The sequence below is a fragment of the Galeopterus variegatus genome, unplaced genomic scaffold, assembly GCF_000696425.1.
Source record: "Galeopterus variegatus unplaced genomic scaffold, G_variegatus-3.0.2 Scaffold1275, whole genome shotgun sequence".
NCBI classification, from domain to species: domain Eukaryota; kingdom Metazoa; phylum Chordata; class Mammalia; order Dermoptera; family Cynocephalidae; genus Galeopterus; species Galeopterus variegatus.
In genome coordinates this window covers 45,147-110,972 of record NW_007727386.1, presented here as the reverse complement: position 1 = coordinate 110,972, position 65,826 = coordinate 45,147, and the positions used below count along the sequence as shown (strand labels likewise).

At 49.3% G+C, this 65,826-nt stretch overlaps 2 protein-coding genes across 5 annotated transcripts in view; both read left to right on the top strand.

The window, feature by feature from the left end:
- Nucleotides 1–12,751, top strand: part of ZNF346 (zinc finger protein 346) — a 28,667-nt gene extending 15,916 nt beyond the window's left edge. For 2 of the 3 annotated variants that reach the window (XM_008576032.1, XM_008576031.1), the window contains exons 5-7: nt 3,475–3,708; nt 8,833–8,926; nt 11,419–12,751. In XM_008576032.1, the coding sequence (XP_008574254.1) occupies nt 3,475–3,708; nt 8,833–8,926; nt 11,419–11,506 (416 nt within the window). In that variant the 3' untranslated portion in view covers nt 11,507–12,751. The remainder of the gene's footprint in view (nt 1–3,474; nt 3,709–8,832; nt 8,927–11,418) is intronic. The other variant, XM_008576033.1, reaches the window with a different exon arrangement.
- Nucleotides 12,752–28,736: 15,985 nt separating this feature from the next.
- FGFR4 (fibroblast growth factor receptor 4) lies at nt 28,737–38,987 on the top strand. Of its 2 annotated transcripts, XM_008576029.1 has the most exons (18): nt 28,737–28,818; nt 30,741–30,876; nt 31,523–31,786; nt 31,878–31,958; nt 32,072–32,238; nt 32,831–32,954; nt 33,491–33,681; nt 33,813–33,951; nt 34,301–34,494; nt 34,583–34,728; nt 34,834–34,955; nt 36,315–36,425; nt 36,517–36,707; nt 37,106–37,228; nt 37,338–37,408; nt 37,676–37,813; nt 38,060–38,165; nt 38,297–38,987. In XM_008576029.1, exons 2-18 carry the CDS (start codon nt 30,786–30,788, stop codon nt 38,441–38,443), a joined length of 2,406 nt encoding a protein of 801 aa, XP_008574251.1. In that variant the 5' UTR covers nt 28,737–28,818; nt 30,741–30,785; the 3' UTR covers nt 38,444–38,987. The 2 variants fall into 2 exon arrangements, with proteins under 2 accessions (XP_008574251.1, XP_008574252.1); XM_008576030.1 differs by lacking the exons at nt 28,737–28,818; nt 34,301–34,494 and having other exon boundaries at nt 30,786–30,876; nt 33,813–33,957; nt 34,515–34,728.
- Nucleotides 38,988–65,826: the final 26,839 nt, after the last annotated feature.

Genomic DNA, 65,826 nt, shown 5'->3' with positions numbered 1-65,826 from the left:
TACAGGATCGCAGCCCTCGGGGCTGCGCCCGCACCTCGCTCAGCCAGTGAGCGGGAACCGGTCTGTATGTGGGATCCGAACCCTCGGCGGGAGCGCTGCCCTGCTCTCAAGCGGCGCACTGTAGCAGTGCGCCACCGGGCCGGCCCTCAGAATCTTAATCTCACTTGTTTAAAATTTCCTTTGAAGGAAATTTTAAAATTTTGAAAGCTCTGTTCATGTCTGCAGCTGATCTGGGCATAGTTTTGGTACTCACTGAGCAGAAAGTTTGCTCAACTACAATTTTACAGTCAAAATTGTGTAAGCTGGATCACTGAGATGTCTGTGGGGTTGACTGTTGTTTCTGCTATTAATCGTCAGTGCTCTTCAATTAGGGCATGAGCAAGATTAATTTTTTCCTTGTAAGTTGATGTGGATGGTCTGCTGATGTGGGTTCATCTTCAATATCGTCTTGTCCTGTCTTAAAACAAGTTATCCATTTGTAAACTGCTGATTTCTTTGGGGCATTGTCCCCATAAGTTTTTCCTCAAGCATTGATGATTTCACCATTCTTCCACCCAGTCTTTACCATAAATTTGATGTTTGTTCTTGCTTCAATGTTAGCAGAATTCATGTTGTTCAAACTAGTATCTTATCTATCAATCTAGATCCTGTTCACACATATTATAACAAGTTAGTACAGGTTGATTTTGGTGCAAAAAAAATTTTTAACACATGCATAGTTTTTTTATTGTACACATTTTCCATGAACCTTTTGAAAACCCCTCAAACCCTTTATAGGTGTGTGTATTTGTTTTAATATATATGTAGATTAACTCCACGTACCTGTGCATACAAACATAGGATACTTTAAATAACCTTATTGTTTTTATTAAAATTATGCATGCTCGTTATGAATTATTCCAGTTCAAGAAGTGCAAAAGAAAAAAGTAAAATATCACCCAAATCTTACCACCAAGAAAAAAACGCCATTAATGTGTTGGTGACATTTTAAAATACCAGTATAGGGCCAGCCCGTGGCTCACTCGGGAGAGTGCGGTGCTGATAACACCAAGGCCACTGGTTCGGATCCTACATAGGGATGGCCCGTTAGCTCACTGGCTGAGCGTGGTGCTGACAACACCAAGCCAAGGGTTGAGATCCCCTTACTGGTCATCTTTTTAAAAAAAATAATAATAAAATAAAATAAAATACCAGTATACACATATAGATTGTATCTTTTAACAATGATATGGTCATATTATATATATAATTTTCTTTTATACTTTTTTCACTTAATATTTATATTTTCCCATGCTATTAAAAACTTTTTCATGAAGATTTTTTCTTTTTTTTCTTTTTTTGTATTTCTTTTCTTTTCTTTTGTCTCTTCATAAACATTTTTAATGGCTACATCATACCACATTTAACATTCCTTTAATGAACATTTAAGTTTTCTCCCTCCCCCTTTTTTTTTGATGTTATAAATAACACTTCAGTGAACATCCCTGTAGAACACTCTTTCCATATTTAAAGCTATTTCTTGAGAGAAGAGTCAATAGCTCTCATTTTTATTGGATGTCCATTAAGCAGTTCCTCCAGCTTTACTTAACCGTTCACCTCTGATGCTTCCCTGCAGTATCTTTTAAAGAATGACTTTTCTTTCTTAATGACCACTATTATCTCTTTTCTGATGTCAGAAGTTCGTTGTAGAAAAGTTGGAAAATACTAAAAAGCGCTGTTTATTCTCTCTGCTTTTTATTTTTTTTCCATACAATCACCTATGTGTTTTTTACTATTGTTTTACAAAATTGAGGATACAAGAAGCAGATTGCTTTATAACCTACCTTTTTTTCACTCAACACCACAAACTGAATATTTTTTCATATTACAAAATATTCTACAATATGTACATTACTTTTCAAATGCCTTGCTGAAACAAAATTAAAGGCCAGAGAAATTGAGGTTCCCTATACTGTAAAACCGTTGTGGGAAAAGCCAACAAATTTCTCCTGACTTGCTAAAAATCCTCAAAACTTCCCCAATTGAAGTGGTACAGGGACAAAAGAGCATCTGACCCATCTCATCTATCCAAAAATGCTGCTGAGCCCTACCCTTCTTCCACCACTGGTGGGGATTCTGGGCCCCACATTTTTAAAGCAGTGGATGCTAGGTTGACACCATTCCAGTCACAATGACTTGTTAGTGAGACATGACATCCACTTTATAAGGAAGCAGCACAGCCTACAGTCAGCATCAAGACCTGCTGACCTACAGGATGCTCACACATATGCCCACACCAGGTTCTGATTAACTGAATTTATTGACCAGAATCAGGGATGTTTTCTGAAGTGAAAGCATGAGCTGTAGCCTCAGGTCTTTCTGCACTCTGGCAGCCTGGCATCACAAAGAGGGCATCGGCTTTAGGGTCACACAGATCTGGGTTCACTCACTAGCTGGGTGATATTGTGCAAGTTACCTCAACTATGTGAGCCTTTGTTTTTCTCTGTAATTGCCAAAATGTTACCTACCTCCTTGGGGTAGTTCTGAGAACCAAAGGAGAAAATGTATGTACAAAACACATAACTAAATGTTAATGTTGGGCTGGCTGGGTATCTCAGTTGGTTAGAGCCCAGCCTTATAACCCAAAGGTCATGGGTTCAGTTCCCCATACCAGCCAGCCACCAAAAAAAAAAAAAAAGTCATGAAAAATAAAACATCCTTTAAAAAAAATGTTAATGTCATCCTCTTCTCCCCTTCTCAGCCTAGAATGCAGTGTAGCCTAAAAGGCATCCCTAGTATGGTTGCCTTTTCTAAATGACACTGTATGAGCTCCAGGATCTCAGGACCTCAATTTCTATATCTGTGCATTGGTTATCAGCTCTGAAACTGGGGTACTTTGAGGATGGGAATAAAATACCTAAACTTCTTGTCCCACTTGCTGTGAATTTCCAGGGAAATTCACTTAGGGATAAAAAGACTGCAAGTATGCATCTCTAGTCTGTTGTAATTTGGCAACTCGATAGCAGAAGTTCAGAGCCTCCTCAGAGCATGAAAAAAATCAGGATTCAAGGGCCAGCCCGTGGCTCACTCGGGAGAGTGTGGTGCTGATAACACCAAGGCCCCGGGTTCGGATCCCACATAGGGATGGCCGGTTCGCTCACTGGCTGAGCGTGGTGCTGACAACACCAAGTCAGGGGTTAAGATCCCCTTACCGGTCATCTTTTAAAAAAAAAAAAAAAATCAGGATTCAAGTAGTTAAAACTGCTGAACAAAATAGCTGGTCTTTGGGCTCCCCCAAATCTTCCTAGTTTTTTCAGTTAGAGAAGGCATTCACCGTGATTCACACAGGCAGTGCAACATCTGCAAGTGTGATTAACTGGTGACACAGCCTTTCTTTCCATTCAATATACTCGAAAGCCTGGCACCTTCTGGGGTTTTGTTTTGTTTTGTTTTGTTTCTTTTTTCATTGTTTCTGTTTGAACTCTCTTACCACAGCTCTGTCGAAACGCCTTACAAATCCTTTCCTTGTGGCCTCCACCTTAGCCTTGCACCAGAATAGAGAGATGATAGACCCAGACAAGTTCTGCAGCCTCTGCCATGCAACTTTCAACGACCCTGTCATGGCTCAACAACATTATGTGGGCAAGAAACACAGGAAACAGGAGACCAAGCTCAAACTCATGGCGCACTATGGGCGGCTTGCGGACCCTGCTGTCACTGACTTATCAGGTGAGGGGGCCCAGCTCACACCCAGACCTGGAGCAGGGCTTAACCACTGGGGCTTCCTCTACCAGCCAAGACTGTGCTTTTCCTCCTTAGATATCTAAAGCAGGATGTGCAAATTCGGATGCCTTACAGAAGCCAGACAGGAAATTTAAATGAGTGAGAGCCAGGAAGGAATATGGTTAGCTGAAGAGTATATCCCACTCCTGGCCAGCTCTAGACAGTTGTTATCATATATTTCAGTTTTTCAAAAGACTCTGGAAAGCTAGATTGGTATAGGAATTCCTCTGATTTTTTTCTTTTTTTTTTCCTCTTTTTCTGTGGGGACTGTTGACCAGTACAGGGATTGAACCCTGGACCTTGGTGTTATTAGCACCATGTTCTAACCAGCTGAGCTAACCAGCCAGCCCTCTCTGATTTTTATCAGCACCACACTCTGCCTTTTTTTTTTTTTTTTTAAATGATGCCCAGAAAGGGGATCTCAACCCCTGACTTGGTGTTGTCAGCACCACACTCTCCCAAGTGAGCCAACCAGCCATCCCTATACAGGGATCCGAACCCACGGCCCTGGTGTTATCAGCACCACACTCCCAAGTGAGCCACAGCCTGGCCTCCCCTCTCAGATTTTTAACTATGCAACTAAATTAAAAACATTTTGGACCCTGTGTGAATCAAAACTGTCTACAAGCTAGATTTGGGCCAAGGACCACCGGTTTGTAACCTCTGATTTAAATTCCCAAAGTGTCATCCACATTTCTTGTGTGAAGGCCTCAGCAGCCTCTGCTAGATTTGAGTGGTCTCAGGGCATCCTCCCTCAGCATCCTCAGAGGCCTGCATGTACCCCTGAGATAGTGTGATGAAGAAGGAGACTACTCTGGCTCAGAGAATATTAGCTACTTCCCTGACCTCAAGATGTCAGTCAGCCTCTCGGGAGTAAGAATTCACAAAAAATTAGGGACCCTTCCCATCACAGTAATTACTCACAGCCTATAGTAAGTGTTTGCATTGCAGGAAGATTATTTTCTCTTCTATCCAGTCAGTAAATATTGAGTACCTACTGTGTTCCCTCATTGGGGTACAGTAGTGACCAAGACTGACACAGTCCCTGACTAATGGAGCCTATGTGAGCATTGATGTTGGTCCTTAGGGCTTCCTTAGGTGATGGTCACCCTCCCCAGTCTATGGAGATGCAACACCAGACAGTCAACACTTCAGGCTCCCACAGCATCCAGGTGTGGAACAACTTGGCTTCAGGGAGCCTGCTACTCAGAGTCATCTGTGCTCTTTCCATAATCATGAAGAGGGTGAACAGCCAGATGCCATACACATTCCAGACTACATGTGGGAAAGGGCAGGGATCATGCCTGTCTAATAACCCCCCAACCACCAAAGGCAGCCATACAACAGAGGCCGTGCCTGGACCATACCAACATAGATGAAACAGGTGGAAAGAAGCAGCCAGGAAGCAAGGGGGAGAAGACTGTGAGCCAGATCATTTAGCAATGTGTCAGGGCAGGGATTGCTCCTCCAATGCCATTGAAGTACACTGCTTTATAAACCTCTTCAAAATAGGGAAGAGATGATTGATATTTACTTACTGTTTCCACATAGAGGCAGTGAATTCTTTTAACAGAATCATTCCCATATGCTAAGGAATCTGGAAACTTGACCAAGTTGCTCAGAACCCCCTTCATGATGCCCTCCTTTCTTTGGCCTGCAATTGATAGGAACAACATGGTATGCAGCTGGCAGGACCCTGGGATCCCTTGTAGCTGACTTTTATTTCTTCACTCCAGCACCCCACACACACACACCCCTGCCTTTACGCCTCCCCATCCTGGTCATTCCCTCATTGTCTCTTGTCCATTGGCAGGACTCTGGCACTACAGTATTTTGGACTGCTTAACTTGTATCTGTTCTATTCTTTTATCTCAAGGCAAAGCCTCCTTCCTGTATCTGCCCTCCTCCTCTACTTGTGTAAGGCCAGATTATCCACACTTAATCCTAGAACTGTAATCTTGATCCTTTTTTTCTTGCTTAAGGCATCTGACTCCTTTACAGATGAGCCAAAATCTTTAATTCCTATAAATAGGTATGATTTTCCCACTTCACAAATACTTAAGTTGAGACCAGAGTGACTTGTTCAAGGTCATACAGCTGATAACGACCTTGATGTTGTGGGTGCTGTATTTAATCCTGACAATAACTCTGCTGTGAAACTTTGATTATCCCCATTTTACAGATGAGGACATTAGTATCAGAAAGATAAAGTGATTTGCCCAGAGTCCCACACTAGAGTGGCAGAACCAGAGCCAGCAGAGAATGGTTCCCAGAGAGCCCCTGCAAAGTGTCTCATGGCAAGTAGGGGTCAAATGTGAGTTGACCCAGAGTGTCCAGATCCCTCCCACCATGAGCAGATGTATCATCTACCAAGCCGATCAGACTTACATTTCTCTCATATTTTACCCAAGAAGGCCAGAACTAAAACCTGCATGTTATTCAGGCAGCCAAATTATTCTAGCACCCAGAGCTCGGAGCATGCCCCTGGGTTGTTGAAAGCCTCCCCTGCTTCACTGCATCACTTTCTCCCCCTGCTTAGGGCTTTGCCTTTCACACAGCAGACCTGCTTCTATTCCATCCATTAAATTTAGATACACGGAAGCCGCCATTGGTCTTGAAAGAGCTCATGCACACATGCATGCATGTACGCATATGTGTTTGGAATAGAGTAGATTGCAAAGTTATTGAGGGGCAAGGAAATGGAGAAACGTATAGACAGCTCTTTCAAGAGGATTGGCAGTAAAAGGGAAGAGAGAATCAAGGTAATAGCTACAGGGGGAAGTGGAATGAAAGAAAAACCTAACTTGAGACAAGTGACATTTTTCTGCTACAGGGGCTTTTCTAAATAAGCCAGATGTTGGGCCGAGCCCGTGGCGCACTCGGGAGAATGCGGCGCTGGGAGCGCAGCAGCCTCCCACCGCGGGTTCGGATCCTATATAGAGATGACCGGTGCGCTCACAGCGCTCACTGGCTGAGCACGGTGCGGCCGGTCTCAAAAAGGACAAAAAATAAAAAAATTAAAAAATAAATAAGCCAGATGTTGGGCCGAGCCCGAGGCGCACTCGGGAGAATGCGGCGCTGGGAGCGCAGCAGCCTCCCACCGCGGGTTCGGATCCTATATAGAGATGACCGGTGCGCTCACAGCGCTCACTGGCTGAGCACGGTGCGGCCGGTCTCAAAAAGGACAAAAAATAAAAAAATTAAAAAATAAATAAGCCAGATGTTTAAAAATCAGCTCTATTGGGCCGGCCCCGTGGTACACTCAGGAGAGTGTGGCGCTTGAGTGCGCAGCGGCGCTCCTGCCGTGGGTTCGGATCCTATATAGGGATGGCCAGTGTGCTCACTGGCTGAGCGCGATGCGGGCGACACCAAGCCAAGGGTTGCGATCCCCTTACCGGTCACAAGAAAGACAAAAAAAAAAAAAAAAAAAAAAAAAAAAAAAATCAGCTCTATTGACTTATACTTTATAAAATCACACAGGTAAACAAGAATACCAAACATGTAAAACTAGCAGATGGAAATTCATTAGTGTATACTGGACAAACCTGCTTTTTTAGAAGCACCAATAAATTCTACAGTTGCCCCAAATGATGATTTGAATCTAACTTATAGATCAGCAAATAGTATGCTGAAATCTTGTACCTCATGGGGGACATAGGTGATGCTAGAAACCTGTGGTATAGAGGGAAGAACAGAGGCTTCACAGTCAGGCCAGGGCAAGTACCAGCTCTGACCCAGTAAACCAGTAAACCTCTCTGAGCCTGTTTCCTGCTCTGAAAAATGGAAATAACCACCTCATTTGCAGAGTGGTTGTAAGAATCCAAGGACATAAATATACAAAGTCCTGTTACAGTGTCTGGTGCTTAGTGGGTTTTATAATCTGGACATCAGTGACTCTTAACTATTTGTGGTTGTCACCTCCATACCAGCCCCAGGTCCCTCTCCTGACCTTGGGGGGAGGATGGTTCTCCTAGTTCATTATGACATCTTTTCCCTGATAGTGTTGAACCTTGATAACTTGATGCCTAAACAGGACCTTGAATTCTGATTGCAATAATTTTCCCCTTAAATGCTTTAAAGGGATGTGTCTTCCAGGAAATACCTGAAGATACAAGGGAAACAAATGTAGCTGAGAACATTGGTGAACTTAAAGGCCCTAGAAGTCATGTGTGCAGCTGCTTTTCTTATACAGCTAGCACCTGGCATGCTAGAATAAGTACACTCTTTATAGTCACCAGGCCTGAGTTTGCCACTTACTAGCTCTATGTTCTTGAACATGTGACTGTGCCTTATTTTCCTCATCTATTAAAAAAGTTGTAATGATTCTCACAGGATCATTATGAGGGGCAAACAAAATTGTATGAAGTGCACGGCCTATGTCATGCATTTGGTAAATAGTCACTGTTTTTATTATAAATACTATGATTATAAGTTTTGGTATAATTGGTTTGAGGTTGAGAAAAGCCAAGGATCAGAGAGGGGAAGGGATTTAGCCAGGTCCCATGAAGACAGAGCCAGGAATCCAGTCCCATATCTTGTCTCCTAACTCACTGCTACACCATGTGGGAATAGACTACTTTGTCATTGGAGCAGCCCTGGTAGTGAGACAGGGTGTCTGTGAGCCCCAAGGTAGAAAGACAGATTGATTTTCATAGCAGGCATTCTCATTAATTACTATTATTGCAAGCCTGAGGAAAGTGGCACCTTCCCAGAGATCTCTCAGTGAAGGGCATCGTTAATGAGGCCACTTAGCACAGTCATGGTGGAAAAGTCACCCCTTTGTTCTGTCATTCTTTTATTTACTCAGCAGACAGCTACTCTGGGCCAGCCTGTATTCTGGGACTGAGGACACGGGAATGAGAGGTTCCCAACCCCAGGGAGCATGTAGGCACATAGTCTGTGCCTCCTGAGCACTGAGGCCTCTGGGATTCTCATTAGGGCCAACCACCTCACCTTGCCCCACCCATCAGTCCTCATCAGAAGGGCATTTGCACGCTCTCTGAAAAGTACCAGTCCCCAGGTCCTGTCTTATTGGATAACTAAGCATCTTGATTTTGATGTGTGTTTCAGCTGGCAAAGGCTACCCATGCAAGACGTGTAAGATAGTGCTGAACTCCATAGAACAGTACCAAGCTCATGTCAGCGGCTTCAAACACAAGAACCAGTGAGTAACCATCCTTTGAAATTCAAGGGTCTGCAGCAGGAACTCAGGATTCCGAGTCAGAACAAAGCCAGATAGTCCTCAGCTAAAATGGAATCCTGGCAACCTTTTCTCAGTTAACAAAAGATAAATCAGTTAACAGGAAAAAAGTGTCTCCTCTATCATTTTTTTCTCCCATCAGCCTTTGGACCTGCTGGGTTGAAGGTTTTAGTAGACAAGCATAGATGATTTCCTTGGTGGTCTCCTAAGAGTACCTGGATTTCCTGGCCTGTAGCAGTCTGACTAGGGAAGCATTTTTTTTCAGTCCCGAAGACCTTAGTCTTCACTGCTATCAATTCTGTGGCAGGAGCTCCCTCTTCAGGTCATTACCAAATATGACCAGGTTCTTTCATTGATCAAATATTTATTGAACATCTTCTAAGTGATGGCCAATACCGACCTAGTGTCTCCTCTCACAACCTTACATTTTGCTGGGAGGAGGCACTAAGCAAGTTAACAGATTGTTATAAGTGTGTTGAAGGAAACAGGTGAACAGAGAGTCATCTGTTCAAGATAATCTTGAAAATCACTGACATTCATTGAGCCCCTGTTCCGTTGCAGGTCATATGCCAAGCAAATTCTCTCAGGTAATCCTTACAAGAACCCTTGGAAGAGAGGGTTGTTAATTCTCATTTTACACATACAGGCAACCAGCATTCAAAGTGATACTGTCAGGTGAACGCATGATTCAAACTGAAGCCTGTCTAGCTCACAGCATGCTCCTCCCAGGGTATCATGCTGAGAAGGCGGTTGTGACTCTATATAACATGAAGAGGATAGGGTCTTTCTGGTAGGGCCCACATGGTTCTGTCTCTTCCTCTCTATGTATGGTATGAGCTATGTGCCACAACATAAGCTCCTGATAATGTAACCCTTTATAAATGACGAAACTGAGCTTAAGGCAGGCAAGTCTGCTGAAATGACTGCTTTGACTTTGGTGGTTGGTTCTGCATTGCCCATTTAGCCTAATTAAAGGTGTACAAAACAGTGTTGGAATAACTAATGTCCTTGGTCCTCTGTAGTCTACCTGGAGTCTCCTCTCCCACTGTAGCAGATCTTCCTCTTTACCTGTGGATATGTCTTTAATTTGGGAGATTTTTGAAGCTTATCTTAGGTATGGGCTTGAGACAAATCCCAGCAACCCAGCCTGGAACTCACACAGTGTTTCAGCATGCCTCTCTTGCAGCTTGGCTGGTGGCAGTTTCAGTAGACCACCTGGAGCCAGCCAGAGCCTTGCCCTGGGGTTACTCAGATTTGAAAATGCTAGTGTTATTTACTGTTCTCTTCCTAAACTTTCCAGCTGTATGACCTTGGGCAAATTAGTAAACTTCTCTGAGCGTCTAATTCTTCTGTAAGATTAAAGCTACAATTTGTTGAATACCTAATTCAATCTTATTAAATTGTCAACAACAACTCTGAATTAGGACACCTCCCTCCCTTTTACAACCAAAGTAAGTCTGATGTCAGGTAGATTAAATGACTTGCCCAAGGTCACATAGTTACTTAGAGTTAGACCCAAGATTCAAACCTGTTTTACTACAAAGCTCATTCGTTTTGTTCTGCCACTACCAAATGGAACTTATTGGTCTTGCCTTATGTGCTAATGAGGTTTGGAGATAATATATGTGAAGTATTAGTATCAATAAGGGGAGATATTGATAAGCATTCATTCATTCAACGAACCGAGTACTTTATTATATGCCAGCCCCTGTTTTGAGTACTGGGGCTACACAGTAGGAACCAAGACCAATAATGTCCGTGATCCTTTGTATCCTCCCTCTGGTGGTAGAAGCAGATCCTAAACAAATCCATAAACAAATGAGACAATATCAGCTGGTGCTTGGTGCCCAGAGAGTGGGTTAGAGAGTGACAAGAGCCACTTTAGGTTGAGTGAGGGTAGAAGGGTACAGAATGAGGTTGGTAGGCTGGCCAGTTTGCTCAGTTGGTTGGAGCATAGTGCTGGTAGCAGACACCAAAGATCCAGGGTTCGTTCTCTATGCCAGCCAGCTGAAAAAAAAAAAAAAAAAAAAAAACAAGAACAAAACAGAATGAGGTTGGTGAGGGTACGTAGCATCCAGGTCTTGTAGGGCACTGTGGGCAGAATAAATGGTTTAATATAGTGGAAAGGCATGGACTGCAGTCCTGCATCTACCACTTCAAAACTTACTTTAGTCCAACCTCTTAATCTTTCTGAACTTTAGTTTCCTTATATTTAAAATGGGAAATGGGGATGCTATTCCTCACCTGGCATAACGGCCATGAGGATGAAATGGGATGATGGAAGCTAAGCACCTAATATCATGCCTAATATGCAGTGGGCCTCAGTAAAGGAAAGCTGCCCTGCTTATTACTCCAAGGTCCTAGAAGAGCTGTACTACCATTAGAATAAGCTACTTGGTGCTGTTACAACCATGCCACACTCTGACCCTGTGCCTTTGTTCCATCTCAAATTACAGGTCACCAAAAACAATGACATCAACCCTGGGCCAGATTCCAATGCAAAGGCAATCAATTCAGAAAAACTCAACCACCTTAGAAGACTAGAGGTGTTTCTGCCCAGCAACCCAGGTTGGACCAGCCATGAGCCAGCTTCCTGTGACTATGGTCAGCCCTTGGCTCCCTCTTCCTCCTTTCTTACAGCAGGAGAATACATTGGCCTTAGGCGAGATTGGGCCAAGACACCCTCTGATTGGTCCAGGCAAATCTACTCCTGCTCCTCCTCTTTGGTACGGATCCTATAGGTCATGACAGGGGAGGCAGGGGTCTTAAGATGACTTGAGGTTTCACAGGGTTATAGTTTGGAGGATGGCTTTCCTCCTTCCCTGACCTCTCTGGGTCATATGTCCTAAAACTCCAGCACCTATCTTTGTTCTGAAGGTCAGTTTGGAGCCAGTCCTTGCAGCTAAAGAACAGAGCTCTCCCTGGGCTCTAGGCATCTCTGGTGAAATCCGGAGCTTTCATGCTAGACTCTGGCCAGGACGGGAAACAGCAGGTGGAAGTAGCTGCCACATGGGAGCTTGGAGCTGATGTGACACTCCCCTTCCCCCCCCCCAAAATGCAGGCTTTCCTAAGCCTTGGACCAGATACTGGCCAGTTATGCAGAACCAGTTGTGCAGGTTTCTGCCAACTGTAAAGTCTCCGCCTGGAGTAATGACACAGTCTTGGCAGAGCTTGCTAATCCTCCTGCCCTTTCTCCATAGTTCCTGAATGGTGCTAAGGATCTGCAGCAACTGGGGACAAGCTGGAGCTGGAGAAGGCCTCAGTACCCAGTAGGATCATGGGAAACTCCAATGGGAACCTTTAGTCTCTTCCATCAGAGGTTCTCTGACCCAGGGTCATGTGGGAAAGTCCCCCACATGGAATTTTCCTAGATAGTTCCGTGCCCTTAAAGGCAAACTGCCTCATGCCAGCCAGATGAGAGGTCATTGCTGCCCTTTGGCCCTACTAGCCCTCACCCTCCCCTTGTACAACAGACCACCCTACCCAAGTTGCTGTGGTGCTAGCCATCCCCCATCATGTATCAGGAGATTCTTGGGAACCAGAGAGCCAGATGGGGCCCCAGGGAGAGAAGTGGAGAGCTGATGCAGCTTTCTACAGTAAGGAAGCAGAAGTTCCCCAGGCCCCAAAACCAGATTTCTCTTACTCTGCTGTGTTTTATGGCCTGGGACTTACTGGGAGTGGATTTTTCCTTGTATCTTTCAAACAAGAATTCCAGGGAGTGTCACCATCAGAAGCCCCTCTTCATTGGGTCAAAGAAGCCCCTAGCTGCTCTTGTGGCCTCCCCCCCCATCCCATTACCTGTGAACAGCCCTTGTGTATTGTGTGTGGGTGTGTGTGCATGTGCTTATGCTCTGTCTCTTGGTCACTGAAATATCCAAATAAAGAATTTCTCCCATGAGCCAGACTGCAACTTAACAGACCTAGGGTTGGGGGCCATATTGCTATTGTATCTAGTATATCTACCTTGATCCCTCATTCCCACCCCACTCAGACCCCCAGGGCCTTCATTACTGATCTTAGTTGTTGAGACAGACAGACATCCAGATGATTTGGCAACCCTGTGAAAGTCTCTCAGGTGCCCTTAATTCAACACAGTCTCCTCCACTCATCCATCTCCCCAGTCACATAGGGCCTTGTGGAGGTCTTTGCAGGGTTTAAGCTGGGGATGTGTTTATGTTTGAGAGAATCATCCTAGCTGCTTTGTGAAGAAGAAATGCAGGGGAACAGGAAAGAAGACAGGGAGGCCAGTATGAAGGCTGTGTCCAATATGGCTTTCTCCTTCAATAGTCCAATAAGGCTAATCCCTTCAGGGTAGAGACCCAGCCTTATTCATTCCCACTTCCCTGATGTCCGGAATGATGTGTCATAAAGTGTTTATTGAATGAATGAATGGGGGTGCTATACGGAAAGGTGGCCTTTTCCTGCTTTGCTCTTAAACAGAGATAGGTTTGTTCTGTGGGACTTACCATAGGCCTGGTGATTCTCGGAAGAGCCTTTTCCATGACCCAGAAATGAGCTGGGAAAGGAGTGTTATGGCCTCAGGAGTCCTTTATACAGCTTCTGCAGACAGCCAGATCTGAGGAAGGTGCTCAGGCAGCCTCAGCTCCCATTCTGCACAGGCCCCAGAATTGGTTCTTGGCTTTCAGCTTCCCAAATTCAGAGTGCCTCAGCAACTTCCCCTTGAGTCCTTCTATGCCACCCAGTATGTCAGAATTGGCCCCATCTACTAGGAAGGGAAGTGAAAAGCGGAGGGGTGAGTAGGCTGCCATACCATGAGCCTTTGGCCTGCGGGACCTCTGAGTCTGGATTCAGGAGTCCCTGCCAGCCATGTGGCCAGCCCTGTTGGTGTGGGGACACAGAGATGAACACTTTCCTGCTCTTGGGAAGCTCAAACACCGTTAAAGATTATCACAACAGTCAGTCAGAAGATTGTACAGGGCCCTATGGGAATGCCCAGGATGCAGGAACTAACTCAGCCAAGGGTGTGAAAAAGGTGGAGAGGTTGGTTAGTTAACATTTGATTTGCATAACAACCTTTTGAGCTAGGTAATGATATTCCATATAGAGAAGGGACAAGGCTGAAAGAGGTATAGTGATTTGCCCAAGATCTTGTCTCTAAGAAGCAACGAAATGGAGAGTGGAATCAGATTTTCTAGACTCCTAGTCTAGAATCCTTTCCAAATAGAATCAGAGTTCCTCCCACGTGACACCTGCAGCCTGCCTCACCCATCTCATGGCAGTGCCATGGTCTCACAATGTGAGATGTGAGCAGCCATTCAGGGCAGGGGTAGTAGCAGCATTCACAAAACAAGTTGGAGAAGGCTCTGTATTTATTTTATATTCCAAGCCCCCCATTCCTCTCGTAATTTTACCAGATTATAACTAGAGTATTAGTATTAGAGTATTAGACGTTAGCTAAAAAGGAATTTATTAATTAACCTAATGAAAAATCCAAGCACAGTGATAGCTTGATCCAGGTTCTGACAGTGTCAACAGGAATAATTTTGTATCTCTCTGCTTTCTTTTGTGTGGACTCTTTCTTAGGCAAACTCAGTCCAAGAGGTGGCAAAATGGCCACTGGCAGCTCCGAAATTATGTCTTGATATATTAGCAACAATAGTAGAAAGAACATGTGTTTCAGCTAGTTCCAACAAATGTCCTGGGATTGAGTCATTAGCCAGTTTGGTCCTGTTCCCATGCCTAAACCAACCACTGTGGCTAGAGGAAATTGTGCTCTGATTTGGGGCCTAAAGGCTGGGAAGGAGTCATCTCCACCTAAAACAAATTGAGAAAGAGGGAGAGATGTGACCCCAAAAGAGGAAAATTTAGGGGTTCTTGCCAGATAAAGAGGGAGTAGATTGGAGAGGATAGATTGGGGGGACTCTGGGGGGGGCAAAAACAATTATTGTCCACCATACCCAGGAATTATTTTTATTTAACCATTTCCCTTTTTTCCCCCTAACTTTGTGAGATACAGCATACATTTAGTAGTGCACAGTAATTTTTAAAATATAGTTTGATGAGTCCTCATGTATATGTATACATCTGGGCAGTCACCATCCAGATCAAAATACAGAACATTGCCAGCTCCCCAGAAGGTTCCCTCATTCCCTTTCCTAATCAGTATTCCCCCAAAATAACCATTGTTTTGACCCTTACCACCATAGGTTAGTTTTGCTTGCTCTTAAACTTTATAAATATGGAATCATACATATATCCTCTTTTGCACAATATGTCTGTGAGATTTATCTATGTTATTGTATGCATCAGATGTTCATTTTTTTTCCATGCTATGTAGTAGTCCGTTGTTTGAATATGCCACTATTTAGCCCTTCTACTGTTGCTAGAAGATTGGATTGTTTCTGGTTTGGGGCTATTATCAATAAAGCTACTGTGAAAAATTCCATGTTGTTTGGTGCACATATGCACTCATACACTCAGCAGTGGAATCATAGGGGAGGTATATGTTTAGCTTGTTTAGATACTGTCAAGTGGTTTTCCAAAGTGGTTCTACCAACTTACATTCCCACCTGCAATGTATGGGAATTCCATTTGCTCTATGTCCTTGTCAACACTTGGAATTATTGGTCTTTTTAATTTTGGCCATTCTGTTGGCACCAAGAAATTTGAACCCAGGGGTCCTGGCTAGGGCAGGGCCCCTCTTACTCTTAGTGCTCCTAAGATCAGGTTTGAATTTCTCTGTCCTGGAATGGTCTCCAATATCAGTGCATAGGACCCACAATATAGCAGGTAGAGGGAGCTCCTGCTGTTGGTTCTAGTGGTCAGGGAAGGTCTCACAGAGGGGCATCAGCCCTGGAGAGGAGGTCTAGTGTAGTGGCAAGGATCTCAGGATCTGGGATCAGGCAGCCAGGGTTCAGATCCCAGCTCTGCCATTGCAGAACTGTGTGATCTTGTTTAGTTAACCTCCAGTTCAGAGTGAAACATTATTACCTACCTCATAGGGTTATTGCAAAAATTAAAAGAATAGATGTGGCATGGTGCTGATAACACCAAGGTCCACGGTTTAATCCCTGTACTAGCCAGCTGCCAAAAAAAAAACAAAACAGTATGGAATAAGTACAGTGCCTGACATGTAATAAATGCTGCAAAAACGATGGCTGTTGCTGTTTCTATTACTGGCCTGAAGTAAGCCCTGGATCCCCCTGGGGAGTCAAGCCACTGGCAGATGGCATCTGACATAGCCCCCGTATTAAGATTCACTGACTTATGAAATGCCAGAACTAATCCAATTTGAGGAGGAAAAAAAGGCAGCATATTTGTCAGAGATGGTTCTTCCCTGGGCTCCAACAAGAAGTCAACTTCCTCTGCTGAGGAACCCCAGTTTTTCCTAGGCCCCGCAGGCTCTACAGCCAATGACACCTGAGGGGAAGAAGAAATGAAATCACACATAAAATGGAATCAAGATGAAATGGAATCATGTTCATAGCCCAGAGCTAGATGCAAAGCAAGTGTTAGGGATGTAATAACCCCCCAGTGCAGACCCAGATCTGTACATGTACCTATATAGCAGCCATGAGTGACATGAAGGACACTGGCCTGTGATTCAGGGGCCCTGGATGTTGGTCTGAGCACCTCCTCCAGCTTCATGTGACCTGAGGCCTTGGTAATATCTGGGAAGTGGATATTGGAAGAAATCACAGTTCCCAGCTTGAGACCAAAAGAAGTAATCATGGGCAGTTACAGGTTCTTCCCAGAGAAGATCAAAAGTAAAGCCCCTGTCTCACAGCAGCCCCTACCAGATGAGTTGTTCCCACCCCACCCAGACCCTCTGATGGGCAGTCGGTAGTGTCAAGTATGATAGGAAAAACACTCTCGCTCTGTCCACCCACCTAACCCCACCTACTCAGCTCCGTGCCAAACCTGCATTACAGAGACAGGGCAGACATGTCCCTGTCCTTGCACTCTCAAGCTCACTGTCCATAAATGCTGCTTCATCTGTCTAGAAACTTCAAAAGGCAGAAGAAACCTTCCAGTCCTAGAAATGGGTAAACTGCACAGCACAGTGACCCCAATGGCCACTAGATGGAGAATGCTCCTTTTTTGCTGGGTGAGGTAGACCAGCCCCAGGACTTTAGAGTTTGATTTAATGCTGAAGAGAACAGGACAACTTTTTCTGAGCCCCTGTATTTGATATTTCCTTTACCATCAAGACAACTGGAGAAGGCTTATTATCACAGATTTCACAGGAGAATCTCAGGGGCACAGTCTTGTAGAGCTTACAAAACCATGACATAGCCTTGGAGAGATTTGACCCCATGCTCTTTTCTTAGCATTATCTGCTATCTCTGTTTCCCAATGCTGCCTTGCCCTTTCCTCAGGACATTTCCCTCAGGAGGACATCTCTCTTTGAGGGCTATCATTTAGTCACCTGCCTGGGAACACACCTAATGTCTGGCCTACTCAGCATCGTTTCTTTTACTCTTTTCCTTTGGAACATCTCTGCTCCATTCTCCATTCTCAAACTCTGAGGGAATGACCCACTGCCTGCTTCCAAGGGTGAGCCTCTTATCTGGGCCATCAGAATCTTAAGTCTGGAGCTATGAGTGGCCATCTTTGCCAACACATTAAGGACATTCTGCTCGAGAATTAAGCCAACACAGAAGAAAACAGCTGAGATGAGAAGAGACTGATTTCTGATTAATACCTGGAGCCAGTCATACCTGAAGCTAATATCTCCAGGACTTTTAGTTATGACTTTTCCTTAAGTCAGTTTGAGTTGGGTTTCTGTCACTTATAACCAAGAGTTCTGCCTAATACTTGCTCCAGCTCTCCATTGTCAACCTGGGAACTTGCAGTCATCCTGAGAAGATCGCTGACCCCCGGGGCTGACTTGGCTGCCGTTCTGTGCTCCCAGATGCCCTGTGTTCCCCTCTAGTGTTGCCCTTATATACTGTGTTAGGATGATCTGTTTTATTCCCTGTCTCCTCTTTTACACTAAAAGCTCTTTGAGTGCAGCAGCTAGGTCTTATTCATCATACTAGGTCCCTGGTGCCTAGCATAGGACCATGATTATGTTTTAATAACTCCTTGGTGATTGAGTAAATTAATGGATAAATGAATAAGGTGGGTTTGGGCTAGTAGGGATCATTGCTGGGATTTCACAGGAAAGACTTCTTGAAGGAGAGGAGCCTACCTATAGTGGTTAAGAAGGTCAAAGGAGCCAGGTTGCTGGGGTGGGAGGAGGGATAGTGAAAGGACCTAGAAGAGATGGGTCGTAGGGTATAGTAGATTGTTTTAATAATGGCCTTCTATGAATCTTTGCCTCCCTGTGTCTGTGCCCTTTTGCAATATGACGTTGTCACTGTTCCCATCAAGATGGGGCAGGGAGTGGGGGGATGTCCATTTCCTAGCCACTTGAATCTGGGTTGGCCTCATGACTTGCTTTGATCAGAGAATGCGAATGCAGTGACATGACACTGTGTGACTTCCAAGGCTAGGACTTAAGAGACCCTGCAGCTTCCACTACTGCCACTGTGAAAGCAAGTCTGAGCTAGACCTGGAAATGAGAGACCATGTGGAGAGAGAGGCCACCAGCCACCTCCATACATGTTGTGAAGGAGGCTGTCTTAGACCCTCCAGCACAGCCAATCTGCAACATATGCAACCCCAGGAGAGACCAGCAAAACTGCCAAGCTGAGCTCAGCTAATCCAAAGAATTTTGAGAAATAATAAATTGTCTTAAATCACTAAGTTTTGTGATGGTTTATAATGCAGTAAACACTCACAGAATCACAAGTTACAATAACCATAAGTTATTTTGGCCTCCTGGTACAGTATCTACCCTCCTTCCTATAGTAGGATTTTAATTCTACCCTCTGCTTATGTGGTCTTGTTGGAGATGACCTTCACTCTCCTGGCTTTTGCTAGAATAATTGAGAAGTTGTTGCTAAATGGGAAGGTCTTGATCCTAGAGATGTTAGTGGCCTTCTTTGTCACCTCTTGGGCAGCACCTGCCTGAGAGCCAAAGGGAAGTAGGCAGAAAAGAAAACGAGTCTTAACCACACTGTTGGGCCTCCAGGATCCAGCGGCTTCTGAAGCCTGATCCACACCCTGACTTTAAAATTGCATGAGTCAGGGCCGGCCCGTGGCTCACTTGGGAGAGTGTGGTGATGATAACACCAAGGCCATGGGTTAGGATCCCTATATAAGGATGGCCAATTAGCTCACTTGGTAGAGCGTGGTGCTGACAGCACCAAGTCAAGGGTTAAGATCCCCTTACCGGTCATCTTTAAAAAAATAAATAAGTAAATAAAAATAAAATAAAATTACATGAGCAAATGAATTAACTTTGTATAAGCAGATTTGAGTTGGGATATCTGTTACTTATGACTGAATGAAAATGCACCCTGAGGGTCAGGACATTCAAGCAGCTCCAGGACAGAGTGCTATTAGAGTGAGACAGATGAAGGGATCCCTAGGGAGTGTGGGAAAGGGAATTTATTTTCTCCCAGAACTTACTTTATGCCAGGGCCCTGGGATGAGAAACAATCAAGAGTACAAATGACTCATTGCAATTATGATAAAGTGCTATGCAGTAAAGTACCAGTGCACCCAGAGTGTACACAGGTACTTCAAAAAGTTCATGGAGGGCTGGCCCGGTGGCGCACTGGAGAGTGCGCCGCTTGGGAGCGCGGCGGCTCTCCCGCCGAGGGTTCGGATCCCATGTGGTGACCGGTTCCCGCCCACTGGCTGAGCGCGGGGCGGGCGCAACACCGAGGGTTGCGATCCCGTTGCCGGTCCCTGGTACGGGCGCGACACTGAGGGTTGCGATCCCGTTACCGGTCAGTAAAAAAGACAAAAAGGAAAAAAAAAAAAAGTTCATGGAAAGATTTGTATTATCATTTAATTCTATTTTTTCATGAACTTTTGAAATAGCCTCATATAATAGTATGGGGCTGGCCGGTTAGCTCAGTTGGTTGGAACACAGTGTTACAACACCAAGGTCAAAGGTTTGGATCCCGTACTGGCCAGTGGCCAAAAAAAAAGATACAATTGAGTTTCGGCTGGGGGTGGGGCAGGGAAGGTCTCCCTGAGAAAGTGACATTTAGCTGAGGAGTTGGCCTGTGGGTGGGTGATGGGTGCGGGAGTGGGAGAATGTTCCAGGTAAAGGGAATAGCATGTGCCAAAGGCCCTGAAGCAGGAAGATACTTGTCACCTGAAAGGAGAGAGAATGTGCCGCTAGGTAAGGAGACTGGCAGGAGTCAGGTCCCTCAGGGCATATCAGCCAGGATTTCCAGTGGATAAGCAATGGAAATAAACCAGCTAGTTTAAGTTCATGGAACTAGGAGGAATACTGAAGAACTGGGCTCGGGCTGCATGACCAGGATCCTGCCTGTATCACATCACATAATAGGTACAGGAAGGAAGAAAAAATAAATAAAAGAATAGGTACAGGAAGAACACCACTGCCTCCACCAACACCAAGCACTAGACACTGCTGCCTGTGCCACTAGCCCAGCCAGCCTGGACACTGGATGAGACCTCCAGCATCACTGTCCTTTGCCCTAGGAAGCTCATTCTTGTTACCACAACCCCCACCAGGGAACATTCTTCCTGGGCCTCCCAACCCCCACTCCTGGGCATCGCTAGCTTTCTGCAGTGGATGCTGTTAGTTGGCAGAACCTAGACCTTAGCTGGAAGAGAAACTGGGGAAGTAGCTAGCCTTTTCAGCTCCTACCATGAGAGGTGAGCTCTGCCACGTAAACCTAGAACAGGATTCATATGACAAACATCCCCTCCATAGGGTGTTATAAGCTACGATGATAAGATTTGCTCCGTGGCAGTTCTAAAATATGTCCACTTTTTTTTATATCCCTCCCTTCAAATCATCAAGTTTAATCTCCACCCTCCTACCCCAAGTGTGGGCTGTTATTAGTGACTGACTTCAAACAAATAGAGTAAGGCAGGAGTGACCAGAGTGCAACTTCTGAGGGTAAGTTATAAAAGACACTGCAGTTTCAGGCCGGCCCGGTGGCGCACTGCTACAGTGCGCTGCTTGGGAGCGTGGCGGCGCTCCTGCCAAGGGTTCGGATCCCACATACAGACCAGTTCCTGCTCACTGGCTGAGCGAGGTGCGGGTGCAGCACCGAGGGTTGTGATCCCATTGCTGGTCCCGGTCCGGTACGGGCGCAACACTGAGGGTTGCAATCCGTTGCCGGTCACGAAAAAAGACAAAAAGGAACAAAAAAAAAAAGACACTGCAGTTTTAGTCTTTCTCTTTCTCGGATCACTGGCTCTGAGGGAAAAGAGATGACACATGGGGACACTCAAACAGCTCTATGAAGAGGTTCTCATGGAGAAAAATGGAGGTCTCCTACCAATGACAAAGACTCTTTACTTGGCCAAACTTTAGTCAGGGGTCCTGAACCTTCTCCTAGGCCCACCTGTGCACTTCCTTGTAAAATCTAGTTTTTGCAAGAACTCTGCTAAGTCAGTTTTGCAAGAACCCCCGTCCTCACTATCTGATCACTCTCAATATCTGCTCAGGTCCCTCATCCTCTACCATTCCCCAGGTGATGTCCGGTCACCCTGGCCTGTCTTCAGCAAGAATCCTGTTAGGTCAGTTTAGCCAGAATCCCCGCTCACCCCTGATGTTTCCTCTTAGTAATTTTCCATCCACTGACCCCCACCCTGCTCCTTGGCTATACATTCCCACCTGCCCATGCTGCATTCAGTTGAGCCCAGTCTCTTTCTCCAACTGCAAGACCTCATTGCAGTGGTCTCTGTACCTATTGGGATGGTTCTGAATAAATTATCCCTTACTGTACTTCATGAAGTATCATTGAATAATTTTTTTTAACACCAACAGACAGCCAAATGTTTGTTATTTAAGGCCATCAAGTTTTGGAGTAATTTGTTATGCAGCAATAGATAACTAATACATGTCTTTACCCTAAAAGCAATGAGAATTCATTGAAAGATTTTAAACAAGTAGGAAGTGATGACAGAATGAATTTGCTGACATGTACACAGATGAGTACTATGGCCAAGTAGCCAACAGAGGATAATGGAGACACAAAGGAAGAATGTATTTTCTACTGGGGAAGACATTTATTAGGAGCATTTTATTTTATTTTATTTTATTTTATTTTATTTTATTTTATTTTATTTTTTCATGGCTGGCTGGTATGGGGATCTGAACCCTTAGACCTTGGTGTTATAATGGAGTCTTTTATTGTTAAAAGGGTTTAAAAAAAAAAAAGTCAAATTAGCCTAAGAAAAACTTATTTGGCTCACATAAGTGAAATGTTCAAAGGTAATTTTTTGCTTCGGGCATGGCTGGATCCAGGTACACTCTATCTTTTGGCCCTATTGTTTCCTACGTTGGCTTCATTCACTGGTATGCTCTCCTAAGCGGCTCTAGACTTCCATATTCATAGCTCAATCTCCTTAGAGAATTAGTTTCCCATTAGTTCCAATAAAAGACCTAGACTAGTTCCCATTGGCCCTTCTTGGGTCACATGCTTATCTCTGACCCAATCACAATGGCCTAGGAGGTGGAATATTCTCATTAGTCAGGTCTGGGGCACAAGCCCACCACAAGAGCCAGGGAGAAGTGTTGGCTTCACCCAAACTCCCATGGACTGGGAGTAGAGAAGGATCAGGACGTCAAAGAAAAATTGAGGGGCCATTACCAGAGAAGGGAAAAAGATGTCCAGTCCAGGGTGTTCAGGAAGGGTCTTAAAAAAGAGGGACTACCTGAGAGAAGTCCAGAAAGCTGAATGGCAGGCATCTGGTGGGATGGCTGGAAAGAGAGTACAGGGGTGAGCAGGAGAGAGGAAGGACATTCCCAGCAACCACAGCAGCATGTGCAAAGGCACCAAAGTGTGAATCAATTGACACACTACTACCTGAAGCTCAGTGGAGCTGGAAAACAGAGCAAGTGTCTCTGGGGAGAGTGGAGATGGGTCAGGAGAGGGCAGCAGAGGCCAGTCCTGAGGGGCCCTGAATGTCAGACTGAGGAGGTGGGGGTGCCAGTGGACAACCGGGAATGAGTAGTTAAAGCTAAGGAGTGGGCTGGCCGCTTAGCTTAGTTGGTTAGAGCATGATGCTGATAACACAAAGGTCCAGGGTTTAATCCATGTAGCAGCCAGCTACAGAGGGACTTGATTAGATCCATATTTTTAAGAAGCTGTTTGGGGGCTGATAAGAAGATTGGTGATGCAGAGATTGTTAGGTGCCTGTCCAATGCTCAGTCACTCCTTCTTTTTGACAGGCCCTGGTTTTGTTAGAGGAGGCTCTGTGTCCGGCAGAATGAATATACTTACCAGCTTCCTTTGCAACTAGGGGTGGCCATGTGTCACCATGTGTCTGGCCAAGGAGATGAAATCAGGAGTTGTTTAGTGTAAACTCAACTCTTTGTGACTTCTTCCTTCCTCTGGCTTGAGCACAAATGTGATGGCAGGAGCTGAAGCCACCATCTTGCAACCATGAGAGAAAAGTTTAGATAATTGAAGAGACCTCAACACTGACTTCAGACTCACCTCACCCACCTCCAGACTTGAGGCTAAGTGAGGGATAAATAAACTCCTGATTTGTTTAAGCCCTTGTCATTTAGGTTTTCTGTTATTTGTGCCCAAATAAAATCATACACAGTCCAGGTGGGCATCAAACAAAGTAGAAAAGAAAGGTGTGAGCCCCTCTGGGGTTTGTTTCCTGCTTCCCTTCAGACCATCAACCCTCTAACCCTTCCTGCTCAGCCTTTGCCACTTCCCAGCTGTCCTGCTTTCTGTCAAACAAGTGTGCATGCCAAGACCCTATGGGTGTGAGGTTTGTAGGCCCAAGTCTAGAAAGAACAGAGTCTGGCAAAGCCTGAAGACCCCTGGACGTCCCCAGTCCTACAAAGTCAAGACACTGGCCTACAGTATCTGGAACCAGTAGACAAGGGGACTGGGGGTGCTGCTGAGACTCTGGGAAACACCAGGACTAGCCCAGACAGAGCCTCAATCCCTCCTAGCCCATTCCCCTCCATCCTTCTTGGTCTGAGGAGCCTCCTTGAAGCTCTCCCAGGCTGTCAGCATCAGCTCTAGGTCCCCTGCCTTCACAAAAATGCCCTGGGCAACCTGCAATTCATGCTTTGCAACTCTGCTTTGCTGTCTCTAGAGTATAAATTGGATACAGATGTGCCCAGAACTGAGGATGGGTGGGAAATGAGGAGCTATGAGGGCTGAGGGAGGGGTAACCTTCACAGTCCTTCCTCCTCTGTCGCAGGGTGCATTGCCCACGCTTTGGGGTGAGTCCTAGGCCCATAGTTGCTAATATTCATAGTGGGTGCTCTTTACTGAACACGGGCCATGTGCCAGGCGTTTGCATTGTGCTTTACACACATCATCTCACTGAGTCCTCAGAGAAGAAGTGTCATTCCCACTTCACAGAAATGAAACTGAGGCTTGAGGTTAAGTGACTTGTGTGTAAGGTCCCAAAGCCAGTTAGTTTTCAGGATTCAAACTCAGACTTATCTGGGCCGGCCCGTGGCTCACTCGGGAGAGTGCGGTGCTGATAACACCAAGGCCCCGGGTTCGGATCCCACATAGGGATGGCCGGTTCGCTCACTGGCTGAGCGTGGTGCTGACAAACTCAGACTTATCTGACTCTAACACCCAGCCTTTAATCACTCAGTTGCTGTCGTTGTCACCTCCATTTTGACCAGCCATGCCAGAACTCCCTGGAGCCTGTGAGAGAAACCAGGGTAGAAAAAGGTTGGAAAAAATGGTAAAGTAAGAACAATTGTCAGTTCTGAGTAGCAGGTGTATGGTATTACCCTGTGTACTCTTTCCATATTTTAAAACTTTATCAAAATAAAAATTGTTTTAAAAGAAAAAAGAGCAGGACTGGATCAGAGGATGGGGCCAGAGCTAGAGCTAGGGCCAGGCCCGGGCTGGAGTGGGGCCTGGGCAGGGGCTGGGCTGGCTCAGTGGCAGCCCTTCCACACAAGAACCCCAGTGTTCCCTGGGCCCGGCTGCCATCCAAGAGCAACATGGTTGGCACCAGGCAATGTCTGCCCTCTCCCCCGATGAATCTGCTGCCAGGCAGGTGGGGGGTTGGGCCTGGCCTCAGGAGACCCTCCTGGCCCAGCCTGGCACTCCAGGAGTGCAGAGTCTGCAAACCCCTGCCTAGGGCCTGGTAGTTCATGGGTACCCCATCAGTACTGGCCAAAAGGGCAGGGAGAGCAGTGCCCAGCCCCAGCCCCTACACCTCGCTTTCACACACACTCACCTGCCAGTGAATCTTCACCTTCCTGGGCCACAGTTAAGGATGGGGGCAGAAAGTGTCTAATGTGGTAGCATCAGGGATCCAGCTCTGTGGAGAGTCATCATGAGCTCTCCCTCTTTGCCCCAAAAAGACTAGGGTTCCAGTCTCAGTTCTGCCATTCACTTGCTAGGTGACCTCAGAGAAGTCACTTCATCTGCCTGAGCTTCTGTTTCCTCACCTACAAAACAGAGCTAAGGATTTCCATACCATTAGCCTTGGTGGAAGGATCAAAGGATATAATGCGTGTACAACACCTAGCACATAGTGGGAGCTCAGCCAAGGTGAGGACTTCTTCCCTACTTCCTGTTCTGGTGAAACCCATTCCATCATTCATTTCCCCCAAAACTCCTGGGAAGAAAGAAGCAGGAGTGTGCCCATTTTCTGGACGGAGAAACCGAGGCAGAGGCAAGCTGAAGGCAGGAGCTTTGGATGGCAGGCTCTTGGCTTTCACATCTGCTACGCTAGAGAAAGAGAGAGTGTGTGTGTTTGAACATCTTTGAGAAAGAGACTAAATGTAACTGGTAAAAGATTATTGGTTAGCCAGTGAGAGAGATACAGGCTTGGGTGCCTCTCCCTGACTCCCTCAGCATGTCTTCTGTGCTGTAAGTGTTTACTTCTCTGTCTCTCCCCAGCACAATGTCAGCAGCTCCTTGAAGGGTAGAGGGCGGGTCTGATTCACTGCTTTATCCCCAGGACTTATTGATGGATTGATTGATTTTAATTTTTAGACTAGTCAAGTGTAATAGTGAGAAGGGGGAAAGAATAGAAGTAGTTCGATCTCTAACTGACTGTGAACAATCAGTTGAGATAACTCACCTTTGATAAATATTTGTGAAATGAATGAGTGAATGAATGAATGCCCTCTTAAGAGAGCATCAGACTCTGCCAAGTGTCAGTGTGAGAGGTTGTGAGTGTGGGAGGGGGACAGACAAGGGATGTGGGGGACAATGCCTGGGGACGGGGTAGGAGTGTGGGGTTGTCAGTCTGAGGGACTTGGGCATCTCAGGGGACAAGGAGGTTGCACAACCTGGGATATGAAAGCTTTTAGTTTGCTTTGGCTCAGGTAATGCCCTAGAAGTTGAATGAAAACCATGTGGGGTCCAGCTCCTGCTGGCAGCTCATCCTGTCCCCTAACCATATTCACTAAGGGGAGCCAGCAGAGTGCCAGAGGTGGGGAGTGGAGCCTCTCCAGGAAACCGGGAGGTCTAGCAAGGTCCCCTCTGGGCAGGCAGCTCCTAGGGGCAGGACTCTGGAGGAGGGAATTGGGACAAATTGTTTTTCAAAGATAACCAATTATTTTCCAATTTATCTTTGGGAGGAGACCATTCTTTTGTTTGAGAAGGAAAGAAAAAATTTTTAAAAATCACTTTAATGGGCCTTTTAGTTATGCAGAGATGCCACTATCCCTTTGGGAATGAGGATGGAAAGATCTAAACTCCTCCGCATAACAATGGAAAAGGAAGTTGCTTCACAGGGCAGAGTCTCCACCAGCCTCAGGGGATAACTGGGAGCTGAGTCTGAGACCCAAACCGAAGAGTTTCCTTTCTTCTCAAGGAGGCTTCAGAAGAGCAGAGGGCTTGGACTTCAGGTGAAGGGTGGGCGGAGGAGAGAGGTTGGCTGGCCTCCTAGTTTGGCCAATCTAGATACTCAGGAGAGAAGTGCTTGCAGGTGAGGCGGACCTAAGCCAGGCAGGGGCAGTGCTGTCTGTGGGGCACCTACTATGTGCCAGGCACTTGAGTTATAATGAGAAGGTTTGCAAGCACAATTCCTGCCTTCACAGGAGCTTAACATTTCACAACTATTTACATAATTGACTGTTAAATTACAGTTCTGGCAAACGTGATGAAGAAATGATGGGTCCTAAATAATCACAGCTAATATTACAAAGCAAGTGTTGCAAGCCAGCCTTACACATGTCTACTTTATGCAACAGCCTCTTGAGGATGATACTATCATTTACCCATTTTACTGATGAGAAAATGAAGATAGAGGTAGAGTAACCTGCCAAGGCCTTGTACAATGGTGCTGAGATTTGAGCTCGCACCGCCCAGCCCTGCAATCTGCACTTTGGACCACTTCGCTTCTGTCCTGTCTTCTTTCTGTCTTCTTTCTGTCCTCACAAGAGAGAAGGTATCTAAGGGGGAACCTGGCAAGTCCAGAGGGCTTCCCAGAGAAAGTAAACTGAGACCGAAGAGATGGAATTAATCATACCAAGAAGAGAAAGGGCATTCCAGGATGAGGGATTGGCATGTGCAACGGCCCAGAGTAGGGTAGAAGCAAGAAAAAAGTGAATGAAGTTTTCATCTGGAGATGTGGGCAGGGACCAGGTTATACCAAAAATCTGTATGTAAAGAGCTATGGAAAGCTATTGGAGACTTTAAGGGGGGAGTTGATACAGTCGGACTTGTTTGTTTTTGGCGGCTGGCCGGCAAGGGGATCCGAACCCTTGACCTTGGTGTTACCAGCAACACGCTCTACAGATTTATATTTTAAATATCACTCTCAAAGCTGCTCAGAGAACAGATGAGGGGGTAGAGGATAGGGGCTCTCCTATCCGTTGTACAGCGACTGCGCAAAAGAGACAGTAGCCAGACCAGGCCAAGGTTCTTTCCGTGAGGGGTGAAGAGCAGGGTCTAGAATAGGGCAGGGTGGGGCGAGAAAGGCGGAGTCTGAGGGGGTGTGTAGTAGGCTGGGGCGGGGTCCCAGCATTGGGCTAGCCAAGTCGGCCGCTCTGCGCTGCGGGGCGGGGGCGGGGCTTCAGGTGGGCGGGGCTCTGGGTCGTCCCTGGCCACGCCTCCCTCGGTAGAGCTGGTCCAGGCAGGGCAGGGCCTGAGGTGGGCGGGGCAAGCCCGGGGCCACGCCGCTGTCGCGGGTACATTCCTGGCTCTCCCTCCCGGGTCGGAAGAACGCCCAGGCTGTCTGCAGACCCCGCGGGCGCAGGGGTCGTGGCCGGCCGGAGCTGGGAGTGGGGCGGTAGAGGAGCCAGGTGAGCCAGGATCCTATGCCTGGAAAGCGGAGCCACGCAAGTTCGAGGTGAGCCGGGACCCCATGCGGGTCCTGGTTGCGCGCCCAGCCGCCAGGGGGCGAGTGGCGGCGGGGCTCCGGGGGCGGCCCCCTCCCAGCATAGGGGATCTGGGCGTCCGCTCGGCGGGGTTGGGGGGGAAGGGGGCGGTAAATCAGTAACTCGGAGCGCACACAGGGCCTTTTGTCCCGTTCCGTCCAAAGAGCACCCTGGCCGCGGGCTGGTTACTCATTGCCCACCCAGGCGGGGGCGGGCCGGCTGTCTGCAACTCCCCTCGGGACCGCCGACTCGCACCTCCCCCACAAGGTGACCAGGTAGGGCTTGGGGCGGAAGAGCTCGCTCGTCCCTGGGCCGCGGGACCGTCCGCGCACCGGGCGTAGAGATGAGGAAGCCGAGGCTCTGAGTGTTGCAGTCCAGGGTCCTCCAGCATTTGAGTGCGGGAGGCTGGAGGAGAACCCAGAACTGTCCGATGCCAGAGTCAAGCCCTTCGGCCCATGTGCGGGGCAGTTGGTCAGTGGCCAGCAGCCACGGGTGACCCGACTAAGGACCCTGAGGATGTGAGGTCAGGGCGTACTGGGGACAGAAATAAAACCCCTGGGCCTCCCCACCCCACTCCCAGCGGGAGCTTTGGACCCGGAGAACTGTCTCCCTGCGGAGCAGTGACGCAGTAGCAGGATATTAGGAGGAACGGCCAAATGAACCTGGGGGCTGGGGGTGGGAGTTCAGAGACAGCGGTATCTGAGCTAGGTGGAGAAAAGGAATGAGGGGCAAGGAGGCACGGGCAAGAGAGCAAACGTACCCAGTTTTGAAAGCCAGGGGCGACAGTACGACCAAAGAGATAGACAAGGGCAGAGGGAGGCCTAGAATGCTGGATAAACAGCATGAACTGGGTCCTGCTGGACACAGGTAACCATTAAGACTTGTAAGCTGAGGGCTGACATGGCAGACTTATATATATATAAGGGTGTCTTAGCATATATAAAATATATATATATATATATATTTTTTTTTTTTTTTTTTTTTAAGATGACCAGTAAAGGGATCTTAACCCTTGACTTGGTGGTGTCAGCACCACGCTCACCCTAGTGAGCCAACCGGCCATCCCTATATAGGGATCCGAACCTGTGGCCTTGGTGTTACCAGCATCACACTCTCCCAAGTGAGCCACGGGCCGGCCCAAGCAGACTTGTATTTTTTAAAGACCTGCTGGAGGCCAAAGAGCCCAGGGAGATGTTTGCAAAGGAGCAAGCAAGAAATGACCATGACCTGCCTTGGGTAGGGGCAGTAGAGGCAGAATAGATTGGAGAGGGATTGATGAGGCAGAATGGACTGGAAGTAGGGTGGCAGTAGCTAAGGAGAAGGGTGTGTGATGGGCTTCCTGGGCAGGGTAAATCCAGAGACACCAGTGCCACCTGGCTGATCCCCAGCCCCAGGTATCAGCCAGTAGGCCCCAGGTATCAGCCAGTAGAACATTGGTCACCCTATTCCCATGCCCCAGCTGAGGCTCAGTTCTGAGTGTTCCCTTTCGGTAACACAGACACCTTTGGTAGCATTTGGGAAAAGGTAACTGGCTGGGGTGAATGTGTACAACTTACCTGAGAGGAATAGAAGCGGGGGTGACTGAACTAGGACAGACGCATGGTGACAGGCAAACAGTCATAGGGAGGGGGGTGGAGAGGAGAACATTTCAATATTCTGTGTGCCCGGTCCCTGCATATATTATCTTTTTTATCCTCAAAGCAGTCCTATGAGGATAGTCGCCCGGAGAGGGACAGAGACAGGGACTTGCAAGTTGGTAAGAGGCAGGATTTGAACTTGGCTGTCTGACATTCCTTACAAAACCCTATGTTGACTCAGATGGAGCTGTAGGGGCACAACAAGCAGAGGTATCCCCAGGATGTAATTCTGGTTCAAAATAAAGAGGAGAGCTTCCTGCTATACACGGAAGGTGCTGCTTTGTTAATTGTGAGCGCCCAGCCACTGGAGGTATTCAGAGCTGGTCATGGAAATGTCAGTAATGTTATAAGGAGTGGGGGTCAGATCAGATAACATCCAGATGCTGAAGTTTGGCCTTATATTATATTTCACATTTTTTTTTGGCTCTTCAGCAGTAAATTTATTTATTCAGCAAAAAAAATATTATGTGTGCGGAGAGCAAGCAAAAGATATGTCTCCATTCTCTGCTTCCCTCCAAGGAAAGAATCCCAAAACCGCTCTTTCTATGAACTTGTGCCAGGGTCTCAGCAGGACCCAAAGAGAGCAGGAAGCCAAGCCCAGCCCCCTTGCACAACCTACTGTGGGGAGCCTGTGGGTTCTGGAACCAGCAGAGCCCAAGGTTCCGGACTCTGCCCTGCCGCTGCCTGGCTGGAGGCTTGGATAAGTCTGCTGACCATTTCCTGTCTTGGTTTCCTCATCAGCAAAATGAAGGAATAGCTCCAGCAAAGGTGCATGTGTGGCAGGAGCTCTTTTCCTTCCCTGTTTTAGGAAGTAGGAAGTCCAGCCTGGGTCCCTGAGAGCAGCAAGAAGGAGATGCGACTGCTGTTGGCCCTGCTGGGTCTCCTGTTGGAGGCAACCAGGGCTCCAGCCTTGTCCCTTGAGGCCTCTGAGGAAATGGAGCTGGGTATGGCCTCTAATGTGGGAGAGGGTGGCAGGGGTGGGAAGAGTGGGCACCAGGAGGAGACTGCTGGCTGAGCAAAGCTGGAGAGGATCCTGGCCCAGCCCTGAGAATGTGGCGACAGGGCAGGGCTCAACCATTGAGATTCAGTGTCTGGCTCCCAGTAAGCATCCACCTGTCTCTGTGTCTGCGAGAGAGGACTGGCCTTGCAGGGCGCAGGGTCCTAAGCTGGGCTGCAGAGCTGGTGGTGAGCCCCTTGGCTGTGTGCGTGTGTGTGTGTGTGTGCGTGTGTTCTGTGCACTGGATGTGTGATTTAGAAGGCCCAGGCAGCATGTGTGGTATATGCACTGTGAGTGTGATGTACCCCAAAGGTGTGGCATGTGCCCTGTATGTGGCACCTATAGCATGTGCCTGTGTGTGCTTGTGTATGTGTGCGTGTGTCTTAGCATGTGTGTGACATGCCCCAGGAATGTGGCGTTTGCCCTACATGTAGCATTTGTGGCATGTGGTTGTGTATGTGTCAAGGAGCAATGGCTTGTCCAGCATGTGTCATGAGGTGCTTGTGACATATATGTGCAGCATGTTCTCCATATGCAGGGGACTGCCTCAGGTGGAACTGTGGGGCTCACTGACCTCTGCCATCTGCCCATAGAGCCCTGTCTGGCCCCCAGCCTGAAGCAGCAAGAGCAGGAGCTGACTGTGGCCGTTGGGCAGCCTGTGCGGCTGTGCTGTGGGCAGGTTGAGCGTGGTGGCCACTGGTATAAGGAGGGCAGCCGCCTGGCACCTGCTGGCCGGGTGCGGGGCTGGAGGGGCCGCTTGGAGATTGCCAGCTTTCTACCGGAGGATGCTGGCCCCTACCTCTGCCTGGCACGAGGCTCCATGATTGTCCTGCACAATCTCACCTTGATTGTGGATGGTAAGAGGGTCTGGCAGGAGGTTAAAGAATGCCTGGGGAGAGAAACCTCCCCCTCTTGGGCCTCAGACACCTCCCTCTGTCCCTAACTTAGACTCCTTGACCTCCAGCAATGATGATGAAGACTCTAAGTCACATAGGGGCTCCTCAAGTGGGCATGTTTATCCCCAGCAAGGTCAGTATGAGTCCTCAAGGACTCATATCTCCCATCTGGTCGCTGAGAAAAAGAGACGTGGGAGCAAGTGGTCATCCTTGGGGCACTAAGTCCTCCCTTCCCCTCCCTTCCAGCACCCTACTGGACTCACCCCCAGCGTATGGAGAAGAAACTGCATGCAGTACCCGCTGGGAACACCGTCAAGTTCCGCTGTCCAGCTGCAGGCAACCCCACACCCACCATCCGCTGGCTCAAGGATGGACAGGACTTCCATGGGGAGAATCGCATAGGAGGCATTCGGGTGAGTCTCCAGGTTCCAAGACCATCTGCTTTCCCATTTTCATTCTTCTGTGGGTCTACCTCATACCTATAAATCAAACATGCCTATAAATAAGTCTAACAAGGAAGACAACTATGGAGTTCCACAGGGAGCCCTAGACTGTGGACTTGGACAGCTCTGGTTCAAGTTCCCATTCTGCCACTCCCTGGCAAATGACTTAACCTCTCAGCCTTAGCAACTCCATTTATAAAGTGGGAGGAATCAGTTACTGGTAGTTATCAAGAAGCTTTAGTATCTCATTCTCATGGTGAGACCCTACAAGATCAGCTGCATGCTATGGGAGGAAGCTGAGACTTAGAGAGAGCGAAGATTGGCTCAAGGTGGCACAGCTAGGGAGAGGAGAGGTAGAACTAAAACTCAGAAGACTTAAACCAGAGATTGGACACTTTTTGGAGCCTTCTCTTTTGTTCCAAGGTCCCTGGCCTTGGCCTGACCTTCTCAAGGCCTAAAGAGCTTGAGAAGAGCCCTGTTGGGAGAATCTAGCCTCTTCCCGCCCTGGTCCTTGGGTGGACATGGTTCGGTGGTCCCACGTGGACACTTCCTCTGCCCCCAGCTGCGCCACCAACACTGGAGCCTGGTGATGGAAAGTGTTGTGCCCTCGGACCGTGGCACGTACACCTGCCTCGTGGAGAACTCTATGGGCAGCATCCGCTATAGCTATCTGCTGGATGTGCTGGGTGAGCGGATGGGCAGGGGGGGTCATGTAGGGGTGGGAGGCCCTGGCCTTAGGCTCAGTCCTGCCCTCAGGTAGAGCCCAGTCTGGCAGGCAAGATGGAATAAGTCCTAGATGGGTCAAGCAGTTCAAAGTGACCAGGTGGGTCAGAGGGAAGCACAGTGGTTAGTGTGGGCCTGGAGGAGCAGGGGTCTGCTGAGAGGAAAAGTGAGAAAGACATCCAAGCAGAGGGCACAGGCAGAGTTAAGGCTGTGGTATAAAGAATGCAATGCTTTTGCGGGGAGGTGTATGCCTGAGGCATGGCATTGATGTGGGGAGCCAGGCTGTGGAGCGTTTTAAATGCTAGGCTGAGAAGTTGTTCTTGGCCCTACGGCAGTGGGGAGCCATGGAAGGTTTAAGCAGAGTAAGCAGGAGATGGACAAGGTCTGAGCTGCATGTCAGAGAGGACTCCCCTTGAGCTGGGGGAAGGCTGGAGGCTGGTGAACAGGGTGCCTCTATGGGTGCTGCTGGTCAGGGTTGACGGCCCGGCCTGGCCCCCAGAGCGGTCCCCGCACCGGCCCATCCTGCAGGCGGGGCTCCCAGCCAACACCACAGCTGTGGCAGGCAGCGATGTGGAATTGCTGTGCAAGGTGTACAGCGATGCCCAGCCCCACATCCAGTGGCTGAAGCACATCGTCATCAATGGCAGCAACTTTGGTGCTGACGGCTTCCCCTATGTGCAAGTCTTGAAGGTACAGCTCCTGCTAGTGCCTGAGCCCTACTATTCTCCCACGGGGAGTGCGGGGGAGTCCCCAGCTTCCCTCCTAGCCACAATGTGGCCCCAGGACCTGCTGTGACCCCTGAGTGTGTCCCTTGTGCCCAGACTGCAGACATCAATAGCTCAGAGGTGGAAGTCCTGTACCTGCGGAATGTGTCAGCCGAGGATGCAGGCGAGTACACCTGCCTGGCGGGCAACTCCATTGGCCTCTCCTACCAGTCAGCCTGGCTCACAGTGCTGCCAGGTGAGCATCAGAGGGGGCCAGGAGAGGCTGCAGATTCCACTCTGATCTAGAGTGGGCTATGATGGCCTGTTGGGTTGACAATCTCCCTTGGCTTGTGGGGTCTGGGCTTGGGATGCAGCGTGTGGATTTGTGTGTTTGATTCTGTGCATGGCAGTCCCTCTGTGCCTGTCTACATGTGACTGTCCATGTGACCCTCTGGGGTATGGGTGTCTGGGACTGGGTATAACTGCAGCTTTCGTAGTGTGTGTGTGTTCCTGTGTGTGTTGGGAGCTATAAGGGTGTGAGGCTGGCCAGTCAGACCACTGACCAATCAGTTTTCCTATCTGTGCATGTCCACCTGCGAGTGTAGAGGAGGACCTCACATGGACAGCAGCAGCACCTGACGCCAGGTATACAGACATCATCCTGTATGTGACAGGCTCCCTGGCTTTAGCTGTTCTCCTGCTGCTGGCCGGGCTATATCGAGGGCAGGCGCTCCACAGCCGGCACCCCCGCCAGCCCGCCACTGTGCAGAAGCTGTCCCGCTTCCCTCTGTCCCGACAGGTACTGTGCCTATCCCCAACCCCCATGTCCCCGTAATGAGGCTGTCAGTCTAACTCCAGCAGTCAGAGCCAAGTCTCCCACTTTGCAGTTCTCCCTGGAGTCGGGCTCCTCAGGCAAGTCAAGTTCATCCCTGGTGAGAGGCGTCCGGCTCTCCTCCAGCGGCCCCACCCTGCTCTCTGGCCTCGTGAGTCTAGACCTGCCTCTCGACCCGCTGTGGGAGTTCCCCCGGGACAGGTACACTGAGCGGAGTGAGGGTGAGGATGCAGGGTCCATGTAGGAACCTGCCCTTAGCAGGAGTGATGCTCAGAGTTCTGAGGCATGGGCTTTCTTGATGTCCAGGCTGGTGCTTGGGAAGCCCCTGGGTGAGGGCTGCTTCGGGCAGGTGGTGTGTGCAGAGGCCTTCGGCATGGACCCTGCCCGGCCTGACCAAGCCAGCACCGTGGCGGTCAAGATGCTCAAGGGTGAGTGTGGCCTTGGGACTAACAGAAGGACTCACAGTGGTGCCTGGTGAGCATTGGAAGCCAGGAGAGGCTGCAGGATCCCACCCTTAGGCCTGCAGCCCAACTCTGCTACTGACCCTGGCAAGTCACTTATGAGTTTCAGTTTCCCCTTGTGTCACATGAGATACCTACCTCCCAGGCCAAGGTTCGTGGAAAGTGGCTGGCACATAGTCAGGGCTCAATAAATCTTAACTACTGGGGTGATCATGACTATGAGAATTGGGGGTGACTAGGGCTTGGTATCCGCTACCAGCCCTGGTCTGTGTCAGCCTTCGCCTTATAGCTCCTTGACAGCCTCATAGGCCCTTTGCTTCATTCCCTGTGGTTCCCCTAAATGCACACTCAGCCTCCCCTGTAACCTTCCCAGGTCTGGCCTCCTGTGCCCACCACTCGAGAGTGGCCCTTCTGCTAAAGCTCAGGGCCAGACCCCAAGCAGCGGCCCCAAGGTGTTCTGCAGAACACACTTAGGACTTGCTCATGAGGGCCTCTCACTGCTGTGCCCCAAACCCCTCTGCAAGAATGGCCCAAATTGCCATTCTCCTCCCTCCCTCTTCTCCACACAGCTGGGGCCACCTGGCACTTTCTGGGAGGCAGGGATTGAGAAATGTGCATTGGGAGACCTGTCATGGTGGTCGGGGGAGGATGTTATGTCATTGGCTCATGGCCACAGGTCAGCCCCAGGGGCCCAGTCTCTGCTCCTCGGCCTTCTCAAGAGAAGCAGGAGCAGCCTTCTTCCCAGCCTTCCCTAGCTGTGCCCTGCCGGCAGCTCCCTGAATTCCCAGGCCAGATGAACACCAGGGCCTGTCAGACAGACCTGAGGGCTCCAGCCTGCTTCCCGCCCCTAGGAGCTCTCACCCTATTCAGGGACTAAAGCCAGCCCCCTCCAGAGGCACCTTCCTTCCTGTTCAGAGCTCTTCGCCCTCTCTCCTGTCTCCTAGAGACCTGCTCACAGGAAGGTCTACCTCTTTGTTTCTTTATTTCTATTTTTTAGTGGCTGGCTGGTATGGGGATCCAAACCCTTGACCTTGGTGTTATAACATCAAGCTCCAACCAACTGAGCTAACCAGCCGGCCCTCCCTCTTTTAGATCCTTGCATCTGCTGAGAGGTAGGGCATAATCCACTGTGCTACTTCAGACGAGATGACCCTAAATTCCAGAAAGGTTAGGAGACTTTCTTAAGGCCGCACAGCCTTGTGGGGATTCAGCCCCCAGAGCTACCTGATAACCCCCGGTCTGGTGCTCCTTGGCCTTTTCCCCACCCTGCAGCCTCCCTTGTGTAGTTGGAGGGCAGCTTCCTCATCCCAGATGTTGCCCTTGCAGATAATGCCTCTGACAAGGACTTGGCAGACCTGGTCTCTGAGATGGAAGTGATGAAGCTGATCGGCCGACATAAGAACATCATCAACCTGCTGGGTGTCTGCACCCAGGAAGGTGGAGCAGGGGCAGGGCTAGGGGTGGGGGCAGTTGAGGTGCAGAGTCATAGCCTCAGCAGCTTCCTCGTCCCCCCGCCTCGCCTCCATAGGGCCCCTGTATGTGATCGTGGAGTGTGCTGCCAAGGGAAACCTTCGGGAATTTCTGCGGGCTCGGCGCCCACCCGGCCCTGACCTCAGCCCCGATGGGCCACGGAGCAGTGAAGGGCCACTCTCCTTCCCAGCCCTGGTCTCCTGCGCCTACCAGGTGGCCCGCGGCATGCAGTACCTGGAGTCACAGAAGGTACGGGCAGTGGACAGCACTCTGGAGCCACTCTAATTCCTCCATCTCCACGCTCTCGTGGCTGTGGCATTAGTGTCCCCAACTTCTTCCTCTCTCCCCTTTTTCATTATCCTGTCCAAATGTCCCCTAGTCCTTCGTGCCCTTCCCCCTCATCCGTATACAGCTGACACTGCATGTCCCCATTCATTCCTCACATATTCCCTAACTGATAGGCAAGGCCAGGGAAGAGTGACGCAAGAGAGAAGCCATGGGCCCTGAAGTTAGACTTGGGCTTCTTTCTGAATCTCGACTTCCTCATCTGTAAGATGGGTGGGTGATTCCTACCCCTTAGGCACGTGCACCATGCCATGTGTCCTAATAAACCTAAGTCTCCTTCCCATCCCCTGCTCCGCCCCCAGTGCATCCACCGAGACCTGGCTGCCCGCAATGTGCTGGTGACTGAGGACAATGTAATGAAGATTGCTGACTTTGGGCTGGCCCGTGGTGTCCACCACATTGACTACTACAAGAAAACCAGCAACGTGAGGGAATCAGAGCAGAGCTGGATAGGGGGTAGCTGGGGCTGAGCCTGGGGGCAGCCGGCACAGGGACTGTGGGACTCAGCACCAGTACCCCTCCTCTCCCCTCCAGGGCCGCCTGCCTGTCAAGTGGATGGCACCTGAGGCCTTGTTTGACCGAGTGTACACACACCAGAGTGACGTGTGAGTCCTGGAAGCTGGGAGTCCAGGATGTCTGCCAGCAATCATTGTCCTACCCTGCAAGGCACTTGCCCAGTGTCATATGTCCCTAGGGGTTCTGCACTCAAGACCTCCTTCTGATCAGGCCTGGGACCTGAGTGGGACAGACTCAAAAAGAAGCCCAATCCCTGCCTCCCTCCCATGGTGTATTATGCCTGAAGGGTCCCCCATCCCAGCCCCCAGGAGTAGGGAGACAAGCTGTGCCCTGCTGAGCCCTGGTCCTGCCTCCAGGTGGTCGTTTGGGATCCTTTTGTGGGAGATCTTCACCCTCGGGGGTTCGCCATATCCTGGCATCCCTGTGGAGGAGCTGTTCTCGCTGCTGCGGGAGGGACATCGGATGGACCGGCCCCCGCACTGCCCCCCAGAGCTGTGAGGCCTCACCCCGCCTTAGTCCTCATCCTCTGCCCTCATGCTGGCCTCTGGGTTTGGCCCTGGCTATAAGGGCAGCACTAACTCTCACCACCACCTCCTTCCCCTCCTCCTCAGCCCAGCGGGAAGTGCTGGCCCAGCTTTCCTGCCCTTCCACTGAATGGCCCCACCTACCCCTCATCAACACCCCCACCCCAGGGCTGCGAGATTGCACTCCCACGCCTGAGGCTCCTTCCACTCTCCCAGGTATGGGCTGATGCGTGAGTGCTGGCACGCCGCACCCTCTCAGAGGCCCACATTCAAGCAGCTAGTGGAAGCACTGGACAAGGTCCTCCTCGCTGTCTCTGAGGAGGTACTGCCCCCCTCCTGTCCCATGGCCTCCTTCTTCTTGTTCCCCTCTGGGCCTCATCTGACCTGACCCCATGGACATGAAGCATCCTGTTCCTGGTCGCTGCCAGCGCTGACCAACTCTGTTCCCCACAGTACCTTGACCTCCGTCTGACCTTTGGACCCTACTCCCCCTCCAGTGGAGATGCCAGCAGCACCTGCTCCTCCAGTGACTCTGTCTTCAGCCATGACACCCTGCCGTTGGGACCCAGCTCTTTCCCCTTCCCTGGGGTACAGACATGAGCATGGGCACAAAGTTGTGTGAGCAGGTAGGCCAGTGGCCTTGGGCTCCTGGCTCAGCCACAACCTGGTCCAGTGCTTGACCTTGACAGCCCTGGGCCTCTGACCTCAGAGTGCTGTCCCAGATCTCTAGGATCCACTTTGGGAAGGTCCATTCTTGGTCCTGGGGTTTCTAGTTAAGCCTTACTGCTCTGGCCTTAGGTTCCCAGCCCAGAATTCAACCCCAGTCTCAGGCCCTGCCCTTGCCCTTGGAGTTATGGTACCAGTGTCCTAACTGCCCAAGTGTTGGGGTTCTGCTTGGCCTCCTGGGCTTTGGCGCCTGGTCTCCATCTAAGGGGTTTGGCTGGGCCTGGCTGCAGAGCTGCTGTCCTAAACCTCCCTGCTTCCCAGCACCAACTGAACCCCATTTCCCCAAGACCCCACCCCCACTGCTTGTCCCAGCATTTTGGTGAAAGACACATTGGCTCTTGTCCCCTTGAGAGGCTGGAAAGTCTACCAAAAACAGAGGAGCAAATGACCTTTTATAAATTATTATTTTTTAAATAAACCTGTTTGCCCGATGTCTTCCCTGAGGGGCATGGAGGGGATATAGGGTGGAGGGAGCCCGTAAGCTGGGAGTTCTGCCTGAATGACACAGACTAAGGGCTCTGTGCCAGGCCTTGGGTTTGCATCCACCTCCAGCTGCCCCAGGATGGACCCAGGAGCTGTCTTGTACATCTGTCCTACTGGCACCATCTTGTGTATGCAATGGTGTGAATGAGTGTTAACGGGCAGAGGAATCCACACTACAGCATCCACAGGGCGGGACTCCTGTACCCTCTGCACATGCGTGTGCATGCATGCTTGCCCTGCAGATGTCCCCAAGGGAGCTGGCAGCCCCCCTCCCCCATCTGCTCAGCATTAAAAGTTGACCGTTAACAGCATGAAAACCTGAAACCAAGCCCCAAGCTGTTGCCTGTTCCCACGCTCTGCTGGCTCAGGCTGGGGGCTTGTGAGGGCCGTGCCCACCCCACCTCACCCTGTCCAGTCTCCTGGGCGGCAGCTGGCTGCCACCCAGCTGGGCTGCAGCTGTCCCTGCCTGCCTGGTCCTCCCCTGTGGAGGCTGTCATAGCCCTGTTTTCAAGCCCCCTCAGAGGGATCAGCTTCCCAGGGTTCTGAGCCTTGAACCTTCCCTGGCTCCATCCAGTCAGTTACTGCTGCTCCCCAGCCCTAAATCTTGGGATGGACCATGGGAAGTCCCAGACATGGTGCCTGACCCACTGCTTGGTGCTTTCCTGCCCTGTTCTTGCAGGCCCCAGGCCTGAGACAGGACTGCCCAACCAGGACACCCTTTATGGAGGCCTCCTGGACTGCCCCCATGGGCTCCCAGGGATTGGTGACTGAAAATACATAAAGGGTCAAAGGGACTGGATATAAGATTTGAGTCTGGGTCCTCAACCTGGGCTGCCCAGGAAGACAGCAGCAGCTAATGACCACCCTCTGTCCCTACTCTGGGTCTCCTCGCACCCCCAACCATGGCCTCTCTGGTTCACCATGTCCCAAACTGAACTACTCATCTCCCCCTGAAAACTGAACCTTGTCCAGGGCAGAAACTACGAAGTCACCCAGACCACTACCTTTCCCAGACGAACAGTATTCCCTGAAGAGGTGGAAAGAACACCGGGTTTGGAGCCAGGAGGTTCAAATCTTGCCACTTCTAGTGTCCGGCTATGGTACCTGAGGTCGACACTGCCACTTCTCTCTTGGTTACTTTCTTTACCCATATAGTGGGGTGCTCCTGCCCTGCCTGCCTCCCAGGGCGTAGGGTTTAGGATGAAACAAGACGTGGAGTTACCCACGCTTAGGGAATATGTTGGGTTCTCACGGGTTATGCTGCAGTGTTTCACTGGGAACCAGTGCTTAGGTTTTTGTGTTCCTGAGTGCCCTCCTCCCCAGCCCAAAGTCTCCAGTGTCCCTTTTTCTCCCACTCCCCCGAAGGTGGCTCCAGAGGCAACTTCCAAAATCAGCTCTTTGCTTATGCTTTTTCCTGTGCTCAAGGACCCCCACTGGCTCTCTGGAGTCCCCAAACTTTCTGACTGAGCCCCACTCCCAATGTTAGAGTCTCCCATTGGAGGTCACTGGCCAGTGCCTGTGTCCTTCACCAGTCCAGCCAATCACAGGAGAGGCAGATCCCTCAGATCTCTCCTGGGGAAGGGGAAGCAAAGGGTTGGGAGGCTAGGATGAGTATAAGGACAAGAGATGTGGAATGAGAGCCCCCATTTTCCACTTTCCCACCATGAGTCCACTGCAGTGCTGGTTCAGCCACCTACACTCTCCCTCACCATAGCCTCACCAGATAAAGATTATGCTTTCCACTGAATGGTGGAGAAGCTGAGGGATGCAACAGGTTCAGGGTCACAAGAATGGTGCTCCAGGAAGAATCAGGCTGAAATCTGCCCCACAAGGTTTCCAGCAGGTCCTGTGCACATTGGAACCCAGAGCCAGGTCGCTCAGAGTGACAGTGGCAGCTGCTGCCTGGTAGGTCCTGGGGGCCAGGAGGGGTTCAGCTGCCCACCCTGTGCTTCCTCCCTGCCAGCGTCCCTGGCAGGCACACGCTTGCTGGGGCCGTTCCACATTCCTGACGTCCCATGTCAGAATAAGACAGATGCTACTAATTCCCCTGTGCAAGTTTCACAGCTCCATCTCCCCTCCCCTCCTCAGCCTGCTCTGGGCAGCAGGGTAGCAGCTGGGGCCTGGCCCCCTCGGTCTGCGTGTGTTCTGAGTGCCCTCCTAGCCAGTGACAGGAGCCCATAGGAGAAGCACTGGGCCTACCTCCAGACTCTGTCACTTGCGGGCTGTGTGGATCAGTCAGGCCTCTGGTGGGAACAACAGACAGACAGCCATTCTGATTTGGGAAGTCCCTGCAGAGGGACGAGAAGCTGCTTGCTGGGAAATCGACCTCTGGGAGAGAGGGTCAGGTTGTGCGCAGTGTGGGAGGGGTGGTGCTACGACCAAGTTGCCCTCTCTGTGCCTCCATTTTCTGACCCTACCCGTAACACAGGAATGACAACACCAGAGAGTGGTTCTAAGTGCTCAGTAACACAGGAATGACGACAGCAGAGATTGGTTTTAAGTGCTCAGTAAACAACAGCTGTTGTGACACAGGGATTAGGAGGGAATGAGCTGCAGGGGCGATTGCTATGTGGGTGCCCTGGTCTCATTCCCTTCTCGTGGCAGCCCTTCCAGGAAAGCATTCCTGTCCCCATTTCCCAGATGAGGACACTGAGGACCAGAAGGAAGAAGTGACTGGTCCAAGGTCACATGGGTAAAGTAGGAGAGTTGGTGATTAAGGCCAGGTGCTCTGTCCCACTGCAGAGCTCATTTCCACGCCCCAGGCAGCCTGGAAGTTCTGAGGATCAGAAGAAGCTCTGAGTGTGCACAAAGCAGGGGACATCTGTCAGCGGGATGTCCACACACACAGATAGACAGTTATGATGCCCAAGCCTAGATGTACCCAGGCTCAATGCTTTGGGCTCCAGCCCTATTGCCTTTGGTCCCTGGCATCTCAGAGCCCTTCCATGGGCTGTTTCTTCCTGGGGACACTCTTCCTCCCACCTCATCTGGCCAAGCTCTACTGGCCCTTTAGATCTCACCCAAACTTCATTTCTTTTTCTTTTTCTTTTTTTATTTTTAAAGATGACCAGTAAGGGGATCTTAACCCTTGACTTGGTGTTGTCAGCACCACGCTCTCCCAAGTGAGTAAACCAGTAAGGGGATCTTAACCCTTGACTTGGTGTTGTCAGCACCACGCTCTCCCAAGTGAGTAAACCGGCCATCCCTATGTGGGATCCGAACCTGTGGCCTTGGCGTTATCAGCACCGCACTCTCCCGAGTGAGCCACGGCCGGCCCAGACTTCATTTCTTGAGACGCCTCTTCAAGCCCTCCAGGTCAGCCTCCAGGTCAGCCTCCAGGCTGAACCCCTCATTCAGAGACTCTCACTGCTGTAATGAAGGGAGACTCTAAATAGTCCCCTGCCCCGCAACTGTGAGCACGAGGAAGCAAGCATCGCTTTGATAGGTTTTTAAAATCAGTGGTTCTGAAATGGTAGCATATGTCAGAGTTACCTGGAGGGCTTGGATTTCTGGGCCCCACCCCAGAATTTTATATTTAGTAGATCTTGAGTGAAGCCCGGGAATTTGCATTCCTAACAAGTTCCCAGGTGATGCAGAGCCTGCTGCTGGTCTTGGGAGGGCTTGAGGGGGTACGGTTCACAATTTGGGAACCACGGTTTTTTTTTTTTGTCTTTTTCCGTGTCCGGCAACGGATCGCAACCCTCAGTGTTGCCCCCGTACCGGACCGGGGACCGGCAACGGGATCGCAACCCTCGGTGTTGCTCCCGCGCCTCACTCAGCCAGTGAGCGGGAACCGGTCCGCATGTGGGATCCGAACCCTCGGGCGGGAGCGCTGCCGCGCTTCCCAAGCGGTGCACTATCCAGTGCGCCACCGGGTCGGCCTGGGAACCACGGTTTTAAAGAGTCAATTCATGTACATGGTTTAAACAATTAAAAAAAACTCCAATGGTACAAAAAAGTTTTCAATAAAAAGCAACCCCCTTGCTCCCCTACCCAGGGGAAGCTGCCTCCATTCTCTGAGTTTTCTTGCACGGCCCCTTCACATGCTTTTGTAGCCTGTGATCCAGTTTAGCTGCTACCATTCTTGCTCCCCCCACCTCAGACCCCCACCCAGGGCATCACCTGGCAGAACTAGGGTGCAGTAAAGTGTTTGTTAAATGAAGGGATGAAGGAGACTCATTCCCAGGTACAGGCACAGTCAGGTGTGCACAGTTACGCCTGTGCACACTCAGCCCCCCACTGTCCACCCCTTCCCATACTCCTGGGACCCTAACTGGGAGCCCCCCCTCACCCCTCCACCTGCTGTAGGATTTGGCCTAATCCTGGAGTATGTGTATGAGGCAGCTGCAGCTCTCTCTAGGGGGAAACGGGTTTCCCTCTGGAGGAAATCTCCTTTTTATTCTCTTGCTACCGAAATCTGACCTTCATCGGCACCTGGGCTCCGTGGCTGGGGCCTGTCCCCAAAAAGTGGCTGAGGAGGGGGCGTGAAATCACCAACAGCTGAACTCACCCAGCTTTCCCCACATCCTCTCCAGGCTGGTCGCTGCTCACATTCCACAGTACCAGCCCTTTCCAGGCTCTCCAGTACCAGGCTCATGTTCTTGTGCTGGTACTTGGGGCCTAGCCTGACCTGGCCCTACGGACCTTACCACCTGACCCCAAGGGGTATGGCTGTGGGCTCCTTGCAGCTCTGGAACCTCCAGGCCACCCTTGTACCCTTCAGGATTCAGTTCAGTTATCCCCTCCTTCAGGAAGCCCACCCGGACCTCACAGCACGGCTTAGGCATTCCTCTTCTGTGCACAACCAGAATAACTCTTTCGTGTCTCTCTGTACCTCACCCAGGGCAGGGGCCTCATGGGACTCACGTCTGAGAACTCAGGCCCACTGCAGAGCAGGCAACCCTGAGGCTTATCAAATAACTGAATGACCTGGCAAGGGGGTTTCTTTCAGGTGGCCCTTTCCTTCAACAGCTGAGGCCCCTAGGAAATCAGGGGTCCCAGGCCTCTTTGTGGGAAGCAGGGAGGAGGGTCGGCTGGCAGGGCTGGGGGAGCAAGACGATATTGAACAGCACAGCTGCAGAGCCTTCAAAAAAGGGCAGCTCTTGGATCGTTGGTTGTGCGATTATTGCTGGGGACCCCCTGCAAGTGCTGAGGAGGGCTTTACCAACACAGCTGAGCTTCTGCCCACCTGGGCATGGGCTGCTTCTGAGCAACCCCTGAAGACAGGTCGAAGTCTGTTGTTCACAGGAATCCTCTAGAGCAGCGCTGTCCAACAATAGAAATGTGCAATATCTGTGCTGTCCAATACGGTAACCACTAGCTACATGTGACTACTGAGCACTTCAGATGTGGCCCATGTGACGGAGGAATTGATTATTTTATTTTAATTAATTTAAATATAAATTTAAAGAGCCATGTATTGGATAGCACAGCTCTAAAGCCTTCACAAAAGAACTGCTCTGAGTGTACTGATAGGGAATTGTGTCTGCCTTATGCCGCTGAGTGGAGAATCTGCGGTATGAGCAGTGTGTACAGTGTGCTGCATCTGCGTGAAAGGCGTGCCTGAGTTTGCAGGGATGCAACACCTTGGGAAGGTGGCACGTGGTCACAATGGTTGCTTCTAGGGAAGGGGACTAGGTGGCTGGGGTAAGAGAGGGAGAGGACTTCCCACTGTATACACCTTTGTTTCTTTTGATTTTTATACCTGGTTCATGTGTTACCTATTTACAAAACTTGTAAATTTTTCATAAAAGAGAAAAGAAAAGAAAAAAATATTAGGAAAGAAAAGTATCCCCTCTGGGTACACAGTAACTGCCAAAGCTGCCTGGCCCAAATCTTGGGGCACCCTAGCGCCAGTTTCAGAACCTGCAGGGCCCGGCACCCTCCTAAACATCCACTTTCTGAGGCCAAACTTTCCTCCTGCCCACCTCATACACCAGCTCAGGCCGGATCCAAGGCTCACCCAGTGCAGCCCGAATTGGCCCCGACCAAAGCTCCTTGCTCACTCTTTCCCCACCTAGTCTCCAGACCCCCGACCTTCTTTCGGTTTCTCCACTACCCCAAGCTCACTTGTACCTCAGGGCATTTGCGCTTGCAGGTCTCTGTCTGTAACGCTATTCTCCTGGTTCTTCTGGCTGTCTCTCAGAGCAAAGGTCATCTCCTAAGAGTAGCCTGTCCTGATCACCCTGGCTAGAGTCCTCTCTCTGTCATTCCAAATTTTTGCCCCTTGTTTGCCTTCTTCCGTCGTTATCTTATTTGTTCACTCTTTACTGGCTGCCTCCTCACCAAAAGGTGAGCTCTGAGAAGCCAAAGGCTTGTCTTGTCCACAGCTGTACCTTGAATTTCTTCAATGGGGTCTGGCACTCATGGGTTCGGATCTCTGCACTGGGCAGCTGCCCTGCCTCCCCCGCAAATAAAGTGTCATTACAGTGCAGTGCAGCACGTAGTAAGTGCTTCATAGATGTTCATGAAATGAATGCACGTTGAATGAATTTCCCAAACTCAAAATTCAAATCCCAGGCTGGTGAGCTGGTCTCAAAGAGGCTCCAAAAACCTTTCAGGAGCTGGGACAGTGCTCCAGAAATATACGTTACCTCCTGAGGGACCACAATGATGAGCCCCAGAGCATCCATGGAGGGACTGTCAACCCCCTTCCCACCCTCTGACCTGGGGGCCAAACACTGCTGGGGACCCAGAGATGGCTCAGGACTGTCACTGCCCTTGAGGGACCTCCAGGCTGGGGGTGTCCACTTGCAACCCAGGATTCCCCCCCACTGTGTCAAGGACAGCATAGGAGACAAGGGACCAATATCTAAGGAACTCCTGCAAATCCACAAGAAAAAGACAAGTACCTCAAAATATAAATACGGAGAGAGCATGACCAGGTGATTGGCTAAAGAGGAAACCCAGGGGCTAACGAGCACATGAAGAGATCTTGAAACTTCAGAATAATCCAAGAAATGCTCACATTTTGTACCTGTCAGACTGGCAAAAGTTAGAAAGCTGGAGAATGCCAGTTGTTGGCCAGGATAGAAGGGGGTCTCCTGAACTGTGGGTGAAGCCACCCCAGAGCTGTCTGGGAGCATTCAGCTAATTTTATACGCACATGCCCTATGATCTGGAAATTTCACCAGGAGCACATACCCCTCCCCCAATCCTCACACATGACCATATGAGGAAGATAGGGGTAGGGACTGGACACAATCTAGGGTCCATCACTGGAAGATGAATCAATAAAATGTGTGGCGAATCCATTGGACAGACACATGGCCACATAGAGGGAGCCTCAGAAAACTAGTGCTGTGTGGGAAGGGCAAGAAATAGAATAGATATAAAGCATAAAGACATTTGCATGAAATGAGGACACAGAAAACACACATTTTCCAAGAACACACACAAGACTATTATGATGACTGCGTGCAGGGCAGGGTGATAACAATGGGGAATAGGAGCAAAGGAAATTTAAAAACAATGAGGGCAGGTCAGTTGGCTCAGTTAGTTAGAGCCCAGTGTTGATAACACCAAGGTCAAGGGTTCTGATCCCCATACTGGCCAGCAACAAAAAATATAAATACATACATACAAACAAAGGAATGAAGCCCAGGAGCTGTGGGAGCCTGAGTTGGAGTGGGGGGCCTTGAGGAGGGTCAGTGATGCTTCTGGAAGGAGGTGACCTGGGTGCTCTGTTGAAGAAGAATGAAGAGCTGACCGGACAGAGGAGGGTGTGCGAGTGTGTGCTGGGGCTGGAAAGCGTGGTGAATCAATAAGCATTTAGTGAGCACCTACCACACAGGCCAAGTGTTCTAGTTGTTGGATATACCCAGTGATGAAGACAGACCTGGCTCCTGCCCTGAGCAGTTTCAAATCTGGAGGTAGAGACAGACATTAAACAAACACCCAGGAAAATGCTGACTGTAATTAAGCACAGAGCCCTGTGTTTAATTACCGCCTGCATCTGTGAGTGCCAACAAGGGGACTGGTCCTGGACCCAGTGAAGGGCACCATGAGGGAGTGATACTTGAGCTGAAGGACAGCACTTCACCTTGTGTTGAGTGGGAGGAAAAGCATTCCAGGCAGAGGAACGCTCTGCAAAGGTCTGGAGGCAGGCAGGAGCAGGGAAAAGTTGAAGAGCTCCAATCCAGCCACGTGGACAGAGCACATACAGAGTGAGGGAGAACATGGTGCCAGGTGAGGCCAAACCCTAGAGAAACTTATAGGCTGCGGCTTTCTTCTTAAGGGCAGTGAAGGGACCAGAGAACAAGGGGTTAGTGCGATGGTGGGAACCACGTGAGGGGACTGTTGCAGTGTCCAGTTAGAGATAGAGCTAAGAACTGAGACCACATCCCGAAAGTACATGTGACCTCCCAAGGGGACAGAAGTAACGAGCCCCAAAATGTCCAAGCACAACCATCCATTCTCTCTCCCATTCTCTGGCCTGGGACCTGCAGCCCCTGTACAGCCGAATTCCCAAGTCCCCAACTTGGACCAGGGGGTGACCAGGGATGGAAGACAGTGGAAGGTCAGATGCAGAATAAGAGGACTTGCTAATGGGGGCAGGAGGGAGAGGAAGGTGGTCAAGAACTTAGAGATGGGAAAGGGCCAAGAGTTGGGTGAACAGATGGAGCCAATGTGAGTGTTTCAAGGGCATGAGGAGAGACTGCTCAGAGGTGGGCAGGGGAGATACTGTTGAAAATGCAAGTCAGACCAACATGCTCTGGTGACCCTGAAAAAAATAACGGAGCCAGCACCATTCCAATTCCACTGTCCTTGTGCCTTGCACTCCACCCATCCCCAGCGCCTGCCCCTACCTTTTCTCAGCCTTTTCCTCTCCTTTCCTCACCCACCTTTTCTTCTCTGGTCTCTGCCCTAAGAGGGGTTTCCAGCACAGAAAGAGTTGGAGAGGACACACTGTGGTGTTGGTGCCACCTCCTGGTGGCCACAGGAAGCGCAGCATCCCGCTTCAGCTTTGTGTCCCTGAGTTAGGGACCCTGTGAAGCCATGTCTTCTCCTGCTGGTGGTGATCAAGTCATTCCTGGAGGACCATTCAGTTCTGGGTGCTATATTTTTTCCGAATGGCGCTGTTAAGCCACTCTCCACCTTACTCAGGGGCATCACTGATAGGCAAAACTATAATGGCCCCTGCTCAAAACCTTCCCACTGGGCTGGTTGATTAGGTCAGGTGGTTAGAGTGCACCTAATAACATCAAGGTCAAGGGTCCAGACCTTCCCACAGCCCTCAGGATTGAGTCCAAGCTCTTTAATACAGCACAGAAGGCCCTTAGGATCTGGCCCCAGCCTCAGGCATGTCACTTTATTCTCGGTTTCAAACTCTACCTCCCCCCACCCCCATGCGTGGGCACTCGCACATAGGCACTCTACCCCTTTGTATAGGCTGTTCTCTCTTGCTAGAACACTCTCCACCTCCCTACTGGTTTTCCACACTCCTCTTTCAGGTCTCAAATTCCTCACCCCAGGAGAGAGCTTTCAGCACCTCCACATTAACCAGGAGAGGGGAAGAGTGTCTCAGGCAGTGGGAACAGCTTATGCTGTATGCCCTCCCTGCCACATTAGGTTAGCAGTTACAGGTTACAGGTAGAGCTCTGTCACCCCATGACTGTGTGACTTTGGGTGGGTTGCTTTACCTTTCTCTGCTTCAGTATTCTCTTTTGCAAAATGGGGTGATCATAGTAACCTGCCCAGGGAGATTTGTGAAGAATTTGTGGAAAAAATGCCCATAAGGCACCAGCACAGCACCAGGCACACAGTAGGCACTCAATACATGATTGCCGTTCATATGAACACTGTCCTAGGAAATTAATATGCTCACTGGGGAAATGTGCTTGTTTCCGGAATCAGGGGAAGGACAAAGGGAGATCCAGGCGGGCTGGGAAGGGAGGAGAAAGCACAGAGAGCTTCCTGGGGCAGGTTTGGAGCTACGTCACTCTGAGTTCCAAACACAGAGCAGGTGTCCAGGGAGCCAGCTGTGAGGAGCCTTGAATGCCACACACCAAAGTTTCTAGAGTCAGAGAAGGCACAGCAAGTGCCCTAAGCCCAGGGGTGGGCTGCTCTCCCCCCCAAAGATGACAGCAGTAACCTTGGAGGCCTGAAGAGTGGCAGTGGGAGAGGGTGCTGGCAGCAGGGAACCCATTCTCAGTCTTCAGAGAACTCTCGAGTCCAGATATCCCTTCCCAGGCCTGAGAACCTTCTCCATATAATTCCCCAGCTAGTCACATGGTGGCGACAGTGCACCATGAGAGCTGTGCTTCCCCATCCCTGTCTTTCAGCCAAAACAAAAGCCAAGTACTAATAATGCCTTCTAGATCCCTCTAAGAGATCTTGGGAGAATCCTTACAATATCCCTATGAGGTTGAGTCCATTTGTATCCTCAACTTACAGATGGAAATGATGGCTCAGAGAAGTCAAATAGTACCCCCAAGACCACCCAACCAAGATTTGTTTGTTCTCTTCGTGGCTGGCCAGTCAAGTGGTGCTCTAACCAACTGAGTTAACTGGCCAGGCTGTCCAACCAAGATTTGAACTTTGGTTAATGTATCTTCCAGTCTGTCTGCGGTAGCTGCCTATCATAGGCTAGCAGTCCTGGTTCAGCCTTCTGCCCCTATCGCTGGGCAGTGCTGCCTTGGGTGAGCTGACAGATCAGAGATCTGCCCTGGGGCTGGAATTAGACAAGAGAAGAAAACTTTCACTTTTTGCTTTCTCTCTGAAGTTTAGGTCATTTATGTAGCTTTTGCACTGGGGGTGAAGTGATGGGACGGTTCCTATCCCTGGAGTAGAAAGGAGCTGATCTGGGGGATGAGGCCTCAGTCCTCAGTGTTCTTAACACCTTCCCTTCCCCATACCAGCCTAGGCTCCTGTGACTGAATTGCCTTCCTGGCTTCCAAAGAGGGAGAAAGCTAACTTTGATGGAGCACTTCCTCTGTGCCAGGGACTACGCCAGACAGATTTTCTACACACATTCAGCTCATAGTAATGAAGCACCCACTGTGTGCTGGTCACAGGAGACACAGTACTCCAAGCTCTTGGCATGCAACAATAAATAAATATTTATATATATATTTTAAAATATATTTTTACTATAAATAAGCACCTATTGAATGAATGACCCACGTTGAGCCTGAGGTACCCGTGAGATACCCAGGTAGTGAGTGTAGAGCTCTGGGACAAGTCTAGTCTAGAGATTCAGGATCAGGCATTGCTGGCATTTAGGAGATGAGATCTCTCAGGGAAATGGGTGAACTATAAGCATAGTGGGCCTGGGAGGGGGCAATGGGATACCTCCGTTAGCCAAGCGGGAAAAAGGGGAGTCATGCCCATAACAGGGAGGCATAGAGAAGTGCTTGACAGAGGTCGGAGGGGACCAGGCGACAGTAGGATTTTGGAACCTCGCTGGTTCCAAAGGGGTAAACAGAGTCAAATGCCGCTGGAAGCGAAGCAGCAAAGATTATGAAATGCCACCAGATTTGGCCATAGCGGCACTGCTGATGATCTGAAGCCAGACTGCAGTGGGATGAGGATGAGGATGAGGAAGGGAGGACAGGGCAGGGAGCAGAGGAGAGGCAGAGCCTGGCTGCAGGGGAGCTGAGGTTTTTCTCTTAAAATCGGGAGTAACTGACGTCATTTGTGGGCTTCCAGGAAGGAGCAAGAAGACAGGGAAGGGTTAGAGCTCTTGAGGAGCCAGAGGACAAAGGACTACAAAAATCCGAGGAAAACATTAAGGCGGGACTCAAAGACCCCAAGGAGGGCCAGCCCAGTCCTCCTCGGTCTCCTCGGATCGCTCGGGCAGCGCCGGCGGCGAACTCAGATAAATAGGCACAAAGGGCCAGTGGGGTCGCTAGCTGGATCTGGCACACGCTGGACTTTAGTAGGCATTGGCGGCCCTTTCTCGGCGCGCCCCGGCGCACGTAGATCAGCTTTTGCGAGGCTGGACCGCAGCGGAGTGGGCCGCGCGGCCACGGCCTCGGCTGCCGCTGATTGGCCCGCGGCAGCCAACCGACCTAGCCGGCCAATCAGAGGCGCTTTCCCAGGAACGCCGCCCCCCGCGTGGCCCCCGCGGAAGCACGACCCGTGGCTGGCCCAGCGGCAGAGCGGACCACGTGCGCGCAGCCGGGCTCGGGCCGCGCGGAACCGGGAGGCTGACGCCCGGCCTCCCGCCGTCCTTTTCCTCCGGCCGGGGAAGGGGGAGGCGCCCGCCTGCCCCGAATGTCGGAACCGCTGTGTCCTTTCGTGTCCCCCCCACCCTCTCCTGGTTTCTGTGGCTCAGTCCTGTCACCCTTTCTTCACTGATCCCAGGTAGTGTTTTAGATTTGGAGGCAGACAGAACCAAGTTGAAATCGCTTGCTCACTATGTGCTAGATAGGGCAGGTGTTTAACTTTGTTGAACGTCAAGTTTCTCATCTGAAAAATGGAACTACTAATACCCACGTGGGTGTTTTTGTGAAGATTGTAAAGCCCAGTGCTCCCAAAGCACGTTCGTTATATTTTTCATGATTGTTGGTATTTCTACCCTCGAGGAACTCACAACCCCATCACACACGGCCCTGTGTTAAGGTTACTTTTTCTTCCTATTCCCTCTTACTAGAATGTATACTGCTTGTCAACAAGGGTGTGCCCATACCTTTTTAGTCTTGCAACCACACAATTCCTTCACTTGATCTGGCAAGGGTGAACTTAACCTATGAGGAAACAGTAGGACAGAGTATACCTATGGAACCATGGGATTTGTAACCCGGAAACCCCAGCAATAAGGTGGAATATTTATTTATTTATTTATTTTTATTTATTTATTTTTTGTCCTTTTTGAGACCGGCCCCACCGTGCTCAGTCAGTGAGCACTGTGAGCGCACAGGTCATCCCTATATAGGATCCGAACCCGCGGCGGGAGCGCTGCTGCGCTCCCAGCGCCGCACTCTCCCGAGTGAGCCATGGGCTCGGCCCAAGGTGGAATATTTATAACACAACAGGGGTGTACTGGAAACACATTTTGTTAGAAGGCAGCCATGTGCCAGTTCTGTGAGTTCAGACAGGTCTTGACCTCTCTGAGCCTCACTAGAATAATAATCAAGACTACAACCATTGCTGGACTCACCAGGTGCCAAGTACTATTCTACGTTTGTATCATCTCTCAACAACCCCACTCTACAGGGAGGTCACAAAGAGGTTCTATATCTTGCCTAAGGTGACACAACTATTAAGTTGCAGAGCAGGGTGTTCAATCCAGGCCTTCTGGGCCAGAGTCTGTGCTAACAACATCATAATGTGCTGCCTCTCTGACACCAGCACAGGCAATCAGTACACTAAAGACCCACTGCATATAACTACGGAGAGGACTCAGCTAACAGAGGAAGTGCTTCTGCGTCCAGGAACCAAAGGAGGCCAGTGTGGCTGAAGGGTGGAGAGTGAGGGACTTACAGGTAGGAACAGATTTTGCAGCTCTCCTAGGCCACAGTGAGGGTTGGAGTCAGCACGTGGTAAGCATGTGACCCGTATTCAAGGAGTGTTTCTGATCTCTCATTGCTGTATACAGGCCTGGATGTAGAAGACAACAGGGCTCTCTCTCTCTTACTATGGCTTAATTTCAGATCTTGCTCAGCTTTGAGACTCAGGGCCCTTCATAGCTCTAAGTTCTCTGGCTGCTCCCTGGGCTCCTCCTCTAGATAGAGCTGGAGATACACCACCTTCAGCTACCCACCCCAAATCCTCCTTTCTGGTCTTATCCTTCTCCTTAGTCTCATTAATACAACTAATCAGACAGGTCTTCTCGCACCAACCACATCCCCCCATTGTCTATCCAATTCATGTACTTCCAGTTTTGTGTTTATATCTTTTTTCTTTTTTTGGTGGTGGCCCGTACCAGGAACCAAACCACTGACCTTGGTGTTACAAGGCTTTGCTCTCACCAACTAAGCTAACCGGCCAGCCCACACATCCAGTTTTGAGTTTGGAGATGCCCTATCATTTAAAGCATCTGCAGTTTTCCCTAGGGTGTTTGTTATCAATTCTAGAACTACCAACTGACTCTCCAGGGGAGGGGCCCAGGATTTTTTGGAAGGAGAGGGGAAAGAGGGCAGAGCTTTTGTTGACTGGCAGGCCTCAAGTGGTCATCTCATTGTTCTTGTCCTACCACTGACTCTTCTGGAAATGCCCATCTCCCTGGAATTCTCCTCATCAGATTTTCTGGGTTTTCTCACTACCTCTCTCACCCTGCAAAAACTTCAGGTCCCATCACCTCTGTGATAACCCTCACAGTACTCTCTCTCACCTGGTTCTTCCTCCAGATCTTCAAACCACATGTGTGTACAACCACTAGCATGACATCTGCCCCTCGATTTCCAAACCTAACATGCCAGAACACCAGCACCTGCCTTACTTAAGAATCATTCTTGCCAAAGACTTTATCCCAAATCTAATCAAACCCCTGAACTAATGTCCACTTTACAAGAAAAGCAGGGGCATAGGAACAGATTAAATGACATCATGAGAAAGCATCTGCCCAGTCACTTCAAAAGTCAAATGTTATAGAAAGCAGGAGGTGGGGACCACTCTAAGATTATAAGAGACTTAAGAGATACAAGGACCAATTTTAAGAACCATCTCTTAAGAGATGGACCAATGTATGATCCATCTACCAAAGACATTTTGGGGAAATTTGAAAATGGAAAGGGCATCAGACATTAGAAAATTATCCTTAGGTGGTAGTGTGTTTGTGTAGGAGAATGTCTTCATGTTTTAGAGAAGTGTGCTAAGTGTTTAGGTGAGAAGTATCAGGATGTCTGTAACTCACTTTGAAATGGTTCAGAAAAAAAGTCTATGAAGCAAATATGTAAAATGTTAACAAGTATCGAGTCTAGATGGTATTGTCTATATTTTTCTGTTTTACTTTTCTGTATGATTTAAATATATCACAGTAAATTTTTTTTTTTTTTTTTTTTTCCTTTTAGACCAGCTGCACCGTGCTCAGCCAGTGAGCGCACTGGTCATCCCTATATAGGATCCGAACCCGCGGCGGGAGCACTGCTGCGTTCCCAGCGCCGCACTCTCCCGAGTGTGCCACGGGGTCGGCCCACAATAAATATTTTTTAAAAACTGAATATATTTCCCACCCTTGCCCTAGCTGTATTCCTCATCTGGTACCCCTCCCCCTCCCCCAGAACCCTGCAGGGGATACAGTCACAACTCGGGGGTGCCCACTGGTTAGGCCCAACCCTGGGCTGGAGCCCCAAGGTCACTCAGTTGTCCTCAGCCTCGTTGAGCCTACAGCCCTTCCCTTCCATCTCAGCTAATGATGTCACTTTCTTCCTAAGAAAACAGAGGCACTGGCTGGGACCTCCCGCTATTTCCTTCCTTTCCCACTTAAAACAAAGCTCAGGCCCCAATCTGCCTTTCCCTACCCTCTCAGAGGTTGATGGGTTTCTCCTCTGGTCCATGGCCCATGCCTCCACCTGTGACCCCATTTTTGCCCTGCATCTCCTTGATCTAAGTGATCCCTCAGTCCTATACGTTCAGCCTTCCCCTCTCAACTGGCATCTTCCCAATAGCATTGTACTCATTTGAGGGTTTGTTCATTCAATTCACAAATATTAATTGAGCACCTTATCTGCACCCAGCTTTGTTCTAGGCATTAGAAACATAGCAGTGAACAAGTCCTGACCTCTTGGTACTTGTATTCTAGACAATGAGAAAGATGGAGGTGTGCCCCCCCCAAAAAATTGGCAGTCAAGACAGTGTGGTATTGGCATAAAGACAGGCCTTTTGGGCTGGCCAGTTAGCTTGGTTTGTTAGAGTGTGATGCTAACACCAAGGTCCAGGGTTTGATCCTGTGCTGGTAAGCTGCCAAAAAAAAGATAGGCCTATATATCAATGGAATAGAATTGAGTACAAAAATAAACCTGTGCTTCTATGGTCAAGGGTACCAGGATCATGTGATAAGGGAAGAATAGTCTTTTCAACAAATGGTGCTGGGACAACTGTATTATCCACATGCGAAAGAATGAAATTGAACTCCTACCTCATACCATAAATTAACTCAAAATAGATCAATGTCCTAAATGTAAGGGCTAAAAGAATAAACCTCTTAGATGAAAACATAGGGGTAAATCTTCATGATCTGGAATTAGGCAATAGTTTCTTAGATATAATGCCAAAAGTACAAACAACAAAAGAAAATATAAAATTTGGACTTCATCAAAATTAAAAACTTTTGTATTTTATTTATTTATTTAATTTTTTATTAGCATATTCATTGTTACAAATCATACTTATTCTTTATGCCCCTTATCCAATCTCCCCCCTTTTCCCCTCCCCCTCTTCCCTCTAATAACCATAGATTTGTTCTCTCCATCTGATAGATTAAGTGCTCCTCTGTTGGTTTGTTGCCTAGATGATCTGTGCAGTACTGAGACAGGTGTGTCAAGTCCTCCCCTATCATCGTAAATCAGATCCTTCTTCTATAACTTTGGAGTGTGCTTTGTGGAGAGAGAGGACCTCTTTCTTTCTTTCTTTCTTTTTTTTTTTTTTTTTCTTCTCTTGGTGCCTCTCCTTGTGTCGATGAAGTTGAGAGTCTGGCGTGCCATCTGCATGGTGTCTGTGACTGCTTCTATAGAGACTAGCTGCTTTTGCAGCAGCCATGGCAATTGCGGTGGCTATGGAGGGCTATAAATGGTGTTTTTGGTGTGCTCTTTACCTGGTCATGGCTGGGTTTGGCTTCCCCCAACTCCATGCCTCAGGACCCCAGCAGGGCCCAGGGTGGTGGTGGCAGCTTGCCTAGTTGTGGCTGGGTTTGGCTTCCCTTGGCTCCATGCCTCATTCTAAGATGTTGTTGCTGAACAGTTGTGGGGGGAAGGAGAAGGGAAGAAGTAGAGGAAATAGGTGGGAAGAGAGGAGAAGGAAGGGGAGCATGATTAAGGCCCTTGGCACCCCTCATTCTGGCACAGGAGACCAGGGGGCTTCCAGGGGTGGCTGGGTCATCACTGGGCTGGATGCAGATGTCTGGGGGTTGTGGCTGAAGTCCTTAGCGGCCTACTGCCCTGGCTCAGGAGCCCCGGGTGCTTCCTGCAGTGGCTCAGTGGTTGTCACTGGGCTGGTTGCAGATATCAAGAGGCATGGCTGAGGCCCTTGGCCCTCCCACCTCCCTGGCTTGGGAGCCCAGGGGGCTTCCAGTCCTTCTATGTTTTATAGGTGTTCTTTGGTGGTGTTAGACCTTTACTAGTTAATGTCAAACTTTGTCTCTGATCTGTGGGTATTTTGTTTTTTCATTCAGTTCTATGTTGGATTATTAGCTACCCCCACTACTTAAATTCTGCACTGGAACTAATTTGCTGTCCTTTGCTTACTTCTACAGCACTTGAGCCCTGTAGTTGAGCTAAATTGCTGCTTTGCTGCTGATTCCCTGGGGAAGACCTTTTGTGCAGCTCCTGTTTTAATGGTCGACCTTGTATGTACTTCCAGGTCTCATGAGTTCTGGTACACCCGGGTTGCATGGGAATTTTGGTCTGGGCCTGAGTCTTTTCAGCAAACTGCACCTCTTGCAGTTCTATACTCCTGGCCAGTCTTCACTGAGTGGGCCTGTGCTGACTGGAGGGCAGATCAGCTGTTCATGCTGTGCCCCAATGTTAGCCGGGTGGGCCCGTCTCCCCCACCACCCACACTCCAAACACTTCCCATAGGGCAGGTCATGAGCTGGTCCCTTGCGATGACTCACCAGCTTCTTAGTAGTTCCTTTTTCCTGTTGTCTGTGGCTCCTCACTCCTATGTGGGTCCACAGGAACCCTGTCAGTGGTCTTGCTAGCCTCGGGACCAAGGCCCTCTTCTCCCCGGCTGCCTGCAAGCAACTTCTTAAGAAGGGCACAGCAGCGACTTTTGCCAGCTCTTGCTCCGTGCACTCACCAGCTCCAGACTTGAAGCATCTGGGGCTCGAAATGGTGGGAGTGATCCTTTCTTTCTCTCATCGTGGCTTCTCCTGCCTTCATGCACTCTGTAGGTTTCTCTTCCTCTTCCCCTGAGCTCTAGCAGCCCCAGCTTGGCTGTTGTTGCTTTTTAATAGTTATAAATTGGTTGATTTGTGGGAGAGAGTGATGCTGGGGACCATCTACTCTGCCATCTTGACTGGAAGCCTCCATGAGGATGAAATTTAATATGCTACCTGACTCCCTTCTATTCCAAGATGCTGTTTCCCGGGGTACAGTACCCAAGGCCTCAAGTAAAGCAGCTCCTTGCTCCACAGGTGGGCTCATATTTCTCCAGTGGGTTCACACTGTCTTCCTAGTGTTCCTGGGCTCAATGTCTGCCAACAGCAGCAAAGCTTTTGTATTTTAAATGATACTATCATGAAAGTGAAAAGACAGCCCACAGAATGGTTGAAAATATTTGTAAATTTAATATCTGATAAAGGACTTATATCCAGAATACATGAAGAACTCTTACACTCAACAATAAAAAGACAAATTACGGGGCCGGCCTGTGGCTCACTCGGGAGAGTGTGGTGCTGATAACACCAAAGCCATGGGTTCGGATCCCATATAGGGATGGCCGGTTTGCTCACTGGGTGAGCATGGTGCTGACAACACCAAGTCAAGGGTTAAGATCCCCTTACCAGTCATCTTTTAAAAAAAAAGAAAAATTACCCTATTTTCAAAAATGGGCAAAGGATCCTTCTCCAAAGAAGATGTATTAGTCTATTTTTGTCGCTTAGAACAAAATACCTGGAGCTGAGTGATTTGTAAGAAAGTGAAGTTTATTGCTTACAGTTTTGGAGACTGGGAAGTCCAAAGTCCAGGGAACACATCTGGTGGGTCTTGGTGGTGTCAACAGTGACCAAAGAGTCTCATATGGCAGAAAATGGCAGAGCAGAGAGACACTAACCTCTCTGGTGCCCTTCTTTTAAAGCCCTCAGAGCCACACTCACGACCATCATTTTTAATCCATTTACTTTGGCATGGTCCTACAATCTAATCACCTCTTCAAGGCCCCACCTTTCAGTTACCATAATAGTATTTCCTACCCTGAATAGTAACAGTAGGAATTAAGCTTCTAATATATGGACTTTGGGGGACACAATTCAATCAATCTGTTTTAGTCCATTTTGTGTTGCTATAACAGAAATATCTGAGACTGGGTAATTTATAAAGGAAAGAGGTTTATTTGGCTTACGATTCTGGGACAGCTGCATCTGGCACAGGCCTCAGGCTGCTTCTACTCATGGCGGAAAAGTGGCAGGCAGCTGGTAGATACAAGCAGATCACATGGCGAGAGGAAGCAAGAGAGAGGAGGCAAGAGAGAAAGAGAAGGTGCCAGGGTCTTCTTAAGCAACGAGCTCTCGCGGGAACTAATAGAATGAGAACTCACTCATTAATCCCCCGGCCCCCAGGGAGAGCATTAATCCATTCATCAGGGATCCACCCCCATGACTCAATCAGTTTCCAACACTGCCACATTGGAGATCAAATTTCCACATGAGTTTTGGAGGGGACAACACATCCAAACTCCATCACAATCCACAGCAATGATCAATATGCACCTGAAAAGATGCTCAACATCATTAATCATCAGGGAAATGCAAATTAAAACTACAATGAGATGCTACTTTACACCCACTAGGATGACTATACTCAAAAGGCATACAATAACAAATGTTAGAGAGGATGTGGAGAAACTGGAACCCTCATATATAGTGCTGGTGGGAATGTAAAATGGTGTAGCCACTTTGGTAACAGTTTGGCAGTTCCTCAAAAAGTTAAACATAGGGTTACCATATGACCCCCCCCTTTTTTTAAAAGATGACCGGTAAGGGGATCTTAACCCTTGGTTTGGTGTTGTCAGCACCATGCTCAGCCAGTGAGCTAACCGGCCATCCCTATATAGGATCCGAACCCGTGGCCTTGGTGTTATCAGCACCGCACTCTCCCGAGTGAGCCACCGGCCGGCCCCTAGACCCTTTGATTCCACTTCTAGGTATATGTTCAAGAGAATTTAAAACATATGTCCGCACAAAAACTGGTACATGAATGTCCATAGCAACACTGTTGATAACAGCCACAAAGTGAAAACAACCTGAATGTCCATCAATTGATGAATGATAAATAAAATGTGTCTATCCACACAAGGGAATATTATTCAGCCATAAAAAGAAATGAAGTACTGATACATGCTACAATGTAGATGAACCTTGAAAACATGTTAAATGAAAGAAGCCAGACAAAAAAGGCTACATATTGTATGATTGCATTTCTATAAGGTGTCCAGAATAGGCAAACCCTGGGCAACTCAGCTCAGTTGGTTAGAGCTAGCCTTATAACACCAAGATTATGGGTTCGAATCCGTGAACTGTTCAGCTGCCAACAACAACAACAACAACAAATACAAATCCATGGAGACAGAGAGTATATTAGTGGTTGCCAGGGGTTGGGGAGGGAGGGAATGGAGAATGATGGCTAATGAGCATGGGATTTCTTTTTAGGGTGATGTGGGTATACTAAAAACCACTAGATGGTACACTTTTTTTTTTTTTTTTTAAAGATGACCGGCAAGGGGATCTTAACCCTTGACTTGGTGGTGTCAGCACCACGCTCACCCAGTGAGCTAACCGGCCATCCCTATATGGGATCCGAACCCGTGGCCTTGGTGTTATTAGTACCACACTCTCCCAAGTGAGCCATGGGCCGGCCCCAAAATGGTACACTTTAAAGGGGAAATTTTAAAAAAAAATTTTTTTTAAAAGATGACCGGTAAGGGGATCTTAACCCTTGACTTGGTGTTGTCAGCACCACGCTCACCCAGTGAGCAAACCGGCCATCCCTATATGGGCTCCGAACCCGTGGCCTTGGTGTTATGAGCAACACACTCTCCCAAGTGAGCCACGGGCCGGCCCTAAAGGGGAAATTTTTATGGTATGTGAATTATATCTCAATAAGAAAAAAAAATAGGAAAAAATTAGGTAATTTTAGAGAGTGGTAATAGCTCTAAGGTAATTCAACAGGAAGATGTGGTAGAGTGACCTCACTTCAACAGGGACTCCTCAAGGTGGTGGCCTGTCTGAGAAGGGACTCTTGAGCTGATTGACAGGAGTCCTGAGGATAGCTAGGAGAGGCTGCCAGGCAGAGGGAACAGCAACCACATGCCCGACGCAAAAAAGTCTTACACAGCCCGAGTCTCTTCTACATTTAGAAAAACCCGTCCCTCACCAGCCCCATCTCCAACAACTGCTGCTTTTGTTCTCCATGGCCCGTGTTTTCCAATCCTGATTTTTGTTTAAGGTCTTCACCTGGGGGATGTGAAGATTTTCCAGATTGTTCTGAGAATCTCTTAACTCTCTGGAGTTGAGAGAACAAGTTCCCAGATCTTTAACTTCCTCCTCGATCTGCCTGAGAAAGTGCCACTCACTAGGTCTCCTTTCTCGAAATTTTCTCCTAAGAGAAAAGCCATATCTCACCCAAATGAATCTACCTGGGGTGGGGGAGGGCCACTCAGGAGAAAGGGTGCTGGAAGAGTCAGCAGAGATTCCCAGGCCTTATTCAGCCAGCAAACTTGGAGTAAAGCTCTGACTTTGTCTGTGTGTCCTAGAATTAGAATCTACCAAGGGGATAGTTGTCACAGGGACAGCGATGGGGACGCATATTAACACGTTAGTTTTAATTGAGAAATGGAGTCAAATCTTTTCTGACTGAAAGATTTGATTCACTGAGAGATTTGGGGATAGGGCTCAGCTTTGCTATTTTGGACACATTTTCTAAAAATCAAGCTAGCTGAAACTATAGTTCCAAAGTTTTGATAAAGATGTATTTAAAGTGCACATACAAAGGGCTGTCCGCTTAGCTCAGTTGGATGAAGCACAGCCTTTTAACAACAAGGTCACAGGTTCAGATCCCCTACCTGCTAGAGAAAAATAGAGACGCCAACTTTCAAATGTGTGAGCGGGTTATATACATATTCTCTCAAAATTCTTTAAAGGGATACTTGATCAAAAATTTAGAAAACCATCCACTGGTCTCCACACTTGTTTCTTTACCTCTTATTCACTCCTCAACCACTACACACCTGAAACAGTTTCCTACCAGTTCACCAAACCCCTGCCCAAAGTCTTAGCACACCTTTATCTTACCTGACCTCCTTTTAGTATTTATTGAACAACTACTGGGTATAAACTCTGTGCCAGTCCACCTCTTGTCAGAGCAGGACCTTTCACAAGCTTCTTCTTAGCCTCTGTTTTCATCTGCAAAATAGGATAATAACTTCTCTTTGAAGGGAGACAATGGGTGGGTGAGTCCTAAAAGGGTAGCCCTTATGCGGGTGGAAGGTACAGCCACTTTCCTGGCCACTGGCTGCAGACCTCCCCCTATCCCTGACTGTTCCCCCTCCTCCACTCTCCACCACCCCCACTCTTCAGCCCCTCCTCCTGCACTGCCAGAGCTCAGCATCCCTCCCCCTCCTCTCTTTGGAATCAATATGTTCAGAAGTGCTTGCCTGGAGGCTAGGGGTGCGTCCAACAAAATCAGATGCCCAGAGAAGGAGCAGGTTTGGGGCAGGTAAAGGAAGACAGATGTGTTGGATTGAGGAGCCTAGTGGCATCCCAAAGGAGGTAACATGCCGTGGGCAGTTGCTTTGCACTGGGCCCAGGGCCAGGCTGACAGGCTGTGTCTACTTCACATATTTTATCTTTATAAGTACCCTATTTCTGAGGTTCAAAGAGGGAAAAGGACTTGCCTGGTAAGTGGTCTGTCTGTGACTCAAATGCACATCTGACTCCAGGTCATATAGGCTCTCATACTTTTTGAAGCATTGTGTGGCACTGAGGCTTGTTTGTTCCCCAAACATTCCAGATCTGTTTTGGGGAGAGTTTAAGTTTTGCACAACTCATTTGGTCCATAATTTTAAACACAGTTCTTCTGTCTGATGGAGACACAGGCTTAGAGAGGAGGGGAGGGGATAAATCAGGCATTAGGAAATGTTTCCAGATTACTCACTCTGAGCCTCACAGTCCTGGGCGTGGTCACTGGAGGTCAGAGAAGTGTATGCCCTAAGCCTTTTTGTAAGGGGCTCTCCATCTGGGTGGAACCAAATTTAGAAGCTCATTTAGGGAAAAATGGCTGCCTGTAGGGATGGCTTCTGGGAAGACTTCCAGAAGGAGGAGTCTTCTAAACTAGGCCCTGAAGGATGAACAGGAGCTCGCGTGACAGTTAGGGGAAAAGGCAGAGAAACCACCTGAGCACAGGCTGGGTAGAATGTGGCCTGCCCTGGTATTGAGCAGCTGGGGGAAGTGATGAGGGCAGAAGGGCAGGGATTACTGGCCAAAACACACTGGGCTTTAAAAAGAGGATGTTTGAGAGGAAAAACCCTTGAAGGTGGAAGCTTGAATCTTTGGGGCTGGGACTGAGGATACAGGGTCAGGTTAGTAGACAGGAACCTGGTATTTTGGGTAGGAAGGAAACTTTGCTGGAACACTGCCTGGCCTCAGATGTGGCCAGGCCTTCCTTAATCTTAAATCAAAGCCTGATTCAGTTCTGGGGAAACTCCTGAATGGGGAGAAGAAGGAAACAGCTTCTGGGCCCATCAGAAGGGATGGTCATGGTTTTCACCAAGTTACATTTGGGATTAATTACCAAAGGCCTCCGTGCCTCCCCCAAGGCCTGGTTGTTTAGTTGGAAAGCACATGTTGCCCCTGTCCAGTGGGAATGAAGAGCTTGAACTGGGAGTTGGGGTTTTGCAGTTTGGCTCTGGGCAAATCCATGCTTCCTCTCTGGAAGATGGGAATAACAATAGTGTCCATCTCATAAGATTAAATGAGTGTCCTGGCACAGAGGGCATAAGTCATAACTGTTATTGGAATAAGGCAATCCTGGCACATCTCAGAGGCAAGGCCCTCGCTGGGGCTGTATTTTCAGGGGAGAAACCAGTCTCTTCCAGACACTGCTGGCAAAGTAAGCTCTCTTCTGCACAGATGCAATCATATCATTATCCTGCATTTTAACCTTCCTTGGCTCCCTGCTGCCTTCTTTAAAGCCTAAATTCTGTAACTTGACCAACAAGGCCCTGCAGGGCCAGGCCCCTGTGGTCTTCCCCATCCTTGCTTGAGCCTGTCATTGCACTCACCACCTCCCCTGGCACACGCACTCGTCTCTGGCCACACTCAACTGTGGTCAGCTCCTACAAAGCCTGGTGTTTCTCTGGCTCTTCTGCTGAATTCTCTACCTCTTCTCCCCCTTTCCAAGCTATTCCTGCATATCCTTCAGGACTCCCTCTGAAAGGCTGCCCCCTCAGTTTGCTGCAGGGTCCTTCCCAGTTCCCCCCAGCACCTCCTGCTTCTTTTTTAGCACTTAGTTCTCTTCCTTGTTACTTGTCTGCCTTCCCCACAAGGCTGTAAGGGGAGCTCGATAAATATCTGTTGAATTAATGAATGAAAAGGGAGCAGTTCTAAGAAAAAAGGTCACACTGTACAGTGGCCAAATGTCCTAACAGGTATCTATCTCAAAATGGTAGGAATTATCGATAATCATGATTTATAGATGAGGAAGCTGAGGCTAAAGTAATCTCACTTTGCCTGACATTCAAATTCTTGAACACCTGTGTGTGAGACATCATGCTGGGCTTTTCACAGACAGTATCTATAGGGACTGCAGGCTAAGACCAAAGGATGTGAGGCCAGTCACTCCAGGTGAAGGCCAACCCTCTGAGACCTTACTTAAGGGCTTAATCTCTTGGACCTCAGTTCTTCACAGGGCTGGTGAAGGGTTAAAGAACATGTGCCCAGCACAGTGTCTAGTACACAGTACAGACTCAGCAAGTTTTTATTGATTCTTATCTTTGTTTTAAAAATGGGAGGCACGGGTCCAGGAAAGATCCCTGAGTTGAGACAACCAGCCAAAGAAGAGTTGGGTCTATATAGCCCTAACTTTTCTTCCCTCATCTCAGGAATTAGTGTCCTTGTGAGAATATAACCCCGTGGATATCCTCAACCCAGTGCTGGCACATGTGAGATGCTCAGCCAGGGTTACTGGGTGGGGAGGCTTGACAGGGGGTTACTGTGGTTGAGGCCTCTAGGGCCAAGTTTTACTCTAAGAGGCAGGAAGTGTCCTTAGGGGTCACCCCAGGTAAGTGTGAGAGTGTGAGAGGTTTTCCCTGGAATTTCAGTCTTCTCCCCCAGATCTGTTAGTAACCAGTTCATCTCCAGCTGCCTTTGGGCCCCCACTTCTCTTCCAGGGGGCTGGGAGGTTGGGGGAGAGGGGTTCCTGCAGGGCAATAATGTCCAGAGGTCAGCTTTGGAAGAAGCCATCTCCCAATCCCTCTTCACACCTTTGCATCTTCATTTAACTGTCTTTTCCATCCTTTGTTTCCCTAGCTCCCAGCATACTGTTGGGAATGCAAGAAATGGTTGCTGAATGAAGCAATGAATTACATTTCATCATTCATCAAGGGCTTGCTTAGTCTCTAACTAAGAGTAAGTGTAGGCTGCTAACACTTACCTTTGCCTTAACAGAATCCTCACAGCTGCCCTGTGCATAGGAAGCCACAGGTGGGGAAACTGAGACTTTAGGCTGTTAAGTGGCTTGTTCAAGGCAATACAGTGGCATCTCCTAGGCCCTCAGGATGGGAGGAAATTTCATGAATCGGGGCAACTGGCAGAGGGGTAATTGTCAGTCAGAAATGATTGGCTCAAATTATTAGGTGTGAAGGACCAGTTGGAGCTTCCCCATTGAATTGCCCAGATGGAATTAGTAGGAGTGACTCCTTAGTAGAAGAAAGGGCTGGTCTCTGTAGGGCGGGGCACTGGGGTGTAGACCCAGCTCTTCCCTGGCTGGTCCTAGCACATAGAAAACTGCCAGCCTGACTTTGCACTTGGGAATCTTCAGGATATCTCAGTCTCAACAGAAGGAGCCCCTCCTGAGGTCTCAGCGCTCTCATCACTCCGGTTCCACGGGGTGCTTTCGCTCTAACAAAGTCTACTTGCTCTCTTGGCAGGGCCTGCATCCCAGTACTTACGGTGTGCTAAGGGCTTGTTTACTCGTGTAGCTCCATCACTGAACTGTGGGCCTTGGAGAGCAAAAGGCTAGGGGCATCCCAAGCTCCATGCCTGCTGGGGCCAGTCACCAGGTGAAGGTCAGTGAAGGATTGAGTTTAGCTAGCCCAGCACTGATGCTGCCCAGGGCAACGCCAAAAGTGGCATTTCTCCCATGTGGGGTCAGTGTTAACAGAGGGCCGTGGGTAAACACTCCACTGGGGCAATAACTATGCACATTTACTAAGCCCTGGGAGGAATGGTAGTCACGTGGCCCTCGAGGGCGGCGCCCTCAGCTTTCAGATGGAGTTAACTCCAAATCTAATCACAGAAGGCTTTCTGGAGGAGGCGGGATTTTTATGGCGGTCGATTGTGGCTTTCTCTGAACAGCAGGGATGCGCCTAGCGCCCTGGGAACCTAGTAGCTCCCGAGGTGAGCAGCTTGCTGGGAAGCAGGCCTAGGGGGCGACGAAGTCCGAGCTGGGGGAAGGGCCTGGGTGGCTGGAGTCGCAGGATCAGGCCCACCTTGGGTTCCCTGATCTGCCGTCCGCTGTCTTTGTGAAGTGGATGAGACGCAGCCACGCCAGGTCGGTGCTGCGGGGCCCAGGCGCTGGGTGCAGGCCGCGGTCTCGGGGGCCCGAAAGCAGAGCGCCCCTGGCCGGGAATTGAGCCAGCAAGCTTGGCCCAGCCAGGCCGGGGGTCCGCCTTCCTGGCGCAGTTCCGCCGGGGTCTCGATGCCCGGCCCACAGGGGCGAGGCGCGCGCTCCCCGGGGAGG

Excerpts from the sequence above, each read along its gene's own strand:
- FGFR4 (XM_008576029.1), top strand. The coding sequence starts at position 30,786 with ATGCGACTGCTGTTGGCCCTGCTGGGTCTCCTGTTGGAGGCAACCAGG. Across the intron at positions 34,956-36,314 it reads GGCGGTCAAGATGCTCAAGG|ATAATGCCTCTGACAAGGAC; the intron begins GTGAGTGTGGCC and ends TTGCCCTTGCAG. Across the intron at positions 37,814-38,059 it reads CCGCACTGCCCCCCAGAGCT|GTATGGGCTGATGCGTGAGT; the intron begins GTGAGGCCTCAC and ends CCACTCTCCCAG.